This window comes from Enhydra lutris, unplaced genomic scaffold (genome assembly GCF_002288905.1).
Source record: "Enhydra lutris kenyoni isolate GAN:26980312 unplaced genomic scaffold, ASM228890v2 scaffoldscaffold7, whole genome shotgun sequence".
In the NCBI taxonomy this organism is placed as follows: Eukaryota; Metazoa; Chordata; class Mammalia; order Carnivora; family Mustelidae; genus Enhydra; species Enhydra lutris.
Window position 1 is genome coordinate 36,911,715 of NW_019154091.1, and position 72,089 is coordinate 36,983,803.

The following is a 72,089-nucleotide window of genomic DNA, read 5'->3' on the forward strand; positions in this document are numbered from 1 at the left end:
TCAACAACTCAGTAAAATTAGACTTTCAGAAGTATATATGATCTGAAAGATGGTTTTATTCAGTTCTTCTGAGATAGATCAATCTTCGTAAACTGATGTCTAATTTTTCTATGAAATACTTTGGATTTAAAAAAAAATTTTGAAATACTTTGCATTATGCAAAAATATACTGACTTAAGTATAAATCATTTATACAGTATTCACTCATTCCTGTAGGGATGTGTCTTGACAATATTCTCTTTCCATGTGTGCTTATTTTTATTCTGACCTTAGATTTTATTTGAGAGATAAATCTAGAGACCCATAGATCTTGGAACCCAGTTTATTCGTTATTTTTTGGAACCCAGTTTAAAAAAATATGTGTGTCTGTCTGACTAATGTGTTTCAAAGGAAACTAAAGTCAGGGTAGAGGGGACCTGCTTTCCTCAAAGGTGGGAGTGCTTTCCAGTCCATTTGTCAACCTCTCAGGGCTATTGCAATGGTTAAAATAAATGACCCAGAACCAGGAGAGTTGATTATCAACATAGCGAAGGGGAGGGTTTCAAAGAGTGAGAGAGGAGGGCTAATCACATGGAGAGGGGAGGGAATGGAGATTGGCAGTTACTCAGTGGTCCCCCGTGAACTGCCGCAGCGAAGGACCAAAAATTTTACTCCTTTTTTTGATGGAGACGAGAGAGCTTGTTCAGTCACCAGCTATTTGCCTTTGAGCTTCCTCAAGTCAAGTTTCTCACCACTGCCTATAAGAATACCTAATTCTGAGGACTGATGTGTCCTCCCTGAATGTTTTCCTTTTGGGGACAATTGGGAGAAAGTAAAAGACAAATAGAAAGAATTGCTAGTAGAAGGCAGAGAGAAGTCGATGTGGAGACCGTAACAGCAGAATAGACATAGACAAAGAAGCCAGGATGAAAGGGGAGAGAAAGACCACAGAAAATAAAAGCCCAAAGGAGTAAGGGGCGAGAGAGAGCAAAAGATTTACTGCTGAGATAAGTTTGTCTCCTTAAGTCCTCCAGGTCAAGAAGACAGACCGACACAGAACATGGAAAGGAGGCAACAGACGTGGACACTCTGCACCTGATCCTGGAGAAGCCGTTCAGCCCCATGGGGGTGCGAGCCCAGGCCGTGACAGCCTCTGTCCTGGTGTACTGCGTCCAGGTGAGTTGAGAAAATGCAAAAATAAAACTTTTGTTTGTTTCTCAGACAAATCAACTCTCAGAAGGACCATGGGGGAAATGAATAAGGGGAAGGACATAGACTGAACCAAAGAGGTAGTGGGGAAAAGAATTACTAGAATGTTTCCTTAGTGTGATAAGGATTCATGGCCCCTGTGTGGCTGAGGCATCGGTGAAATGGGGAAACAGAAATTAGGGTAAACATAGATACATGCAGGATAGCTATGGTAATTAGAAGTGCCACTTATCTATATTTCTCTCTTTTATAGGGATTTTATTTATTTATTTGACAGAGAGAGAGAGAGATCATAAGTAGGCAGAGAGACAGGCAGAGGCAGAGGGGGAAGCAGGTCCCCTGCTGAGCAGACAGCCTGATGCGGGGCTCCATCCCAGCACCCTGAGATCATGACCTGAGCAAAGGCAGAGAGGCCCAACACACTGAGCCACCCAGGCACCTCCATTTCTCTCTTTTAGCATCTTACCATTCATCCCTCAAGATCCCAAATAAATGATCAAAATGAACACATAATTCCCCTAAACAGAGTTTCCACATCAGCCCTGATACAATTCTAGCAACTTACATGCTTCCAGATCATGTAACTCTTAAAACTCTTAAAAAATACTTCTGACCTTTTATTTCTCCCCACCAAAAATCAGAAGGCCCTAGGTAATTCATTAGCTGAGAAAAAGGTCAGTAGGGTGAGGATTCTGGACAATTGTCAAGGGGAAGTTTACACAGCGATGAACACTAGTAAAGAGGAAAAGCGGGGACACCTGGGAGGCTCAGTCAGTTAAGCGTCTAACTCTAGATCTCAGCTCAGGTTTTGATCTCAGGGCTGTGAGTTCAAGCCCAGAGTGTTGAGCTCCATGCTGAGTGTGGAGCCTACTTTTAAAAAAGAGAGAAAGAGAGAGAGGGGGTGGGGGGAAGCAAATGAAGCCCTGGCTTGTATCAGATTCCTGTACATCTCCTAGCAGAGAACGGACCGACTGTTTTGCTTTCTATATCGCAGTTAAATTATTGTCTGTAAATCCATTTCTTCTTGTATTTTCCTTTTGCTTCCTCTTCTTTTCCTTGCCCTGAACTTTCTTTCTTTTTAATTTTCTTTTTTTTTTTCTTTTTTGGCAATAGTCACAAAAAGAAGTATTTTCTCTGTTTAGCACTTTAAGCTTCTCAACTTCAGAGTCAGAAAAGAGAAACAGAGAACCAGAGGTGGGTTAGAGGAAGTACACACTTTGTCATCCTTAGTGGCCAACCATTTTAAATTAAAAGAAAAAAAAAAAAGGAGCTTCTCAAAAGCTGTCTGCAGAGGACAGCTCTTAAGTCCTTTTACAAACCCTTTTCACCTGGTATGTCTTGAGTTTGTGTGTCCCCTCTTCCTCCCATAAACTCTCAATAAGTACAAATATCTGTCCCTTGTGGGTCCCTTGTTGTTGATTTCCTGAGAATATTAAGTCATTTGATTTACTGGAAGAGAGATGCAGTTTCTAAACAAAAGTTCCTCTATGTGAGGGAAAAAGTCAACTGAAATACAAGGTAAAAGAAGGAGAAGAAGCTTTCATCATCAGTAGCAGGAGGGGTTTGATAGCAATATCAAGGTGTTGTCAGAGCAGATTTAGCCCTTGTTCTACTAACTCATTCAGCACACATATATGATAGAGTCGGATTTGAATTCTGGCTACATCAATAGAAGCGTGCGTTTGCTCATGTTAACTTAAACCCTTTTGCCTCTGTCATGTAACCTTTCAAAATAAGGTTAAATATACCCACCTACATGATTATTGTCATGAAATGTTATGACATACTGAAACTTCTTAGCAGCCTGACTGGCATAAAGTGGGATATTCAATAAATACAATTGTTCCCCTCCTTTTTCTCCTTCTTTTTTTGGGGGCAGGGGTGGGTTATTGATGAACTAAGGGAATAGAAAAGAGGAGCGGGATAGAATTCAATTTGTAACTGGGAAAGATTTAGGAAGGTGATAACAATATCCTGAGGGATAGATTAGGACATTTCTAGGACAAATTGATTTAAATGTTGCCTCTGCCTCTCATTCACAAAAGTTGTAATGCTTACCCACCGAACAAACAAACAAACAAACGAAAAACCCCCGACAGATTAGATATTTGCTCTTCTAGTTTCTCCCATTTCAGATATAATAATCCACAGGCATGGGAGCTATGAAAACAAACAGGGCTGACCCTATGACCTTGTCCTCATATTTTCCCGGCTCTCACCAAGTAAACTAACAGAGCAGAGTCATGGGGAAGCGATGCCAGGCTGCTGAGCAGAACAGATGCGACATTTCCCTATTTCCCTTCCTGCAGCTTCCCCCAGCAAGATGTGAGGAGAACTGCGTGAATCCTGAACAGTAAGTATCTGAGACCAAACTGGGAAGAAGGAGAAACAGACAAAAACATTAGTACCCAAAACAGGAGGTCAAGAGGTCATTAAATATCTCTCACTTCCCTTTATCTTTACTTAAATGGACATCAACTCACCCGTCTGGTAGACAGATCATGCAAAAATAAAGACATGCCCTTGTGTCATCCTAAGTACTTGAAATAACATAACTGAAAGCATTTTTTCCAAAGCCTATCTTCCCATTAAAACAACAGAATTAATCTCAATTCATACAGTCACAGAAATTTGCTAATGGCTTTCCTTCCCATGCTTCTCAGTGACTCATCAGGACCCACTGGATTTAAAATCTCATCCCTGGCAGATATGTTTGGGTAATTCCAAACTAACCTCACCATCGTAACTATGATGAGCATTTTCTGTATTTTAGGGCATGTCAATACTTCCTGCAGACTTTATGCAGCTATCACATTGAGGTTGTAATCCCTTAATCTAAACCTATCACTATTAGGTCTTACACAGATACAGAGGACATAAAAGGGGAAGAGATTCATTCCACTTGGAGGTAAATTATTAAGAAAGCAGGGGCAGTTGGAACAAAACACTTGCTCAGCCTGAAGGAAAACAAATATTTAGCCATGGGAAGGGTTTCTCAACAGCCAAGACTGTTAAACCCAGGGGAAATGGTGGTGACCTGGGTTGCTTGTCACACTGTCTGAGGCTTTAGACACCTACCACTTGGGAAGAATCACTTTTAACAGACTCAGAATCATAACTCTAGAACTAGAAGAGGCTTTAAATAAATGGAGAATGTGAGAAACCTACAGGAGACATTGTTTATTGAAAAACAAACTGTATGTTCTACAACTGTGCAACCAAAGAGAGGATGTGAAAGAGAATTTCAATAGATTTCAACAGTTCAATATATCAGAGATTATTATTAGGTTTGTTCATCTTCAAAGATAAATATTTCCTTCCTCTCCTCTTCCCACTCCTGAGCTTATCCCATACTCCTTCTTCCATGCAATCCATAAAATTTTGCCATCTCTATAGAGAAAATTCAGTTAGTTAACTTTTAACATGGGGAAACTGGTTTCTACATTTTTCCTCCTTCCTATTCGGCTTAAGTGGGTATGCATATCAGTTTTGATAATGGATGTGAAAGTTTAGGGGTTTTTTCATAGTGAGAATTTTTATGGTATAATGGGGACCCTTTTTGCAGCAATTTGCAAGACATAAATTATAAACTTCATTGTATTACTTTCATGCTTATAACTGAAATTTTCTTTATGTTTAAATTTTACTGATCTCAAATATATATACAAACCTTAACTTTCATGCCCATTTTCAAACTTTGTAATTTTATATTCCAAATTCTTTCCTGGTAATTGTCATCATAACTGTTTATAGTGGTCATGGTTATATTTTCTATTAGCACCATTTTCATAATCACTAGTCTATCTTAAAATGATTTACAAAAATATTTACACAATGCCATCTATAGTATTAAACACTTAAGGCATCCCATTTTGCAATAGATTCTGCTGGTTATATTAAAGTTAGTATAACTTGTTGTATGTTAACTAATGGGAATTAAAATGCAAACTTAAAAATATATATATAGGTTGTAATGCTATTATTATAACAAGGTAGCATACTATATTGTAACTCATATTCCAGGTTATGGAACTACAATAGGCACTGACTATGTTTTCATTGCAAAAAAACTTTATTCTTTCTCCATAGTTGCCTGACCACAGATTGGGTACATCTCTGGTATATATGGTAAGTTTCAGCTATCATACCCAGAAAGACATTTCAAAGGAACTTTATTTTTCTCAGGGGCATTCATTTTTACTTTTTTAGCTTTTAAATAAATTGACGTCAGGAAAAAAAAATGTATGAGACAGCCAGCCTACTTACTTAGCATCTCATGGAGTCAAGTTTCTTTACCTCATTTTTAACTGTGTGACAATATGCTAGGATTTCCTATTTCAATACCATCTCCTCAGCCAACATCAAAAAGTTATTATGTATTTTCTCAGTTCTAGAAATGTCTATAGAGAGGAGAATATAGAGTAGAAAGCAGACCCTCCAAACCATATTAGATCTCTTATTGTTTTAATGAACTGATTAAGTCTTGCTGACAAAATAAGTATGCCTGTGAAGTGAAAATGTTGGAATTAAAATCTTATGATTATTGTGTAAAATGGTCAAACAAAGTCAAAATGTAGACACTGGGGGCGCCTGGGTGGCTCAGTGGTTTAAAGCCTCTGCCTTCAGCTCAGGTCAGGATCTCGGGGTCCGGGGATCGAGCCCCGCATGGGGTTTTCTGCTCAGCAAGGAGCCTGTTTCCCCCTCTCTCTCTGCCTGCCTCTCTGCCTACTTGTGATCTCTGTCAAATAAATAAGTAAAATCTTTAAAAAAAAAAAATGTAGACACTGAAGACCAGTTAGAGCCAGGACTGGGAAACACACCAGATCACAGAGCTCTCATCGGGGGGCGGGGGGTCTTCCTGCAGGCTGCTGGTAGTCATCGGGGTGCTGCTTCTCCTGTGCGGCCTGACTTCCGCGTGCTTCCGCTGCTGTCTGAGTCGCCAGCAAAATGGGGAAGATGAGGGCCGGCCTCCCTATGAAGTGACAGTTATAGCTTTCGACCATGACAGCACTCTCCAGAGCACAATCACTTGTGAGTACTCTGATATTATAACCTGAGTGGGGGTTTGAAAGGATAACCAAGGAGGTGGATGTTTGGCAGTCGATTAAGTGTTTGCCTTCCACTCAGGTCATGACCTTAGAGTCCTGGGATTGAGTCCCTGGTCAGGCTCCCTGGGGAGCCTGCTTCTTCCTCTCCCTCTGGCTGTACTCTTTCTTGCTGTCTCTCTCTCTGTCAAATAAATAAATAAAGTTTTTTAAAAAAGGGTATGATTGGGGGCACTTGGGTGGCTCAGCTAAGAGTTAGACACTTGATCTCATCCCAGGACTGTGAGTTCAAGTCCCTCACTGGGCTCCATGCTGGGTGAGGAGCCTACTTAAAAAAAAAAAAAAAAAAAAAAAAGACAAATAAAAAGAATGATCAGGACGATGAAATAATATAGAAACATGGATTGAATTGCATTAAAGATGCTAGAACTCAGGGTTATTTTAATTTCCAGAAGCCTGATGGTGTGGTGACCTGGACTTTCACTGATGCTGTGTTCTCAAATATTGGTCTAATGATAGAGTGAAGAAAAAAGTAGAATGTTGAAGAAAATATTGGAAAGGTCTTACAGGAAGAATTACCCAGTTCATAAAGTTATTTTGATAAAACTATTTTAAGCTCTGAGTGTATCCCTTTTTCAAAAATGTCTTGGATTTTGTGAGAACCTGTATTTTTTTTTAAGATTTTATTTATTTAGTTGACAGAGATAGACATAGCGAGAGAGGAACACAAGCAGGGGGAATGGGAGAGGGGGAAGCGGGCTCCCCACTGAGCAAGGAGCCCGATGCGGAGCTCGATCCAGTACCTTGGGATCATGACCTGAGCTGAAGGCTGACGCTTAACCGACTGGCCACCCAGGCACCCCGAGAACCTGTATTTTTTATTGCCTATATATTATTTTGTATCTTTGAAGAAATTAATCATGTGTACTTTCCATTCTTTGTTCTGTAGTGGATCTGTTGATACATTTAAATGTTAGCTTAACATCACCTTGATGATTATAAAACACCTCCTTTATGTCCTTCTGTTCTCTTCTTCATATTATATTCTTTCCTGAAACGGGAGAAGAGAGACCAGGCAGAACAGCAGTGGCACAACATTGTGAAATTTCTTTTGAAAAGAGGATACATTGCTGTCCACCTTTCCTGCTTCACTAATTGCCCTTTGGGAAAAGATAAATAAGACAGAAATAAATATTTCTAAGGAGTCTGCGTTATCAGTGGGTTGGCATAAAGGGCCCCGATTCTGTAAAAGGGAAGGACAAGGTTGTGAGATATGGGGTCACAATTTAGATTAGCTGAGGACCCCCAAGAAGACAGGATCTCTCAGCAGAGTGAAGCGGGTTTCCAAACAAGCTTCACAGCATTTTCATAACATTTGTGGCCGAGAGTGACAATGGTTTGGACACTCGCTAAAAATGAGGCGGAGTTAAGTGTGTTGTAAGTCCCTGATTTTTGAGGATGTCACAGTTACTTTAGCTCTATTCCTTCTTTCCTCCCTAGCCCTGCAGTCAATATTTGGCCCTGCAGCTCGAAGAATCCTGGCTGTGGCTCACTCGCACAGCCCCCTCAGCCAATTGCCCTCCTCTTTGGACACCCTCCCAGGGTACGAAGAAGCTCTTCACATGAGTCGCTTCACTGTGGCCAGGTGTGGACAGAAAGCACCTGACCTCCCCCCTGTGCCAGAGGAGAAGCAGCTGCCTCCAATGGATGAGTTTCCTCGGGTAGAACACCCTTCAAACTGATGGCAACTCTGGTTTTATAAATGGGGTGGGGGTTTCTCCGCCTTTGCTACAGACAGACAAATGTAACTTTTATTCCCCCCTAACTTTTGGAAGATTTAGGATGACAACTAAACATTATTCAGTGAAAAGGATGGGTTCCAACTCTTCATTTCCAGCTGCATCTATTTTCTAAGATGAAATTGCTCTAATTGGGAACTCTTATTCTTTATTCAGTGACCAAAGTTTGCAACTAAGCTCTAGCAATGCTGATTACTACTGAACCAAGAAAGCATCAAAAGTATCTTGAATTCCTTTAGCAGTGGAGTTCCTTCACCCATAGGATACTGCAAGTGTTTTTTCCTCCTATCAGCTATAGCACAATAATAGATCGTAATACACAATAGCGTAGGCACAGCCACAGACAGGAATGCACCAAAGTCATGAATTCTTCCTCTTGAGAAAACATTCCCTTTTATGCTGAGTGACAATGATACTCTTGGACATCATACAATACCTATGTGGACGTCCATGATCCATCCTTACAGATATGGGCTAAGAGAACACAGTATAGTATCAAAGAGCCAAATAATCAAGGTCTTTCTTTCACTCTGGTCCGACCCACTAGCAGTGTGAGAAACCGCATAGGGGGCAGTGAGAGTTTCTATTCATTTTTCAGTTCCTCTGCCTAGCAAACACATGTGTGTGCGCGCGCACACACATACACACGCACACGCGTGCTGGCATGCACATGCACACGCAGTCTTTTCCTAAGTCTGAAAGAATGGCATTGTTTTGCTTTTCTCTTTAGTGACACATTATAGCGGGGTGGCCTTCACTGCCACCTAGTGGAGACATGGTAGAAATGGCTGTCCGCGCCGCTCTCCAGTTCCTAGAGCAACTAGAGTTCCTGGAACTCAGCCTGGAGGGGATCCTTCCCGCCCGGGACACATTCCTGCCGTGTAGTGCTAAGCTGTGCACCCATGTAATACTGGACATACGAGGATTTAATGTATTTTACTGGACAATTGAGGAAGTGATGTGTATCGGGGAAAAATGACTTGCCAGTCACCTTAGATAAATCACTGAAAATCTCTAAAGCAGTTTTCCCACCTGTAAAACAGGATTGTTGTGCAAATCAAGTAAACTAAATATAAATGACAAGATTTATAAAGTATTATGCACACGTATTTGGTATTCTTACTATTGACATCAAATTTTCCCCTTTCTGCTAAGATTCTCCTGAGAGGTATGGTCTTATTTTTCTTTTCGCCAGTCAGCCTGTTATGTTATCACTAAGTCGCACCGAAAGTCACTTTATTTCATCAATAAAGATTTGTTGATACAGGTTAACAACTAAAGATATGTGATTCCTTTGAAAATGGTCTGTAGAGGTAAGGAATATTTGAGAAAACACGTTTATTCGGCAATTAGCTTCAGCACTCATAGAGAAATAGACCCAGGGAATGGCTGGTTAGTATAACACCTCATTAAATACGTTCTTGGAATGCTCCCTTAGCCCAAGGGGGAACATGTTCTGAGTATAAGCTGCTGGTGATCTGAATTTATCCTGAGTCATTTATCAAATTGCCTCTGGAAATTTTAAGATGCTTGAATTGTCGAATGACCCCGTGGTGGCCTTGTTTTGCTCTGGCCAAATGAGTCACTTCATTATCACACATTCTATAAAACATTTTAGGCTCTTTTGTCCTTCAAGACACCCAGTCTTGAGGAAGTTAAAACATCATTTGGTAGAAAAAGATCTTGGAAGAAATCCTCCCGTAGGTATCTTATTCTGAAGAGATCTCTCAGCCCCACCTCTCTCCTCAACCTCTCCCTCTCCTCAGACACCTGGATACTTGCAATCCTGTAATCCTCTCATTTGGCAGAATATTAGCAGCCGTTTGGCTTTGTCTCTTTCTCTCTACTCCATCTAAGATCTCTGTTAATCAGTGCCATCAGTTTCACCACTGTTCTCAATTTTTTAAAATGCCTTTTTACTCCCTTTCCACCTATCCTTCAAACTTTAAACATTGGTTCAGTGAAGCTGATTTCTCCCCAAAGCCTATGCTGTGAGCAGTGCTGCAGAAACTCTCAACTCTACTAAGAAAGGTCATGACAAGATCCTGGTCCCCAACACCACCTGTTGAACCACCTGTCATTTCTTCTAGAGTTTCTTTTGTAATTCTCCTACTCTTTTTATTAGTTATTCAAATTTCAGTGGCTCTCAGGATGCTTGGGTGGCTCAGTTGGTTAAGCAACTGCCTCTTGATTTTGGCTCAGGTCATGATCTCAGAGTAGTGATACTGAGCCCCGCCCAGGGTTCTGTGCAGAGTCGGCTTGTCCCTCTCCCTCCCTCCACTTGTATTTTCTCTTTCCCTCTCAAATAAATAAATAAAATCTTTTTAAAATTTTTCAGGGGCTCCCTTCAAACCCCATACCCCCTCTTCTACTCATTAATTCTAGGCAGGGAACTTGTTCTCATTCAGAAAGGAAATCAAGCCTTCCCTTTGATAACTTCCTACCCCAAAGCTATAAGCCCTTAAGACCTTCTCTTTCCTCCTTCTTTCCAGTCTCATTAAAATAAATGTCCTTCCTTCTCCCCACTATAACCCTTCCAATTAGGTTTTGCATCACATTGATTCAAAGTTTCTGTGTTCAAAAGGTACTGTTTAAAAAAATTATCTGCTGGGAATAGTGCAGAGGCAGCTGGGGGTAAAAGAGTGGGCAAGACAGTCAGGGACTCTGACTCATGGTCATCACAGAGCTTAAGAAAAAGTCAGAAATTAAATGATAGCATCATGAATAGTGCAGAGAACTCTTGGGAAAGGCGGAGTGAGGGGAGGACCTTTTCAAAGATGAGGGAAAGTTTGATAAGTTTGAGGAACTGAACAAAGAGTAGCTGATTCTGGTAAGCTAAAGAGAGAACTCCCCAAATGGAGTCAGAGGGGAAAGGAGTCTTGGGGTCAAGGAGTCTACACTATATTTTACACAGAGAAGCTACCGGAAAATTTTAAACATAAGTCACTTGATACAAGTAGAATTTTTTTTTTTTTTAAGATTTTACTTATTCATTTGACAGAGGGAGAGAGAGAGACAGAGAACATGCATAAGCGGAGGGAGTGGCAGGCAGAGGGAGAGGGAGAAGCAGGCTCCCCACTAAGCAGGGAGCTCAACATGGGGCCGGATCCTAGGACCTTGGGATCATGAACTAAGCCGAAGCCAGATGCTTAACTGACTGAGCCACCCTGGCATCCTCAATGCAATTTGAATTTTAAGGCAAAGATTCTTGAATCTATAGAAGAATGGACTGGAATAGGACAAGTATGAAAGCATGAAGACTAGATGGGAGATATTAAGGAAGAGTAGACAAGAGGTGATTATGGCTAGGAATTGTGATTGTGGATAGTCCATGACTGTGGACTAACATGGTGCTGTTAGAAGTGGAATTAGAGATAAATGTAGGAATTTTAAAGATATGTTGGGGATAGGATCATCCACATTTGCTGATGGATTGAGTAAAGTATGTAGTAAGGGAAAGGAATGAAAAATGACTCCTTGAGCCAACACATGGAAGGTGTAGCTGTTGATTAGGGTTAGGGAAGGTGTAGCTATCTATTGATTAGGGAAGATTGCACAAGACTAGATTTAGGGGAAAATTCAAGGTAGCGATTTCTAAAATGGGGAAAAGGCATTTCATGACAAAATATACACAAAGTTAATCTAAGGTAATGCCTACTTCACTAAAGCAGCAAAAAACGTTCAGATGTTCCAGTGGGAAAAATCAAAGTTTTCTTTGAGATTAAATGAGGAAAGTCTCAATTTGTGAAAAAGAAAATAAAAAGAAATTTCATATTAGGCCTTCATAATTTCAATATTTATAAAATAATCTACTAGAAATGGCAAAGATTATTGGATATGCCTATCTGGGACAGTGGGGTCTGGATAGGAAGGTGCAAGTTTAGAAGCCCATCAAGTTAAAATGTCCATTTATATTGTGGTAATAATTCCAAACGGAATTCGGAAGTCCTGAGACGGGAGCTCTCAAGCATGTACCCCTCATTATAGCCTACAGAACCAGCAGGAAAACGGAAGATAAGAATTATTTTCACAAGGGAGGACATTACATCTCCTGATTTTTAAAAAAGGAAGGGAGATCCCTCCCTGCCCCAGCAACAACACAATAACAACCACTTGTGGACAATGAAACACCACTACAACCTTGAACTCTTATTCTTCTGTAAACTTGTTCAAACAACTATTCCCAGGTTCCTCCTAAAACCTAATAAAAGCTAACCTTCCCTTTGTCTCTTCAGACCTCCCTACAGTTCACCATAGCTTCCTGTTCTGAATTGTAATTCCTCCTCTGTTCCCAGATAATCTTTTTTTTTTTTTTTACTTAAATAAAATCATCTTTGTTATGTTTAAGCTTAATAATACACAGTTGACCCTTGAACATCAGTTGGAATTGTGTGGATCTGCTTATGCATGAATTTTTTTTTGATACAGCGTAATACTATAAATGTATTTTTGCTTCCTTACGATTTTCTTTCTTTTTTTATTTTTAAGATTTTATTTATTTATTTGACACAGAGAGAGAGAGAGAGAGAGAGATCACAAGTAGGGAGAGAAGCAGGCAGAGGGGGAGGGGGAAGCAGGCCCCCAGCTGAGCAGAGAGCCTGATGTGGGACTCCATCCCAGGACCCTGGGATCATGACCTGAGCTAAGACAGAGGCTTAACCCACTGAGCCACTCAGGCACCACACTCCTTACGATGTTCTTAATAATATTTTTTTTTTTCTCTAGCTCACTTTATTGTAAGAATACAGCGTATTAGATATATGTTAGATAGAAACATAGAAAATACACGTTAATCAACTATTTATGTTATTGATAAGGCTTCCAGTCAATAATGGGCTATTAGTAATTAAGTTCTGAGGAAGTCAAAAGTTAAACATGGATTTTTGACTGCATGGGGATCAGCACCCCTAACCCTTCCCCCTTCGTTGTTCAAGGATCACCTGTTTATGGGTATAAATGAGGTAATTAGTTCCCCATCTTTATCATCCTCCTTCTTCTCCCTTTTTCTTATTCTGTAATTATTTACTTACTACTGGCTTCCTTCCTTTGTTATATAGTAGTTTAGAATAAATTACGTATTGCAAAACATGGAAGCTTGGAGTTAAAGAAAAATGTCATATTGTTAAGGCTTAAATTAAGTAATTCAGATACTGAACTTGAAGACAATGAGGACTACTTAATGTCTTATTAATGAGAGACTTTTATAACATGATCAATATTTAGAAAGATACTCCAGTGAAAGTCTGAGGTCTTGGGTGAAGTGTAAGGAATTCAGATCTTCATTTCAGCTAGGAACATATTGTAAAAATCCTAGTTAAAGATGGTGAGAGTCTGGAAACGAGCATTGCAGGTGCTGATGAAAAGGACTACAGTTATTTCTTTTCCTCAGCAGAATTCTAGGTTCTTTTGTTCTTTCTCTAGATCTTTCCTCTGATTTTATTTTATCTTTTTAAAGATTTATTCATTTATTTATTTAAGAGATAGAGAGTGTTAACGGGGTGAGAAGCAGAGGGAGAGGGACAACCACACTCTGCACTGAGTGCAGAGTCCAATGCTTGGTTCCATCTCACAACTCTAAGATCGTGACCTGAGCTGAAATCAAGAGTTGGATGCTCAACCGAGACCCCCAGGTGCCCCTTTCTTCTGATTTTAAGCAGTAGAGATTCTCTCCTACCTCTTTCTTAGCCCAAATGACACAAATATGTGTGAAACCTTCTGTAGCCCGGTGGTGAAGCTGCACTATCCACCCTCTACTGGTTACTTTGGGCTTGTTGGGGTGATTACACTGGACAAACCACCACCCCCATATTTTCCACAGTTTTGTTTTTTTTTTTTTAACTTGGCCCAACTACAACTCTTGTAAAGGGTAGTGTCTAGTGGGATATCACTATCTGGGAGAAGGTGTCTGTACCTACGCAGTGGAAGGAATTGACTCTGATAGCACAAAGCTTCCAATACAAGAGGGAGACCTGAAAGATGGACATGTATTGATTTACAGAAGAACAATACAGAGTCTCCCTCCTGGGCCAGGCGGATGGGTCTGAGAAATGATTGACTGTGCTATGCTGACTAGTTTATCTGTGGTTTGGAGGCAAATAGAACTGTACAGGTTGCTTTGCAGTGGCTTGTGGAGAGAAGGACAAATAATTTTGCCTCTATGTTTCTAGGTTCTTGGCTGAGACACCCCAGGGGTAAAAAAAAATCAGATTAACAAGAGAAAAGTAGAAATTTAATAATATGTATATCTACTGTATACATGGGAGAGACCCAAGAAAATTGAGTAACTCCTTGAAATGGCCCAAGCCATCATCTTGAATACCATCTCCAGCTAAAGATAAAAGAAGATTGGGTGGGGTAGGGGGTGCATGAGAGGTTACCTGGAAAAGCACAGTAATCAAAAGTATGGTTGTTATGCAGATTTAAATCAGGGTCTTCTCCATTGTTGAGAGTTTCTAGAAATTTAGTCATCCTCCTTTTCTTGGGTAAGAGGAGACACCCTTACAAATGGAGATTTCCCTTATAAATGTAAATGTCTCTTACAAAGTTTTTAGAATTTCTCCTGTCTGTTGTTTTTAAAAATAACCAGTTTAGGATAATCCTTATGCCAAAGAAACCTATTTTGAGGTGGCAATTCTGCTACCCTTCATCTGTCAGGAACTACAGTATTGAATCTTATTGAGTTAGTTTATTAAGTGTGGTCTGTAAGAGTTTACACATGAAGAGTATACTTGATTATGAGAGTAAGGAAATAAAGCAAAAATGGGATTTATGTAACGAATTTAAGAGGTTGAGGAGAAAAATTGCAGAGACAGAAAATAGCAAGTTTTGTTTTCTTTTCCTTGGGTAAGCAGATTGTCTGGAAGGTAATAAGGAGGCCAGAATAGGAAGTTTGCCCTTGAGCTGGCAGACTGACTGGGAAAACAATTACAGTGATTTATGGACTGTCGAAGATACACTGAGAGTTCAATTGTGGGAAATATTTTACATGCTGTCTCTGAATGATGTTGGCCAGTGTCTCTCTTGGCACCTTCACCTTAGTTAACCCATAATTGCACTATATGCCACCTCAGAACTCCTCATAACATTAAAAGTTTGGAAAGGGCATTGTGAACGTGGTAATACTTGAGTTGAACCCTACAGGATGATAAAATTTTAAACGTCGAATATACAGTATAAGAGCATTTTTTTTTTCTTTTTGTCTGTGAATAAAGAGGAAAAATGAGAATGTGAAGCATGGAGAATGTTAAAAATACCAGGAGTGATATAATGGGAATGAATCTGGAAGGACAGGTTAGCATCTTTGTGTGAAAGGCATTACATGGGAGCTGAAGCACTTTGATCTTTATCATGCATTCTGTGAAAGCCATTGTAAAGTTCTGAAGACAGAAAAGAGATCCTGTAACTTGTAAAATGGTTTGGCTGTGGATGGAGCATAAGTAAGAGGGGAGATCTGTAAAACAAGGAGACCATTATAGTCCCGAACTACCCCAAAGACAATACTTCTTCCCTGTGTTTCATAAAAGGTTAGTTATAAGCAAAATTATGAAATAAGGCCAACAAAATATTATGACTCTTCTCTATATTTCAGCATCTCGGTACTTCTTCTTCTTCTTCTTTTTTTCCCTGTTCTTATTCTTTAATTGTTTCTGTTGCCCTTTGGTTATTGTGATCCTTATTTGACAAATGTTATCAGTGTTCCAAGTGTCTAGACCTTTCTTGAGTCCCAGTTTGTATGTCAATGGGTCATCTCCTGTACCCCTTCTTACACTAAACTTAGAACCTGCTGTCCCCCCATGATGTTAATACTAATTACTATAGTTGGTAAAGCTGGGCATTGCCCTTTCCCTCCTCCAAAAAGGTCAAAAATTCAAGTAAATAAATACCAAAGTAGATCATAGAAATTCAATTTAAAGGGGACAAAAGTCCGTCAGGAGTCAAATAACCGGTAAGTAATCATAACTATTTGAATGCCTGAAGTGCAGCATTTAATTCATTAATCATCAGCTTTGGAGGCTGAATGCCAGAGAAGGGGTACACCCTGCAGAGAGCTGATTTGACTGGACTGGTTTTATACTCAAATTACTTAAACCTCAAACTCCAAATTGAAAAATCTGCTGCTCTTCTTTTATTTAATTAAAGCTTTATTCCTTTTAATCAAATTTAGCCTTTCATACAGATTAAATTAAGGATTTCCTTTCTGAAGTCTGTTATTGGTCATTTGTCACTCTTCTTTTTTAGACTCTAAAATGGTTTTCTATTTTCTCTCTTTCTCTCTCTTTTTTTTGACTTTTTGAGTTTTGACTTCTTTTTCCTTGTACAGTCTTTACAGTCTGTATTTGTTTCCTCCAGCTGTAGGATGCTGACACCAGCTCCCATGCTTGGGTTTTTCCCCCATGCCAAGCAATTCTCTGACACCAACAGTGTGTCTTGAAATTCAACTAAATTCAGATACTATAGTCATCTGAGAAGAGTGGCAAAACTGAAAAAGAACAAAGGTCTTTATTTGAGGCCTCTGAATTGAAATTTGGGGAGCAGACCCTCAGGTAGAAACCCAAGTACTGTCTCACTGAGGGAGTGAAATTGTCACTGGCGAGTTCCTAAAACCTGACTGACTTTCACTGCCCACCCGCTAGTACTCACTAACCTGTGTTTTCCTTAAGCTCTCCTTTCCAGCTCAGCTCTTAACTCAGGCAAACAAAACGTGAAGCCATCCCTCAGGTGATGTTGCCTGCCCTGACAAGACCTCCCTTGGCCCAGACCTTTTGACCTAAACTTGTGCTGCACAGATGGACCATGGCGTAACCCCGGAATGACTGGAAATTGCCTTTACGTCTTTATAATACTAAAAATAATAATAAAATGAAAAACTAAAAATCTCCATACAAGGAGGAGCCTCAGCCTCATTTACATAACATACAATGTTTGTAGAGGCATGTTTCCTTAAGGCACACATGAGACCTTATGCCCACCTCTACATATGGTGACAAGGCTTCCTTATCTAAATATTCATCCTAGCCTTAAATAAAAGGAATCCATTCACCCTTGTGAGGGAGTCGCAGTCTTTGGAAATTATTCCTTGTGATCTCCTTATTTGTTGCAAGTAAAGTTTGTTTTGTGGGACAACTTGTCTGATGTATCCGACTCACTGAAGAGCAAACTCACATTGGTCCGGTTATAAAAGCAGGGGTTGGGGCGCCTGGGTGGCTCAGCGGGTTAAAGCCTCTGCCTTTGGCTCAGGTCATGACCTCAGGGTCCTGGAATGGAGCCCCCGCATCTGACTCTCTGCTCAGCAGGGAGCCTGCTTCCCCGCCTGTCTTTGCCTGCCTCTCTGACTACTTGTGATCTCTGTCAAATAAATAAATAAAAATCTTAAAAAATAAATAAATAAAAAATAAAACAAGGGGTTTTTATCAGAAAAAGGAAAGAGGGCAATTATATGACCTAGATTAAAAAAGAAAAAATAAGTCAATTGGCACCAACAGGCTGAACTGCTTTTGTTTGCACTTTGATGGACTATTCTGTCGGTGCTAAACAAAATTATTTCTGGTATGCGTTAGCTAACTATTTTCTTTTCAGAAAGTCTGCAATCAAGTCTTACCATCAAGATAACTCTGGTCCTGTTGACTTTTAAAAACAATTCCTTGTAAAAGAATTGTTGCTTCTGGCCCAGTTCAAGAATTCATTAGTTTTGGAAAGGACAATGGAGCTTTTCTCAAAATGGAGTCTCTCATGTCCCCAAGTCTCATACAATTTTATTCTATCTGCCTGGAAATGGTGTGAGAACATATAGGTTAAGGACTCAGTCATGTAAGACTGCTCTCCTCAACCCCAACTTCAGATGCCAGTTGCAAATCCAGATTGTCACCTGAGCTTCTGTAGTTTGGAGGTTCTGAAGACCTCCTCCTTGGGTGATTAATTTGCTCCAGTGGGTCACACAAGTTCGAGAAACATTTTACTTATGGAATTGATGCAAGGGGAGGGTATGTGGGAAGAGGTGCTGAATTTCCGTGTTCTTTCCAAGCACGCCACTCATCCAGGACCTCCAGGAACTCAGCCAACCCAGAGGCTCTGAGAACCCTGTCCTTTTGGGTTTTTATGGAGTCTTCATTACCTATGCACAACTGATTAAATAAATCATTGGCCATTGGTGACTGAACTCAATTTCCAGTCTCTTTCCTCTCTTCAGAAGTGGGGGGGTAGGGTGCGACTAAAAGTTCCAATTCTTTAATCCCTTGGTTGGTTCCTCGGGTGACCAGCCCCGTTCTTATGTTGCCTAGGGGCATTCCAAAAGTCACTCATTAACACAACAAAATACACCTTTATTGCTTTCCTCACTTAAGAAATTCTAAAGGTTTTTAGGAGCTCTGACAGGAACTAGTTAAAAGACCAAATATATATTTATTATTATAAATCACAATATCACAGACTTCCATAACTAAGTACCACAAACTGGACGGCTTAAACAACAGAAAGATATTCTCTCAGTTCTGGAAGCCAGACATCTGAAATCAGGGTATAGGTACAGCTGGATCCTTTTGAGGTCTATGAGAAAAACTATTTCCTGCCTCTCTCCTTAACTCCTGGTAGACTCCTGCATTTTGGCTTGCAGATGGCATTATTCCTGTGACTTCACATACTTTTTTCCCTTATGCGTGTCTGTCCCTATATCTAAATTTTTCTCTTTAAAAATGACATCAGTCGGGGTGCCAGGGTGGCTCAGGGAGTTAAGCCTTTGCCTTTGGTTCAGGTCATGATCCCAGGGACCTGGGATTGAGCCCCACATTGGGATCTCTGCTCAGCAAGGAGCCTGCTCCCCCCTCCCCACCACCTACCTCTCTGCCTGCTTGTGATCTCTGTCTTTAAATAAATAAATAAAATATTTTTAAAAAATGACATCAGTCATAATGGATTAAGGCCTCCCTTAACAGCCTCATCTTAATTTTATCATCTACAAAGACCATTATTTCCAAAGTCACATTCACAGATACTGGGGCTTAGAAATTCAGCAACTTTTGGGGGGATACAGTTCAATCCATGACACTGTTGCTTTAGGAGAGTTTCAAGAGACAACAAAAGCAAATATATCATTTTTTATCTGCTATCTTAAATTTAAAAATCTACCCTTTGTTCTCTTGACTATGACACACTCCACATTTTTTGTCCTTATTTTGCGTCCAAAGCACTCAGGATATAAACACAAGTAATGTTAGCGTAGACGGCAGTTAGTTCAGGTCGAACAGGATAACTGGAGGCCAGCAGAGAGGAAGCCAGGGCCAGGTATCAGGAAAGTCAGAGCCTGTCCTGGCAGCACTCTGCAAGGACCCAGATCAAACTAGACAGGTCCAAGATGGCGGGTGCCATGATAGGAAACCCTTGACCAAATGAGGGAGAAAAGGTGCAAAACCCTCCTTTCAAGAAATCCCTGCCCCAAGTAATGAGTATTCCACCCCTCTGTTAACAACTACCAATAAAAGATAGAAACCCAAACACGGGGGGTACTCAGCTTTCTCTCTCTCTGGAACTTCCCTATTCTTGCATCTCAAGAGTGTACCTTTGCTTTAATAAATTTTATTACTTTTGTTGCTTGTTAACTGTGCTGTGTCTGTTCTTGAATTCTTTCTTGTGACATGACCAAGAACATTCCATGACATCTTTGGGATGGGGTGGGGGGTCATAGCCCCAAGGCCTGGCGTCTCCCTAGTTCACTGGGCAGCAGTAACATGCCATCAACTAGCACAAAGTGGGGCTCAGTGGGTTAAGCCACTGCCTTCGGCTCGGGTCGTGATCTCGGGGTCCTGGGATTGAGTCCCGCATCTGGCTCTCTGCTCTGCAGGGAGCCTGCTTCCTCTCTCTCTCTCTGCCTGCCTCTCTGCCTACTTGTGATCTCTGTCTGTCAAATAAATAAATAAAAAATCTTAAACAAACAAACAAACAAAGAAACAAACAAACAAATAGCACAAAGTCTACTGGGAAAGACGACCTGGAGCTAAGGATTTAGATGCCATTAGGACTCCCTCTAACTCTGTATTTATCTCTCTATATCGCTTGCATCTCTGAATGTCACTTTCTTAGTCTTATCTCTGACTGGTGCATTTGGACTGCATGAAACTAAAACGATGCCTATTGTAAGCCTCTGATCTTATAACATCCAATTTCATCACCAGAGAAGAAGCTTACTTTGTTAAAAAAGAGACAAGCCCCGGATGCCTTGGTGGCTCAGTTGGCTAAACGCCTGCCTTTGGTACAGGTCATGATCCCAGGGTCTTGGGATCGAGTCCCACATCGGTCTCCTTGCTCAGCTGGATATCTGCTTCTCCGTCTGTCTGCCACTCCCCCTGCTTGTGCTCTCTCTCTCTGACAAATAAAATCTTAAAAAAAAAAAAAAAAAAAAAGACAGAGAGAGAGAGAGAGGGAGACAAGCCCCAAATGGTGTGACTTGTACTAAGCCCACATCACCATAGACTTAATGCCTAACCTAATTGCAGTTTCACCTTCTCCCAGGAATATGACCTTTCCCCAGTCAATCTGGAACTACCTGGTTACCACTAGTGACGTAATCTGCCTAACAGACCCCCCACTTTCTCCCAAAGGAAGGTGACCTTGCCAACACTAACCCCTCTTTGCAAAAAACTTTTTCTTCCTCCTTCTGCCATAAAAACTTCCTACTTTATACAGCTCCTTGGAGCTCCGTTCTATCTGCTAAGATGGGATGGGATACAGCCTGGCTCAAAAATCATCAAATAAAGTCAATTATATCTTCAAAGTTATTCTTCTGAATTTTTCTTAACACGTTCCTTAGTTCATATGTAAGAAACTTTAAGGAAAGATTCTGATTAGTCTTGTTTAAGTCATGGGGCTTTCTAAATAGTCAAGGCTATCAAGTTTAGTGGGCCCCACCAGAGGAACTATGTGTTTTCAGTGTGAGAGGTGGAGTCCCCTGAAATCCTGTATATGCCCCCTCTCCAATGAGGAGTAATGGGCATTGTATTAGCTAATGTACATCATTATAAATACTAAGACAAGATAAGAACACAGGGCTTTGGAAGTGCTCTGAAGAGTTAGAGAACCCAGGCAAGTGAGATGAAAAAGTTTCCCAGGGAAGGTGAACTAAACTAAACCTTGAACTAAACTAAGCCCGAACTAAACCTTGAATGATTTACAGGAATTAGACAGAAAAAAATGGAAAGAACTTTGAGAATATCCAATGGCCAGAAACAAAGGCAGTATAGGGGAAGGAGTGGCTTCAGTCAGTCAGTCTGCATGCCTGGAATGCAGAGGGCAAAATAGGCCATGGGTGAACACGAGGCCAGAGGGAGAAACAGCAACTAGATCATAAATAGTCGATTTTTCTAAGGAATTTCCACTTTTCCCAAAGACTATGGAGAGTCTCTGGCCACTGAATGATATTAAGAAGAGAATTGATGCAATGAATATGGCTTTATTGCATTTATTCTGGTATCAGTGAGCTTTCTCTCTCTGTCTCTCTCTTTCTCTCTCTCTCTCGGATGATATTAAAGACTAATTAAAAATGGGTTTGAGTAATATTAGTGGTTTAAAAACATGTCCATAAATCCTTTAACACTTTTCCATCTGAGGAGGTATGATTGTCCTCTCCCTCTGGCTCTGGGCAGGACACTGTGACTGCCTTGAGGAATAGGATGAGGCAGAAGTGTCACATCAGAGCTTAAAAGATGGGGTTTCAAAGGCCATGTGCTTTCTGCCAATTTCTTGGGGGGAAATTTGCTCAGAGAGCCTTCATCTGCTATGGGAAAAGCCTACCTAACTTGCAGCCACTATGTGAAAGACCCGCGGTAAGACTCCATGAGGAAAAAAGGTCTTGGTCAACCACAAGATGAGTAATACATTCTGCAGTCTCACCTCCTTGAAACCTGCTTCTGTGGCCCTAGGGAGTGGGGACTACGTGCTGGGAGGCCATCCTGGAGGAAAAGGCTTGAGAATAGTGCATCTCCAAAGCAGATCAAGGATGTTATGCCCCAAGGCTGTACTTTAAAGTGTGGTTAAGCAGAAGGAAAAAGAGAAGGGGCAAGCTCAAGAAGGTTGTGAGTCACAGAGCATCATCAGGCAGATTTGTCCAAGATAGCTGTAGTCTGGGTCATACACATCTCCTAAAGGAAAGTGACCCTGCCACAAACAATCCACTCTCTCTAATAACTTTTTTGTCCCACCCTTTTCTGCCTATAAAAGTCTTTATTCGGGGCGCCTGGGTGGCTTAAGTGGGTTAAGCCGCTGCCTTGGGCTCAGGTCATGATCCCAGGTCCTGGGTTCGAGTCTCACATCGGGCTTTCTGCTCCGCAGGGAGCCTGCTTCCTCCTCTCTGCCTGCCTCTCTGCTTACTTGTGATTTCTCTCTGTCAAATAAATAAATAAATAATCCTTAAAAAAAAAAAAAAAAGTCTTTATTCAAGGGATGCCAGGGTGGTGAAGTGGGTTAAGCTTCCAATTCTTGGTTTCAGCTCAGGTCATGCTATCAGGGTTGGGAGATCAAGCCCCATGGTGGACACCATGCTCATTGTGAAGTCTGTTTGAGATTCTCTCTCCTTCTCCCTCTGCCCCTTCTGCTTATGCATGCTATCTCTCTTTTTTCTCTCTAAAATAAAAAAGTAAATCTTAAAAAAAAAGAAAGTCATTTCATATAGATCTTCAGAGCTCCTTTCTATCTGGTGGATAGGATACTGCCCAATTCAGGGATCATTGAAAAAAGCCAATAAGATCTTTATTATTATTATTTTTTAAAGATTTTATTTATCTATTTGTCAGACAGAGAGAGAGAGAGCACAAGCAGGAGGAGTGGCAGGTAGAGGGAGGCTCCCCACTGAACAAGGAGCCTGATGTGGGACTCAAACCCAGGACCCTGGGATCAGGCCTGAGCCAAAGGCAGATGCTTAACTGACTGAGCCACCCAGATGTCCCACAAATAAGATCCTTAAAACATACTCAGTTGAGTTTTGTTTTTTAATAAAACTAAACTAGCATAGTGACACTTGGGACAGAGCAAAGTGAGCACATTCAAATTATTAAGAAGGAAGATCCACCTATGCACAGTCCTGGGGCAAGAAAGTTTCCTGATCTTGGAGCCAACCAGGCTCATCCTGATGGTAGCTGGCACTGTTTTGCCGATGGCAGCTTATCTAAAAATTCAAATTAACTAACTGCTTTGTTTAAATTCCAAGCTTATCAAACAAATTTGGCAAGTGGTTATGAGTTGCTGAACTTCATTATTGTGTTTCTCATTTGAGATGAATACATTGAAATTCTGGTTTTATACACGAGTTCCGTTTTATTAATTTATTTTTTATTAAAGTTCAGTTGACATGCAATGTTATATTAGTGTCAGGGGTACAACATAGTGATTTGGCAATTTTATGCTTTACAGCCTGTTCATCATATTAAGTATAGTCACCACCGGTCATCATACAACATTATTACAATATTATTGTCATTACTATTATTATTATTATTGTTTTGAAGAAGAGAGAGAGTGAGGGGGCAGCAGAAGAAGGCAGAGACTCTTAAGCAGGCTCCATGCCCAGCATGGAGTCCGACATGGGGGTCAGTCTTACGAACCCGAGATCATGACCTGAGCTGAAATCAAGATCCAGATACTTAACCAACTGAACCACCCAGGCACCCCATAATAACCATTATTACAATATTATTGTTTCTATTCCTTCTGTTGTATTTCTCATCCCTGTGACTTATTTATTTTATAACTGGAAGTTTATATCTCTTAATCCCTTTCACCTATTTTTTCCATCTTTCCAACCCCTCCCTGCTGGCAACCACCAGTTTGTTCTCTGTTATTTATAATTCTGTTTCTGTTCTTGTCTGCTTATTTGCTCTGGATTTTTGATTCCATATAAATCTAAATTCCAAAATCACATGATATTTGTCTTTCTCTGATTTATTCCTTTTAGCATAATACTTTCTAGGTCTATGCATGTTGTCATAAATGTCTCATTCTTTTTAATAGCTGAATAACATTCCATTGTATGTACATATACCTCCTCTTCTTTACCCATTTATCTATTGATAGACACTTGTGTTACTTCTGTAACTTGGTTATTATAAATAATGCTGCAATAAATAGGGGTACATATTTTTTTTCAAATTAGTGTTTTCATTTTCTTGGGGTAAATGGTCAGTAGGGGAATTATTGGATCACATGGTATTTCTATTTTTAATTTTTGAGACCCCCAACCCCTGGTAACCACTGAAATTTTTATTGTCTCCATAATTTTGCCTTTTTCAGAAGGTCATATATGGTTGGAATCATACACTATTTAGCCTTTTAGATTGACTTCTTTCACTTAGATATATGTATTTAAGATATTTTCATGTCTTGATAGTTCATTTCCTTTTGGTACTGATAATATTACATTGTCTGGATGAACTACAGTTTATACATTCACTTACCAAAAAGCATCTTGATTGCTTCCAAGTTTTGGCAATTATGAATAAAGCTGCTATAAACATCTGTGTGTAGGTTTTCATGTGGACAGAGTTTTAAGTGTCTTTGCATAAATACTAAGGAGGATGGTTGTTGGATCATATTGTAAGAGTATGTTTAGTTTTCTAAGAAACCACCAAACTGTCTTCCAAAGTGGCTATGCCATTTTTCGATTTCTCTCAGTAATGAATGAGAATTCCTGAAATGTGAGCTTTTTAATATAGTATTTTATCTCTGGTTAAAAGAATGAATGTTGGATATTTTATCTGATTAAATGTGTTAATTTGTAAAATTACTGTTTGCATAATATTTTAAATGTTATGCTGACAATAAAGGTAGAGAGCAAACTTTGGAAGATACCAAATTGTGTATTCTAAGATTAGCTTGCTTGAAACTTTGAGTTAATAATACTAATTAAATTTTATCTTCAAATTATCTTTCATATGTAAGTTGCCTTGTGCTTAGGATTTTTTTTTAAATAAAAGTTAAAATCAGCATTTTTAACGAGCTATGATTTGATCAGAGAACCACACCCTCAAAATACCAATCTCCGTCATGATTACCTTTCTCAATTGGTTGTGAAGTACTTCCTTTACAAGATCTTGGCTATATTGGGTTAAAACTGAAATGAGCTAATAACTTCAACTTGAAAATAAGGACTAAAAATGACAAACATATAATGTGATACAATAGTTCCTGGATTTTAATGCAAAAAAGGACTGAAAAATGCCATAGAGAAAAATAATTAACATCAAGAAGCAAGGCTATGTTTTTCATTTTCCTTTTTTCAATGGTGAAACTTATATATACATATAATGATGAAACATACATATATAATATATGTAAGCATATTTTATATATATATATATATATATATATATATATATTTTTTTTTTTTTTTTTTTTTTTTTTTTTTAACTTTTTGGGTTTTTTAAACTAGACACTGCTCCGGGGACTCAATCAGAGTAAAGCGGTCCTTCCTGTCTCTTCTGTATCTCTTATGGTCTTTGCTGCCCTCGCCCTACAAGTCCCTGGAATCACAGCAGTGTGGTCGTAAAGGCCTTAGATTTTTAGGAGAGTCAGAGGGAGGCAACGATGTCACCTAGCCCACCAGTTTTCCACCAGCTCTTTGGGTGGCACTTTATTTTCACCTTAGGGACACTTCACAAATAGTACCATCCTTTGGTGAATTTTTGCAGAAAACAGAAATGTTTAAGGAGTATCGAGTTAACCTTAATATTTTCTTTTACAGGAGACAGGCCCAACTTCTGAGTTAAGAGGAGAAAGTGAATCATTTCTATATTGGAACATGAACGAAGCCCTTAGCAGTCATGACTGACATCATTTCTCCAGACCTTGATTACATCGCTTGCCCTTCACCTTGTGCATCTCCTCAAATTCCTGAGTCATGCTTTGTTTTTGCTGCTGCTCTAGGAGCAAATTGCAGCAAGGAACCAAACAAAATGACGCCAGCGTGGTGAAGGAGGGGTCAGGGTCGAAGGGAGCCAGCCCAGCATCCCGGGAGCTGCCGGCGCGACGGAAGGAGCCCAGGGCAAAATGCAAGCACCCGGCAGTTCTGTACTGGTCAAAGGAATTACAGGACCCCCATTCCCTCCCTCCCTACACTCCAGATCCCAATAAGCAGGAAAAAGCTGGATTTTCGCCCTCTGTGTTTGTTTTTGGATCAAACCAAGAAACAGCGAGAAGGAGGGAAGAACATATCTTTATAACGTATTTTTTGCACTCAAGCCCTTTTTAATATCACAGTCACAATAAGAATTCGAGATAAAAATTTTTTCATGTTTGCAACAAACTGGACACAGGAAAGTTTAGATTGAAAGAAGACTCCTCGAAAATAGATCGCGTTCGTTTCTTCCCCCCACCCAGCGCGGTCCAAACGCTGGGGGCGGGGTGGGGAGGTGGGACGTCATGACGTCACAATGCCAACGCGCCGCCGTGTTGTTTTTGTGCTCCCGGCTCTCGGGAAAAGCAGCCGGGATTTCTCTACCTGAGCGAGTCCGTCCTGCGTCCGAGGGGCCCCAATATCCTTTCTGAGAGCTCTGCCAAGCAGCGTTGCGACGGGAGCTGACATTTCTGAGGCGGTTCTCATACCTCCCGAAATTTGGCGGAGGGAAGGGAGACGGGAGACACGCAACCATCAGCGAGGAAGGCAGGCCCCGTCCGGGGATCTTAGAAACCCTGCGGTCCATCATGAAGTTCCAGTATAAGGAGGACCATCCCTTTGAGTATCGGAAAAAGGAAGGAGAAAAGATCCGGAAGAAATATCCGGACAGGGTCCCTGTGAGTGCAAGGGGGAACGGGGAGAGGGAGGGAAGAGGATGAGCGGGGGTTGTGGGGACGGGGGGAGTCATGATGGCTGCCCTTAGGCACAGGAAGAAGGGTGGTCTCTGTGATGACTGAGCCCTGAACGCCCTTCACTGCCAGGAGAGCCCGTGGAATGGATGTTCTCACTGCAGATTTTTCAAAACGCATCTCCCCAGGGCCCATCATCTTTAGAGCTGACCGCATCTTCAGAGCGGAGCCTACGTTTGAGTGACTCAGCAGTTTTCAGAGGATGTGCAGGTTGAGATGTGTTCAAAATGTGGCCCTTTTATGAGAGAAGGATCGGGTTGGGATCCTATATTTGTTCGCTTTAAGACCCCAGGGAAAATGTTCTGGAAATAACCTGATGCGATGAGGATTGCGTCCATCCGTTTCTGCCTTAGGGGCTTCTCCCTTAAGTTGACTTTGGCCCTCATAACATTGGGTTTGGGAGGGAAAGATTCAGAAACCAGGGGATCCTTTCTTTTATTCCATAAGAATTAGAAAAGTATGTGTTGGGGGGTGGGGGTGGGGCGACACAAGACAGGCCTGGCCTAGAAAACAAGGTCACGTTCTCTGCGCAGCAGCCGGATTGCCTCATCATTCTTGGCTCCGGGGGCATTTGTGGATGCAGCAGCCTCTCTTCGGTACTCATTCTACTAGATTATACCTGGACGCAATAACGAGAACTGAGGCCCTTTTCTTGACGTCTTGGAAGCTAGTTTATGTGGTTAAAATGAGTGCCGGCAGTCAGGAGGAACAGAGGAAACCTTAAGGTAGCTTTCTGCATCCGGGCGCTTTTCCCTCACCCCCTCCCCCACCACTTGCCTGGTTTTCTGTAATGTAAGCTACGCACCCGGATTGGAAGGCAGAAGACTTTTAAGTGTGGTGGGGGAAACAACAACCCTTAGGTTTTGAAGATGGTGGAGCAGAGACTTTCAGACTGTGATATATTCAGGCGGGGATATTAGGATAAAGATTACATATTATGTACAGGTAAAGTAATTGTGATTATCTGGTGTCAGTTCTTGACCTGCGGGGGCGGCGGGTACTCTTCTCCAATCCTTACCTGATTCTCACGGTATTACAGCTACTGGAAGCCACTTGGGCCTTCTGTCAGCAGTAGAAATGCCCTGCAGTGCTTTATAAGGAAGCCAGACCTTAGGGCTGTTCCATTCACCAGAAATTGCACACATGGGTGTTCCGGTAAAAAGGAGAGCTAGCCCAGTTACCCACTGACTAAATGATCCTTCTACTTGTTTAATCTCTGGACCTTGGGTGGCCGCTTCAGAAGCTCCCCCGATTGTAGGATAGCAATCCTACTTTCTTAGAATATTTTAAAATGATAGCTTTCATTGATTGATAGTTATCTCTGTACCTGGCAGTATTGTACGTGCTCTGACTTTATTCAGTTCAACCCTCACACCATTATAATCCCATTCTACAGATGAAGGATCTGCAGCCCAGAGAAATCAAGTATTCCTAAAGGTTTCCTGTGGGCTGGTGTGTGGCAGAGCTGAGATTCCAGCTCTGGTTGTTGGATTCTCCATGCAGTATCGTTTCTCAATTTCTAATACAGTTCTATCAAACAATTAAGGAGGCACTGTGTACCTCACACTGTTAGGTATTGGAAATCAAGAAAAAAACATCACATCACATCAAAACGTGAGAGTCCTATGATGCCAGAAAACATCACAGACTACCGTTTACTCAGAATTTTCTTAAATATGAGGCTCTGTACTAGTAGCTCTGCCTAAGTCACAGACTTTGAAATGTACCTGTTCCTAAATCTAGTTAGAATTCCCATGTGTTTCTTCACAACTGAGACCTTCCCATCTCAGTCATTTACATGAATTCACCTAGAATATTTCAACTCATCCTCCCTATTTTCCTGCTTATTGTTTGATGTAAAGTGTTTTACCTGTGTGATAATTTGTAAGCTGTTAGAATCATCACTCAGATCTCATGGTTCCTCCAGTTGGATTTTAATTTATAAGCCGCCTAGCTGCTGCTCGGGTGCTCACCCTGTGACCACCTTTGTAGTTGTGATGCAGGAAGAAGAGTTCTCTGCTCTGAGTTGGGAGATTTTTGTTCTAGTTCTGGGCAGGATCCTTAACCTTGCTGTACTAAAGTGTCCAGTATACAGAAAAGAGGCTTAAGCGTAAGTGATTTCTAAAGCTCCTTCCAACTAGACCATTGGTGTTACCAAAGCAGTCAAGTACCCTGACTGCTCACGTAACTCAATTTCATTTGGCCTCAACTTACCTCTTAGCTATCATGGAAAGAACAGAGGGCTCATAACTTGGGAGGCTTTCTTGAGATCTTAAAGTATCTTAATAGCTACAATGTATTGAAAACCTGGAATACTGCAGGAAATTTAGGAACAGATTGTCTAGCCTTTAAACTTTGTCAAAGGCCCTGTGGAATATTGACCACATTGCACAGAAGAAAAACCTTAGAACCAAAGAGGAAATGGATCTAGCCAAGGGCCCACAGGTAGAGGTGGGATTCCTGGAAACCTCAAATATTTTCTGGTAAGCCAAGACCTTAATGATTACCCAACCCCCTCCTGTTCCTCTCCAAATCCTGCCCTCCTGTCTGGATGTCTTACTTGCTGTATATTTTATTGCCCCCCCCTTTTTTCGCTCTCTCTTTGCTGTTTCCATCGCTTCCTACTGATGGGAGCTGGCAGCTCTCAGGGTCCTTTGAGACACTGCTAGGCTCCCTCTCTTTTCCCTTTGATTTTAGTAACCTGCTGCCTTCTGTCCATCCTCATTGTTGGGCCTTCACTGGTCTCTCCCTGAACCTCTTCTTACTTTTTCTTTTAAATTTCTGATTAATGTATTTTTTTCTCCAGTTTTCATTTTTAAACTTTTAGTGGGATCATGTCCCTCTGATCTTCCTGGTTCAGTATTCTTTTTCTCCAGAAACAAAATAATGTTTTTTACTATTTTAATGTGTTTCACTTAAGAACTTCAAGCCACAAGTCCCTCCCTTTAAGTCAGTTCATATATTAAGATAATTCTTTATAATTTACAAGTCATTTTCACATAAAATTTCATGGATCAAGGTTATTGTAGCAGTACCGTGACTGTAAAATGCCGGGAATAGCCCACAATCCCTGTACTGACAGGCAGAACGCTTGTTCCAGACTTCGCTGTAAAAGAGAAGAGAAGGCAAAGGGGTCAGTACTCCAAGAGGAAGACCCTTTGCTCTTCTTTGCTCCCGATTTTATTGGTCCTTCAGGATAGTCAAAAATCCTTATCACTGTTTTTCAAGCACAGGATGTGTGACTAGGGGTCTTACTGAACCTAGGAGGATCTGTTTACAAGAAAGATGCGCTATGCTAATCTGCATGTTCTATGAGTTCTGCTAAATTTAGCCTAAGGGACAGTGCGTACATCTGTTCAATCTCAGGGTGGCTGTTGGGACTAAGAACTCCCCACGGCATTCTAGTGGCAGAGTGGTCCCAGGCCCCGCATTCCAAAGGAAGGCCTACGCCCTTCTCAGAAACCTATGCCCTCAGCAGCCTCCATATTAACATTTTAGCAAGCCAGGTATTATGGCTGATTCCATCCTCTACATTAACCCCAACAATAAAAGATGTGTTGGAGAGTTACTGTCTTACTGGAATGCTGTGGCTCAGAGAAGTTAAGTAACCTGTTGAAGCTCACACAGTTCCTCAGGATACTTGCCTAGTGTTACTTCTACTTCTGTAACTCTCCATGTGTTTGATCAGGAATGATTGTATTTTCTAAACTAAAAATCTAAAGCTAATGGTTTTACAAAACATTTTAAATATTTATGATTTCCATTATGTAAGCTATAAATACTAAGCATATTTTTTTAATTATTCCATAAATATGTTATTAAATGAATATTTAAAATTTTATGCTTAAAATCTTTAATTTTTGTATATATTCTTTTTTCTTTTTTGTTAACAGAAATATATGATCTGTAAAATTTCAAGTAATCTAGAAATATTTAATGTAGACATTGAAATCCCTTTAAAATACTAACACCTAATCAATGTTGATAAATGGGTTATTGGAAGTGACATCATAATACAGGATCTCATACTCTTAAGTATGATTTGGTACTTTCTCTCACATAAAATGTGCCTAGAACATTTTTTGGCAGTCATTCTTGAAAATTTTAATAAAGTATAAAATTGAAACCACATTTTATCTATACCTTTAATAAGCAGCATTCATTAGTATAAAACTAGTAGGTACTTGGGAGCCTCGGAGGAAATGCACAGCCCTCTTTTTTTTCTTTTTCTTTTTCCCTTTTTTTCTCCACCTCCCCCTCCTTTTTTATTTTGTTATGTTAGTCACCATACAGTACATCGTTAGTTTTTGATGTATTGTTCCGTGATTCATTGTTTGCGTATAATACCCAGTGCTTCATGCAGTCCATCCCTCCTTAATACCCATCACCAGATTTACCCATCCCCTCACCCTCCTCCCCTCTGCAACCCTCAGTTTGTTTTCTGAAGTCCATAGTCTCTCATGGTTCATCTCCCCCTGATTCCTCCCCTTCATTTTTCCCTTCCTGCTTCTCATGTCCTCTATGCTATTCCTGAATATTCCACAGTCCTCTTTATGCTCTCATTAAATACCGGGAAGTACAGATCTGTACCTGACAGGTAGCTTGTAATTACTTAAACTCAAGGTTCTGTTTACATTTTGGCACTCTCCTTCTATTCTTACTGCAGTAATAGAACTATAACCTTACTATGGAAGCCCTTGTTCCCATAGTTTTTCTAAGAGGTAAAGGAGGATGAAAAATGGGAACATTTTATTGGGTCTAGACAAACGTACCTCAATAGGGTAACTGTAGAATGTGGAAGGAAAAATATTAGATTGAGTCCTGTATTTTTCATTCTCCCCCTCCTCTCTCCCAGGTGATTGTGGAGAAGGCTCCCAAGGCCAGGGTGCCTGATCTGGACAAAAGGAAGTACCTGGTGCCCTCTGACCTCACCGGTAATGCTTTCTCCCTCCTCAGACCCTCCTTCCCATGGAAGAGCCTCTTTGGTCCCTCCTGTGTGCGTGAAATTGTGGGATTGAAAGGAAGTAGAGTTGAAGAAAGTGGGTGGGATTCTCCCGAGAGAGGGGGACTCAAACAGGAATGACTCAACCGTTCTCCTTTGCCAGTTACCTTACTCATTTCCCATCACAGTGTCTTGTGTGATTTAGATAAAGCAGAATGCGCAACATTGAAAGCAATGACCAGATGCCTGTGTTTTAGAATCTGCTTTGTTACTGTACTAACAATTTATTCCAAAAGGAAAGTTAGAGGGAGGATCACATTTTAGAGATTCTCAGCTGAGTACTTTGTCTCCTTAAACTACTGTTTGTGGGAATATGTTTTGTAGATACTTTTGGGGGTTACAAAGACTATATTCTTCACCTTAATGATCCTTAACGGAATAACCAGTAAATCCAGAAAACCCTGGAAAGATTTTGAAGATGTATTTGCTCCAGAGTTGTTAGATTTGAATGCCAGTCTTCGAGAACTTTTTCAGTATGTTCGATAGAAGGTGCAGTGTTGAACCCAACCCCACTTACTGCTCAGACTTTGGGATGAGTGACCATGCTGAGATTACTGGAGTCCAATAGAGTTCTCCCCATAACTTGTTTGTCATAAGGTGGGAATGGGGATGGAAGTGCCTTTCAGATCCCATTTAGACAATGATGGTCTGGATGTACATAGGATTCCCTCAGAGTCTCCTCGGGCTTTGAGTGGAGGTGCTGACATGATGTCTGAAATTGAGTAAAGCGGGAAAGGATTGAAGGTAAACTTGGTGGCACATCAGGGAATATAGAGGGTTCTTTGAGCTGTAATTACATTTCTGAAGTTACAGGACAGTATTTGATTCTGCTGAGATTCTGTTTACTACTTTAAAGGGCGCAGGTGCCGTAGAGTCCTGTGTCCGTCCCATCCATCCCCTGCACCCACCCTTCCCCTTACGTAATCCTTTTCTGAAACCTTCCTTTTTCCAGTTGGCCAGTTCTACTTCTTAATCCGGAAGAGGATCCACCTGAGGCCCGAGGACGCCTTATTCTTCTTTGTCAACAACACTATCCCTCCCACTAGCGCTACCATGGGCCAGCTGTATGAGGTAAGTGTCCTGGTCACAACAATCCCGTGCAGGCTTGTGTTCTCCAGCCTTTGTTTCAGGGTCTGCTGATAACACACCTAGGAAGTAGGGCAAGAGGTGTTACTGTATCCTCTTACACACCACAGTGTATGGCTGTAGGTGGTTAGATGTCACTTGTCCTTTAGGGATTGAGCAGCCTACTAGATTCATTCTTTTTAAATTCTCAGTTTTGCCTTATTCTAGGGTCTCATCTTGGATTGTCTTTATTGAAACAGCAAGAAATTGTTTCCGATTGCAAATTCCAAATAAAATGAAATTTTAAAGTACAAGGTGAAGCCTTTAAATTGTTTCATGTGTCTTAACAGATAAACTGAGTTGGAGACAATAATTTGCTGACTTCATTTGGTTTAATTGGTACACTATTCAGAATCTAATGAAAAAACTATTGTAAAGGACTTGCTCATGCTGTATCACCCAATTTTGTGGCTATATTATTCCTTAAAGGATTTCGTATAGTACTTCCTTCTTATTATGCCCTGTGAGTTGTGTAAACTTGTTCTAATAATCTCTTAATCTCATTTTAATTCTATAGCATATATTCTCTGTTAGTGTATATTGTAGTATATATATATATATATTTTTGTATCTGTGTTCCCTTGCTGGAATGAGCTTTCTCAGGGGTCATGTTCTTATCTCTGATAATCTGTATGTACTGATGTTCTCCTTGAAGATTCTTTGTGAACTCAAAAGTTGAATTCCAGTCACTTCTGCGTATTCTTTATTCTTTTCTCAGTGGAAGCTAATGATGCCTTGCATACCTACCTACCTTGTGTGAGGCTCAGAATCCTGAAGCTAATGAGTGTTATGTTTTCCTCTTGTCTCTTCCCTCAGGACAACCACGAGGAAGACTATTTTCTGTATGTGGCCTACAGTGACGAGAGTGTCTATGGGAAGTGAGTGGTGGAAGCCCAGCAGATGGGAGCACCTGGACTTGGGGGTAGGGGGAGGGGTGTGTGTGGGACTTGGGGAAAGAGAGGGAGGGCTCCCACCGTGGAGGAGACAGAGGGGAAGACATCTGGAAACACTACACCGCACACACCGTCATCATATTTTCACACGCTCAGTTGATATTTTTTGCTGCTTCCTCAGCCCAGGGAGAAAGCTTGTCAGGACAGAGGTGTTGGATTGGCTTTGATAGAGGAATGAAGACGATTTAATTTCACAACCTTCCTGTGAATTAATTTTTGTGTGACTTCACAGAAGAGGCAGGAGGTAGGCAAGTTGGGGCCAGAGATGATTGTGGACCACCAGTAACTTCCTGCTCTCCTTCCTCTTTGGGCAGAGATTCTATTTTTGACATTTGCACAAGATAGGTAGGGAAAGGGGATGAGGATGTTTTAGGACTACTGGTAGTAGATCATTCCTAGGGACCAAAAGAAGCCCATTGTAATTAGAGCATTGTGACCCTGACCTATCTCCACGCCCCCACCCCATCCCATTCATAATCCCACAGCCAGACATCACAGCGCCGCCCAGTGATGCTGATAGACATTAGGCAGACATTGAGATGGCGCGCTCAGCACTGGAAGATGGGGGCCAGGCATGAGGGACGGTACGGTTTTGAAGATAGTTTTGGTAGCATTAAACTGGAATTGACTAAGTTGAGCATCTCTGTGTAACCTGCTCTCTCTCTGGTGCCCCTTATCCCACACCTCTGTGGGACTGCAGTGAGCCACAACCATTTCCCGTTATGGGCTAAAACCACTCCTTCAGCATTTCCCAAACTTCGTTCTATGTATAGGGACAGAGATGTCTTACGGGTGGAAGGGGCAGGTAGGAGGTGAGACAGGTTGTCTGTGCCTCTCACTCGGCCAGGATTCTTGCTCCCTTGTTGCTGTCCCTCAGTCCCAGGCACACAGAACTGCTAAGTGATGGCCAGCTGCCTCCTGATTTAGGTTTTCACGTACTGCAGCTGCTAGTTAGACAGGTGTGAGGGGATGATGTAATACTGCACAGGGATTCTAAGGATTCTGATTATTTTCACTTTCGGGGTTGTGTGGGTGGGGTTGGGGAGCAGGAATCACACTCAAGACATGACATTTCAGTTCATCTCTGCTAATGAAAAGGGTCCTTCCTGTGGGAGAAATCTGTGTCCGTTCTGTCAGCTGCAGATTTTTGTGTAATGAAGTTTATGCTGTCAGGCCAAGGAAATAAAATAATTGCATACCTTGAAAACCAACCGTGTGTTCAGAAATGTTGCTTGTTTGGACTGTACATGTGAGTAGATGGTGTGTGGACTAGGAGCAGAAAGCTTTGAGTGAGGGCAGCTGATAGAAATGAACGCTCCCGTGTGGTCAGACACAGACAGGTTTACTTAGCCTTTAAAGTTCAGAGGTGAGTGTGGTGGGCCAGTGTGCCTGGTGCCTGGGTGATATGTGTGTGATTGTCTGCTGCACAGATAATGCCTTGTCATTGCTTTCTCTGTTTCTCCAAGCTGAGGCTGGAACACTGCCTGGGTGAGACTATAAGGGGTAAGGCGGGGGTGTGCTCATTGAAGTGCAGATATCTGGGCCTCGTTCCAGGTTTAGCGGACTCAGAATCTCAGTGGAGGCATCTGTGCTGTTAACCAGCTTCTGATTTCTGCTGCACGCTCAAGGTGGAGAGGCATTGCTCTTTCTACCTGGTTTGAGTCTGAGCCCCAGCCAAACCTGTTCTGTCACATCTTGGTCATGAGGCCACCATCTCCCAGAGGAATAAACGGCACAGAGGTAAGCTTCTGGGATTAGAACAAGCTTGATGTCTTCTGACCGTATGAGTTTCTCATTTATTCATTTGGGACCAAAATGTCGGTGGGCAGTGAGGGTGCATGTTAGGAGACCCTGAAAAACCAAGGCAGTAGAAACTCCTTTTCTAATCTTAAAAGCTATTTCTAATCCGGTTTCATCTCTTGCAAGCCATGTGTCCAAGCGGTGTCTGTCTCTGCAGCCTTGCATGGACAATATCACAGTCACCAGATGGGCAGAAACAGGTGGTTACAAAAGACCCATGGGGGGGTTCCACCCACCACCAAACCATTCCCAGTGCACTGATGGAAAAAGTTAGTCAGGATTGAGACAAGGACGGAGCGGAGGCCCAGCAAGCAGAGAATTACGGAAAGCTCACAGGGATTTGGACTTTTGACAGCAAAGCCTTAAAAATGAACACCTTGTTGGTACTGACAGAAAAACCTCAGGGGGTGTTTCTGATAGAGTCAAGTGGAAGCTAGTATTTGAACTGACAATACAAACTATTTTGCAATGAGTAGACTTAACCCAGTAGTTAGGAATGAGATTAGGTGAATGTTTAGAAGCTAACAAATGCATGGCAGATCCAGCTCCCTGCATGTAGGAGACCGTCCCCGTAGCACAGGAGACCTGTCCTTGCTAAACCAAACTTGGGTTTGGAGATTCTCCCCGAGGCGGCTTTTTATTTCTGTCCTCCTTACATCTGGATACTCCTGGTGGGGCAATGCCCCTTGGGTGGGACGTTTCACATTCTTTTAGATCAGCCTTCTGATTTAATAGGTCCGTAAAGTTGAATAACTTTTTTTTTTTAAACATTTTGTCAGAACACAAAGAGGGGGAACAGCAGGCAGAGGGAGAAGCAGACTTCCTGCTGAGCAGGGAGCATGAAGTGGGACTTGATTCCAGGGCCTTTGGATCAGGACCTGAGCCAAAGATAGACATTTGCTCGACTGAGCCATGCAGGAGTCCTCATAAAGTTGCAGAACTTAGCTAAGATCAGAGCCATACCAGATACTTGAATGCTGTGATTTGGGTATGCTGCTCTTTGGTGAACAATATCTCCCAAGCCTGTCTCCTGTGTTTCCTGCTAATGAGGCTTGAAAGCCACTTTGTATCCTCAGGCCATTGTGTCAGTCTTGAACTAAAAACATACTAGGAAATATCCTTTTCATTAACCTTGGCCTCATGTCCCAGGTAATATTGACTTACTCTGATGCTTCCTTCTGGAGACCAAGGTTGAATGATGTGTCAAAAGCCCACTCTTCCCTTGGAGGCCAGTGTGACTCAGCAGCAGAGCTGAGTGAATCCTTTGCTATATTTGCTGTATTTGCTGGTAGAAAGATCTCATACTAGTATGTCAGCCGGGCCTGGATCTCGCTTTCCCAAGGATAGCCTTGGTTCATGCTCATTGTCCTGATTTATTAATGGTTCCTTACTTTACTGTCACAAGTTTCCCAGTGGACAAAATATGGTTCTCCTTATACTAAGTTTAAAAAAAAAAAAAAAAAAGTTTCTATCCCTATCAAGAGAACACCAGTGCCATCCAACGTAGCTAGCCCCAGTACAGCTCTGTGTGGGGGACATTGAGAAAAAATGCCACCTCGGAATGGCAGAGTGGACTGCTTTGTTCCATTTTTTCTTCCTCAGTGCAGACTTGTGCTCTTCCTTTAAAGCACTGTGCACTTAAAAGCATAGTGGTGGCTAGGGAAGCACGGGCACTGCCTCGTGTCACTCCCAGATATGCCTCTGTGGCCAGATGTGAACGGTGTCCCCAAAGTGGTTGCTGCACAGTCCTCTGGCTGGTACAGTGACCTTCGAACACAGTGTTTTATTGCCGGTTGCTATGGAAATACATTTATTAAGCCGTTCTGCATCTTTTTATCATTAAACAAATGCAGATATGGGATGATTTTGATATGTTGTGTCTGGGCTGGAGGTGGTGATATACACTTGAAATGTACATGTACGGAATCAAGTCTGCTGTAAAGAACAAAGTCCGTTACTTCTGTAAAGAAACGAGTTGGTACATTGATTCCATTTTGTGTTGATCAACTATCCATAGCTCTGTTTTCTTTTGGATCTTTTTTTACTCTGATATTTTTACTCTGATGGATTTGAACAAACTGAGCATTCATTGTTGTTTTTGTTTTTTGTTTTTTAACCACCCTGTATGAAACCACCAATTATTTTCAGAAACTGGCCCATTTTGGCTGAGGTGGCTGTAAGGCCAAGTTGTCCCTTCAGTGCAGCCCTGAGTAACCAAGTATGTCCTTCCTGTCCGTTGCCTGCCACATATCTCCTCACCTGCCCCTCTCTTCATCTGGATATTACTGTGTGGGGTGTGAAGTTCAGTCAACTCTGGCCTGCGGCACATGGTCCTGTGGGTAACTCGGGGCTGTGGAGTTTGTTTTTCTCACTTTGATACATGTTTAAAAATAATAATAATAGTAAAACAAAAACTCAGAAACACAAACAAGAGAGTCCCTGTTGCAAAGGATGTGACAGGCTGTGGTGATGTGAGCCTGATTGCCTGTATATCATAGGACCATTCTTTCCCACTTTCTATTACTATATTACAGCTGTGAGCACTTCGGTACTTCATAAAAATGCGTGCAGATTATTTTCCAGGTTTGAAGTAGCAGGAAGTGATCACCCCTAGAAGTGGTCAGGATGACAATTCAATATGCCATTGTTCGAACAGTGACTAAGAAGCCCCAGGTTATTCTGGCGTGGGTCCAACGGCGTGTTGGACCATTTATTTTAACCGTTCTGTTTGCAACCTGACAGGGTGTTAAAGATCTTTATGGCTTTGTTTGAGAGGTACTAAAGCACCTTAAACTTGAATAAAGTGATCTTGAGATCTTGAGTGGAGGGCTGAAGTGCATTTTCTATTTTTTGCACTTCTAAGTAGGTTCAACATTACCCCAGATTATTCAGTGAAAGTGTGCTGGTTGCCTCCTGCTGGGCGTTCAGAGGCTGAAAGTAAGCTGTATTTTAGGGGCTGGCATTAGCTAACTCCCTCTAAGTCTTTGTTCGCCTGTCATCTCAGGACCACGCTGAGCACCCTTTTAAGTATTTTAGCAACCTGCACCTACTCGCTGCTCTCCCACTCATTCCTACTATGCTTGTTTCTTAGCACAGATTACTTTTTTTTTTTTTTTTTTTTTTTAAGATTTGTTTTAGAAAGAGCACATGTACACAAGATTGGGAGTGGGGGAAGGGATAGGGAATGGGGAGGGGAAGGTCCCAGGGAGAAGGAGAAACTCTGAGCAAACTCCCGTGCTAGGCCTGGAGCCTGAGGTGGGGCTTGACCTCACCACCCTGAGATCAGGACCTGAACTGAAATCAAAAGTCTGATGCTTAACTGACTGCACTTTAACTCTTTTTTTTATTCAAGTCTTCTCACTAGATAATAAGTTCCACAAAGGCAGCAACTTTGTTTTGTTCACTGATTCACATGAACTGGGGAGAACCATGCTGACGTATAGTTTATGCTCAAAAGTAGTGAAAGAACAATAACTTCTGATAACACAGAAGGTCTCAGTTCCAGGACTAGGTAATTCTGTTAAGAACCAAATTAACCCTAAAAGCGCAGATTAGAAAAGGGCCACTCAAGGAACTCTGGGAGCCCCTTGGAGTTTACTAGGAGATCTGGAGCCCGGAAATAGGGCTTGAATCTCAGTGCTGCCACTTCACTAGGTCTTGGACAGGGGCCAATCTGTCTTCTGTTCCCATGAAATTCTGACTTCCTTTTCTCTCAGCTATAGCAATAATTACATCTTAGGTTGTGAATATTGAATAAATCCTTTGCAAACCGTTAAATAGCATTATTGCCTATTTGGAATATATTTTATCTATAATGACAATAACAGGCTAGCTGGCAGAACAATTTAGGTTTTCATTGTTTTATTGACATTCATTGACAATTACCGGATATGGCATGAGTCAAAATGAAGCCACTTATATATAGCGGCATGTCTGTAAAGACAGCTCTTAGATGATGGAAACACCACAGACAGGATTTTTGGAGGTTTTTTTTTTTTTTTTTTTTTTTTTCCTTTCTGTTAAGCTCTCCTTGAGGATTTATTTTCTTGACAATAGTAGCTGCCACTTAGCTTGCATTCATCCTCAGGACTGTGGGTCTTTTCCACAGCACACAGTAAAACATAGACGTGGGACAGAATAGCTAGACCATTTTTCAGCTTGATCGAGCTGGAATCAATATCATGAATCTTTATTTTGTTTTACTCTTTTAAAGATTTTATTTATTTGACAGAGAGAGGCACAGCGAGAGAGGGAACACAAGCTGGGGAGTGGGAGAGGGAGAAGCAGGCTTCCCTCTAAGCAGGGAGCCCCATGTAGGGTTCCATCCTAGGACCCTGGGACTAGGATCTGAGCTGAAGGCGGATTACCAACTGAGCCACCAAAGTGCCCAAGACCTTCCAAAGATTCATCTAAGGTATCTATCCCTCTATATTAGTCACGTTTTTCTGAAGAAACAGAACCAATAGGCTTAAATATAGAGAGATACACATTTCTTTACAAGATATTCAAGTACTTACACAGATCCTACTTGTTCTTCATAACTTGTTCCTCAAACAAACATGAAGAGTCAAAATATTAACCATGGGTTTATCATCTGGTTTTACTCCCTTGTCTTCTCGAAGCATAAAATTAGAAATTCCGTCATTTGCAAGAGTTGTATATCGGGGAACACCCAATAAGAAAAAGAAAAAAAAAAAGTAGCATTTGCAACAGTGCAGACAGAAGTTTGTGTGGCTCCGTTATTTCCTCTTAGGATGATGGTGAAGACCCTTGGCTTTTTCTGGTGAGACACAGCTGCAAGCCTTTCTCGCAGGGATCTAATCCTGTTAACTACAGCCCAGAAGGACACCTGTCACATGTCCTGCAGGCAGTGGTGGCCTGTCTAGCATGTCTAGCACTCATCTGCTTTGGACCGCAGCATGACATTCAGTAGAGAGAGCAGCAGGCAGAAATTATTATTATTATTTTTCCCAAAGCTTCTGAAAATAGCTGCAAGATTCTCATTAGGAAGGCTCATCTGGAAATTGAAGACTGTTCTTTGTAATGGTTGTTCTAGGCCCTTCAGGGCAAAAGAGAAATGGCATCTCTGTGCTCCTTTCTAGGCAAGGCCTCTAGCCTCCCCCATTGCCCAGCAGAACTGCACATGTTCTGCTCTGGGTCACCTGGGATGCCTGAGTCAGGAGAGAATGCTGGGTCGTCAAGTCACCCAGTCGCCTGGCCGGCTGGAGCCTTGGATTTCATCTTTTCTTTTATTAGCTATTGATTTTTCTCAGCTGAAGATCTGAGTGTGCTGATTCCAACCAACCTACGACACTACTAAGATAAATATACAAACATAATATTTACCTTTTATGAACCTTTTAAAATTCCAGTGCCTTATTTAACCCTTAACCACAAACTCACAGAGTCTTTGTCCACATTCTGGAAATAAAGAAACACTGCCAAAGGGTTTGTGTCTCATGGGTCTGGGTTAGGTAAGCACATTCACCTTTCTGTGTCGTCTTTGTCTCAGTTATCTCATCTATTAAATTACAAGTAATGCCAATTGCAGCTGACAAAGGAGTTAATGCTTCAAGCAAAATTCTTGACTCTGCTGGATAAATATTCCCTTCCTTTCTAATGTTTAATGAGGAAATCACTCTGAGATTAAAACAATTTATGCATGCTTTTATTCCTAGTAATTGACAAGAGGTGGGATTCCCATCCAGGTCTTGTGATTTCAAATACGATACATTTCCTCACATGTTCATACACAGCAAAGCTACACCAAACAGCCATAAGGGAGGATGGGATGGTTTGGCCAGTGGTTCTCAAATTTAAGAATATATCAGAATCACTGAAAGGGCTGGTTAAAATACATTTTGGGGGCCTCACCATGAGTTTCTGATTCCATAAGTCTAGAGGGGGACTAGGATTTGAATTTTTTTTTTTAATTTTTAAAGATTTCATTTATATATGTGACAGAGACAGACACAGCTAGAGAGGAAACACAAGCAGGGGGAGTGGGAGAAGGAGAAGCACACATCCCAATGGGCTGAGCAGGGAGCGTGATGCAGGACTGGATCCCAGAACCCTGGGATCATGACCTGAGCCAAAGGCAGATGCTTAAAGACTCAGTGCCCCATGCACCCCAAATTTGTGTTTCTGCACGAAGTTCCCAGGTGGTGCTGATGTTGCAGTACTGGTCTAAGGACCACACTTTGAAAATCACTGTAGTAGAAATGAAACATAAAAACATCTCTAACCTTATCTTACACACTCCCAAGCCCTTGGTAAATTAGTAAGTTGCAATATGGCTAAGCCATGCCTCCCTGAGATACGTCTCTGGATGGCTTGTTAAGTAAAGAGAGATTTCTCCTTATTACTCCAAACTTATGTGAATTTCTGAGGGGTAAATACAGAAAGCTGCATTTTAAACAAGGCTTTATGTATGTAGATAGAATCTCAGGAACCTCTAGGTTAAGTGTCACGCTTGCCAGAGAATGAAAGAAATTCACAATTAGTATAATAATGTCCACAATACAGTGTATCTAGGCCCCCAAAGGAATGAAGACCAGGAGACTCATTTGGGATACTTTCTTTTTAGAACAGATTGCTTGGAGTCTCTCTAAGGAAGTTCTAAAAATTTTTATTTTGGGTTTCTTTTCATCTTCTAACCCTTTTAAAAAACTTAGATAATATTGGTGTGTGATAATCTGCTGTAATATAGGGGGTTTTGTTTGTATATCATGGAACAAAATGACCTGTGGCTTTATATCATCCATCCTACTGAATGGGGTTAAGGGATATGGTGTTTCCATTTCTGGTAACTGTAAGGGCCTACTTAGCCAGAGTGAGCCATTTTGTTGTTTATGCAGTAAACTTAGATTGAACCTGCCCCTTCCCCCAAGAGGAAAGCGCTTAGAAACAGAATTGGTGAAATATGGCCAAATAGCCCCCGATAACGGAGTCCAGATTCAAGGACGTGTCCGGCCAGATGGAAACGTCCAATCAAGGGAAAGCGCACGTATTACCCGCCAGGGAGTGTGAGCCCCCGCCTTTTGGGCACTAGACAAAGGCGCCAAATCGAGCCAAGGTCATAGGCTGAATTAGATGACTATCATGGGGTAGAATGTAATTCAACTGGCCACCTGTGTGTGGCCAGGCTCAACCACATGGCCTTTACTCTATAAAAGTTAGTCTGTGAGACTGGGAAGGGTCGCTCTTTGCAAGAGACGGCCCTGGCCGGTCAGTTTGATTCTCAATGCTTGGTGCGAAATAAAGCTTTGCTTGACCTTCGCTTTATATCAGTCTCATCCTTTTGTCTACGGACCCTTTCAGTTACCCATAGCGTAAGTGGCAAGCATTTAAAAACCACTGATATAAGGGCCCCACTTCACCATTACTCCTGGGAAGGACGGGGGAGAGTCTAAGCATCTTTACTTTTTACAAGCCCCTCAAGTGATCTCCAGTTAGGGTTGTGAGCAATTTATTGGGCTGCTTTTGATGAACAACACATCGGTATCAGTACTGAAACTAGAAAATTCTCTCCTGAATTTGCTTAATTTTTCTTCTATGTAACAGACAGAATAAGTCTTGCCAGATCCTTTTTTTCCTGGATGGAGAAGGATCCATTTCCTTCTCCAAGTCTTGCAGTGCTGCAGACCCTAAGACAATTTTAGCTAGTGAATTTGATTTCTGCTGTAGATGAGTAGAGGTTATAAGCATGAGGCTTCTTGCACATCTTTAAGAAAATAAGCCACCTGTCTTCTGTCAGCAGTGGCTTTGATGCTACGGTGATCTTTGATGAACTAACTCGCAAGGTATCCTGATTGCCAACTCTATCACAGCTAGGCGGTCTAGGTTTCTGAAAAACTTGCCAAGTGTTTATATGTACTGAACACTTATGGCCACAAGGTGGCAGGCCAGATCCACTTAATAACTCAATACTGTCACTCGCCAAAGGTGGAGGCTATCATTTTCCCATTTGTCACTAATAAGAGAATGTGCCACCTTACTGTAATCAAAGGCCATATAATCTTAGTATTAGACAGAAATATGAGAGATCATCTTGCTCATTTACTGTCAACTTAAAAAAAAAATCTTTTCCCAAGGGAGGGAGATACAGTACCCATTTTTCATTGTTATTCCAACTCTGGTAACTCTTTCAGAATCTAGATAAATACTAACACTCTTATCTCAAACACGTGGAAATGCTTCTGCTGAAAAAAATTAACAGTAACGTATAGCTAAGAACTCAATGGCTGAAGGAAATAGAGGCCTAATAAAAAGGAAATAATGTCACATTAATTTGTTCCCTCACTGGTTTTGTTTGAGCTACCTAAGAGGTAGGAAAAAAGTGGAAGACCAAAGAAAGATTTATAAGGGGTAAAGCAAAACGCTTTGTTTCATCTCTGATGTTTACACCTCTGAAAGTATTTGCCTCTGCAAAAGGTGAAGTTTTATTTGTAGACTATCGTGACAATTCAAAAAGCGGGTTCTAATTACAAATTCTTTTAAATGTCTCTGGAACTGACCTTGCCCTCATTTCCCCCATCTATAGAAGGTTACAAGTTAATGAAGAATTTCCAATGCTAAGGTGGCTGCCAGAGGGTGAGGCTGGGAAAGAAGAGAAAGGAAAAAGAAACATTTTTGTATCTTTTTCCCCAAACGTCTTCTACACCTTGTTTGTTTAGAAATTGAGCTTTCCTGTAAGGATAAAAAGACCGGAACCACATTTTGGTATTGCCTTAAAAAAGAAAAAAAAAGGCAAACAACAACAACAAAAATAAAAAGACTTCTGCAGCCACAAACTATAAACCTAAGTAATGTTCTTCATAATGTCCAAATCTAAAGAGATCTCATGTATACAGCTGTAGCCCTCTGCTTATCTCTCCAACAGCATGCATTATATGACAATTTCCCTTTCATTAATTAATCTTAAACCACAGTGGTCTTGCATCTGTTTCTGGAAATATATACTAAGCAATTTCCTGTCTCAGGACTCTGCACATGCTGTTATGTTTTGCTGAATTGCTCTCTCTTAGCTCTCTGCATGTCCCCCTCATTCTTATATTTTGTCTTAGCTTAAATTATTACAATCTCTGATCACCCAATTAGTGATTGTCCTTTCCCTCTACTATTGCTCTGAAAGTCAAACTCTTTTTGCTTCATTTATAACACTGATTGGAACATGTATTTTTTTTTTTTGCCTTTAACTTATATTTTGTAATTTTTTTAAAAGATTTATTTATTTATCTTACAGAGAATGAGCAGAGAGAAGGTCAAAGAAAGAGAGAGAGAGAGAGAGAAGCAGACTCTGCACTGAGCGGGGAGCCAGTGTGGGCTCAATTCCAGGACCCTAAAAATCATGACTGCAGCTGAAACCAACAGTCAGACACTTAACTGACTGAGCCACCCAGGCACCACTGTAATTTCTTTCATTAGGAATAATATAGTCTCCCTGAAGACAGAGGCCATGTCTGTTTTTCATTCATACATTGTCAAATGAATATTTAATTTGTGCCTACTAAGTGTCAGGTACTATGCTGATAAGCAAACAGTAAATATTCATTAAATAAGTAACAATATCTCTTTAGGAGGAATGCTCCCTTTTAAAATTTTCTATATATGAATTGAGAAACAAATAGAGTTTACACTCTTGAATTTAACCTAAGTGGATAATTTCACTTGAATCTCAATGAGAAAGAAATTTAATAAATATGTCTTTTAAATAAGATGAATATATGAAAAAGGGGAACAATTAATTGACCTAATGATTTATCTATGTAGAATACATACCACAGAACCAGATACACTGTAGCCGAGAACCAAAATAATCTAGCGTACATTAGTTTAACAAACGTTAGTGATGAGTTGAAATTTATTGAAATGAGACAGAGCCAGTCCTTTCGGGGTCAAAATTAGGGGGATTTTCCAACCTTAACATATGATTATAGTGACCTTTCCCTTTCTTTACATCTGACAAAGGGTAACAATGAGTGGTTTGAAATTCACATTCGTGGTCTCTGGACTTGAGAATTTTACAGTTCATCTCCCTGTTCAGGCGTTCAGAACTTCGAAAGTGAGTCTTGGGCACTCCCTCATTGTTGTTAAATTGTTCAAGAAGCTCAGGAACTCTGGAATGCCTGACTAGGCAGATGAGTCGCTGCCAAAGACTTTCTGTTATTTTATTCCTGTTGTTTTTGCTGTAGCTTGTCACTTCACTTCACATAATTGAACAAGATCCAAAAATATTTATTTAGTAACATGTGCCTAAAATAGGCTTCTTCTGGGCCAATGGCCAAGGATAGGCAGGGGAATACAGGACAGCTAACACATTCAAAGAACGTCTGTTATATAGCAAGCAAGCTTGGTCTTAAACAGAGGCACCTAAATAACCAATGTCTAGGCATGTGAGTTCTAAGAGCCCTGGGGTACTATGGAGATAACTGGAGAATTCCTTTCTCTGTCCAGGCAAAAGACCCTAAAGGCATGACCTGCTCTCTGGGGGTGATACCAATTTTCAGCTCCCCCATTTCTTGTCCATTTGGCAGTGCCATCATGGGTTCTGATGGTGCAAACTGATCCACCATCTCCCTGTTCTTCTCCATTACTGTAATGCAACTTCTGTAATAAAGCTTTTAGTTTAATTTTGTCAATTTTAAGTGAATTAATTTGCTTCCATGAACACTGAGATCATATAGTCATGGAAGCAATCCACCATCAGTGTTTCTTATGCGTCATTTATCTACCCTGGGAAGTGACCATGGAGGCTCTGATCAGCTCTGGACATGCCATTAGATACCCTGATCCAAGGCTCTGGAATGGGAACTATATAGTCAGAGAGGAGTGTTTAGGTACTGAGGGGTCTGCCAGCTGGGTCCAACTTCTTCTATGGAGGCCACAGCCGGTATGGTTGAGGTTATGTATGCAGGTTCCAAAGCCAGGCTGCTTGTGTTCAAATCCCAGCTCCTCCACTTAGTAGCTGTAAAACTTTGGGCAAAATATACATCCTCTCAGCATTTCGGTGCGTTCCGTCTGACAAATGGGGATAACTAGGGCATCTGCTTCATAGAGTATTTGTGGGGGTTAAGTATTTTACTACAGGAAGAGTGTTTGCCACTTGGAAAATACGCAATCAATATAATTTTTAATATTATGTATTCCACTTTTTTTTTAAAAAAGATTTTATTTATTTACTTGACAGACAGAGATCACAAGTAGGCAGTGAGCAGAGAGAAAGGAGGGGAAGCAGGCTCCCTGCCAAGCAGAGAGCCCGGGGCAGGGCTCAATCCCAGGACCCTGAGATCATGACCTTAGGCGAAGGCAGAGGACCAACCCCCCGAGCCACCCAGGCACCCCTGTTTTCTACTATTAATTGGGTCTTTCTGCTCCATCTTTTCTTTCTTAACACCTTCTGCCTAAGGCTGAATTTCTTTGCTGAGCTTCACCACTAATTTGCTCTAGAAGAAAATTACCAAGGGTGAAGCTTCAAGGTGTTCTAGGATGCTCGTTTCTACTTTCTGAGTGTCTTTTCCCCTCACTCTTGTTGCTCAGACACCTGTCATGATCGTGTCGTATGCTACACCATTTAGCAGAGCACCCTTCAAACATGTTCTCTGTACCCAGTGACCAATGGAAAGAAATGTGTTTCTGTATTCTTTAACCTTCTGTTGTGGAAAAGAATTTAATTTTCTTTTTTTTTTTTTTTCTTTTTGAGAGAGAGTGTGAGGGAGGTGATGGGTTGGGGAGGGGCAGAGACCTATAGTCTGGAAAGGTGACCATCTCACAAGCTCTAGTCAAATGGAAGCAATGAGAAAATGGGAGAAAAGTGATGACTTTAATTCCTTGTTCAACTCCCCATTTTGATATCTCCTCTAGAGGGTCCTCCGTTGTATTTGCAGCTGCATTTGGAATGTCAGTGCTGTGCTGATTTTCTTTCACTAGTGTAGAATAAGTTTACAGTTTTGTTTTATGGTGACATTAACAAAATCATCCATAAATATGAACTAAAACACATTACACAAAGTAGTTTTCACTTGCCTCAACCTCATCTTTGGACAGAAACAGGAAAACACATTCAATCCCTCTTCTCACAAACCAGCCAAAATGTTATCCAGTCCACTCTCTGGTGGATAAAGAATCATTTATTCGAAATCAAATGGAGGATGTGGAACAATGTGTGAGATCTGGGCACGGCTATTTTCCTTATCAGTGCTTGACTCTGTTGAGTGACAATGTCACAGAGCAAGACATCCCCCAGGAGAAGAGATGTGCCCTTCTGGATGTTATCAGGAGGAACGTTGGTCTGTTAGGAATTCTCATCAGAAGAGGGTTTATAAACCAGAGCTGAGAAGAACATGATTTCAAAATACAGTGTTTCCGTGTTGATTTCGATAAACATGTGATTCACTAATCACTTACTGTAATGTAAGTATGTGCGGCTAAAATAAGGTGTCAATACCTCAGGCAAGAACTTCAAAGCGCTCCCCTGCCGCTGTGGCATCTTGCAGAAAACCACTGTTCTGGGTGAGCTGTTGGTGGGCTTCAGTTTTCTCACACGGAAGGAGCCAAACAATTGTGGCAATTAAGTTATTACTCTGTGGCCAGAAGCTCCAACAATTGACTAAGCATCCGGGAAATAGTTCTGAACTCCCCAAGCCAGGAGATTTAAGGGAAAATCTGTTTCATAAAACTTTGTAGTTTATGATTTTGCTGTTAAAACTTGAGTGTTAAGAAAAAACAAAACAAAACAAAAAAAAAACATGCAAATGCCTGAAGAAAGATCAGGGAACAACTTCAGGACTAAAAACTAGAACTTAATTATTCAATTAGTACCTACCCCTCAGACTCAGCAAATCACCCATTTACTTACCACTATCAGTCAGTTTATGGGGTTTCAAGCACCAGAGACCAGAAACAAAGCCACAAATAAAGATGATGGAAAAGGACAGATTACCTAGAAAGTCAATTACATTGAAGGAGCCCATGCTCTTTCAGGGAAGTTTTAATCGCATTGATTTAATTTAAATATAACCTCCAGTGATAGTTACCGCTGATTGATGTTCCCTATGCGCCTGGCTTTGTATTAAGCATTTGCCTGCATCAGTTCAGATGATCTTTGTCATGATACAATGAGGTAGATTACTTTCGCTCTCTGTATTTTACACATGAAGACAATGAGAGTTAAACATTAACATGCTCAACTTCACCAAGCTAGTAAATTTCAAGTTAGTAAATTGTAAGTTCATCGTCTAAGAAATGTTTGTTGCACTCCAGGTTGATAAGTGCACAGAAAGACAATATGCATAATTACATTAAAATCCAGTTTCTTTTTGCTTCAATTATCCCAGCAATTCTGGAGCTTTCTGGTCGCACTTGGCTGTATAAACAGGCATGTACATATTACATGTATATTGATTATTTAATCATTAGTTGCTGTACATATACTTGTCCACGTACTAGCTACCTGTTCTCATTGAGCCAAAATATAAATTTGGTCACATGATGAATCTTTGCCTCTAACCAAAGTAGTTTTAAGCGTGTTGACACGTTTTCATTGCATGACTTATTTCCCAGTTTCTTTCTTCCCATGTGTTCTGTCCTTTAAGGAGTATATACTTACTTGAAAAATAATCAACTCTCCCTTTCTTTACATAGAATTTTGTGAGGCTTTTTGACATAATACATTTCACCTTATTATCGTATTGCTGTTGAGTGGGCCAAATTTGTGATTTCCTTAGAATTTATTTGACATTAACTTTTTTTTTTTTTCCTCAGTTGTACATTGCTCCCTCTTTCAGTTCTCTGTGTGTGTGTGTCTACAGGCGTGTAAGGAGAAAACTCTACTGGAAAGATGTAAGTGCAAAGTTGTCACTATAGTCTGAATAAAGATACGGTAAGGAATTTTCCATTCAATATAGATGAGTTTTATGTTTACAATGTTCCAGTAAACATAAAATTACCAAGGGGGTAAAATTATGGCAACATATGGTATCTCTTTTTTAAGAGCTCAGTCCAGCAGAAAAAGTAATAAACACACACCAGTCATAACGCGTTGTAGTAAAACAACATAGATGAGGTGGGCGCGGCATGCAGTCATTAGAGTGTTCAAATCATCCCTCTGGCCTCACCCTGACTACTTCATCCAGCCTGCTGTTGGAACCCTCTGGGGTAGTTTTGCAGTTCAGTCATTGTATTCTTTAACTCAGTGACTTCTGTTTGTTACTTTCTTATATTTCTCTCCTTGCATTTTACTTTTTAAAATTTATATTTTATTTTATTTTTTAAATTTTTTATTAACATATAATGTATTATTTGTTTCAGGGCTGCAGGTCTGTGATCCATCAGTCTTACCCAAGTCACAGCGCTCCCCATGGCACATACCCTCCCCAATATCCATCACCCAGCCACCCCATTCCTCCCACCCCCTCCCCTCCAGCAACCCTCAGTTTGTTTCCTGAGATTAAGAGTCTCTTATGGTTTGGCTCCCTCTCTTACGGTTTCATCTTTATTTTATTTTATTTTTTTGTGGGTTTTTTTGGTTATGTTTTATTATGTTATGTCATGTTAGTCACCATAGAGTACACATTTGTATTTTTTTAACTTAAATTCAATTAGTTAAGGTAGAGTACATCATTAGTTTTTTATATACTGTTCAGTGATTCATTAGTTGAGTATATCACCCAGTGCCCACCATATTACATGCCCTCTTTAATCTCTTTGCAGAAATTCTCTAGTGTTCATCCATTCTTTTCCAAGTTTGGTGGGCACCTTTTTGACCATAACCTGGAAGTCTTTCATTTATCACTTAGATTACTTACCTCCGTTCCATTAAGGTCTTTTATTTGTTTTTTTTTGGGACATACTCTTATTTCCTCATTTGATGTGATTCTGTATTTGGTTCCATCTGTTTGGTGAAACAACTACCCTCCCGGTCTCAAAAGAGTGGTCTTGTGGAGGAGGTAAATCTTCCTGTTCAACCTTGCCCTAGCTCTTGATCGGCTCTCCAACCTTTGTGATTATCTAAGCAGCTTGATTTAGTCTAATCAACCTTTGTGATTATCTAAGCAGCTTGAACGCACAATTTCAACTTCATTTTATTGATTTAGTCTTGATTGATCCCGGTTGTTGAGGATGTGGGAAGACCTGTCAGTCTTCCAAGGGAGGGATCTCAGTTAGCACCTAGTTTCAGGCTGATTGGAAGACAGGCCATCAGCTAATTTTTGGTTCTTTTTCAGAAGGGATTGCTCCATATGTAGCTGTAGATCTAGTGGGTCCATGGGAGGAGCTGAGCTCAGGATCTTCCTATGTCACCAGCTTAAACTGCTCCCTGACTGCTTCAAAAATAATGTAGGAAACAATCTGTGGCTTGTCGAAAAAAGCCTTCCATGCCATCTCCTAAGTTGAATTTGCCCTATAGACTTCGGATATCCCCAAAGTATATTTGCTGGTGTTTAATAAAGACTACAGTTTGTGAATTTAATATGAATATATTCTCTTTAAAGGTAAAAGTATAGAAAAACAGAAAAGAAAACTTAGAAATGATCTGTATTCTGTATACTCTGTCCTTGGCTTTTTAAATATAGTTGATTCATTCATAGAACCAAACTTTGGGTATTATGCGTAGTCATCCTGGTTGACTAGTAGATCAGTTACTCCCGCTATTTCTTTAATGTTCAGATTTCATACAGTAGCTGCAATACTAAGGCTGCTCTATATTTTGGGAATTCATTGGACCTTTCTTCTGTACTCTTCCTGCAATATGGAAGGGGTCATATTCAAATACTTATAAACTGGTATAGAAATGGATATTGGCATACCATATCATTCAGTAGACAAATTAAAAATTTATCTTCCCTTTTATTCAATTATATGTTATAAATGAAATAAGGAAAGAACATTACATTTATCAAATCATTTATAGAATGTACAATTTTTTTTAAGATTTTATTTATTTATTTGATAGACAGAGATCACAAGAAGGCAGAGAGGCAGGCAGAGAGAGAGGAAGGGAAGCAGGCTCCCTGCTGAGCAGAGAGACAGATGCAGGGCTGAATCCCAGGACCCTGAGATCATGACCTGAACCAAAGGCAGAGGCTTTAACCCACTGAGCCACCCAGGCGTCCCTAGAATGTACAATTTTTCTTAAAGAAAATGTTGATGTGAGTTTTTATTTTTTCTTTTCCTTCTTTTTTTTTTTTTATTGCATTTAGCCGTATTTCACATGTGTGAGGCTGAATTGAAATAGAATTGGATTGAATTGGATTGAAGTCTGTCTTTAACAGTCCATTAAATTGAGAATCATCAGCTGTTTTTATTTCCATAATAATTTTCTACATATTTCTGCTGAGCTAAGAGCAACTGTATTTGAAACTTGTTTAGCTCTTATCATACTGATATTTTAATATTTCTAATGTCATTTAAGTCATCAAACAATTTATTGAAATGCCATTTAGTCAGCAATATAATTTTTTTAAAAACTTCTTGTCTGAGTAGGTTTGCAAACTTCATTTTGCCCTATTTCATAGCTCAATTAATTCAAAAACTAAAAAGTTTATTCTATTTTTCACAATTGTCATCAAAAACACAATTTTTATATAATTTTATTAGATAATTTAATAGATTTATACATGGTAGACTTAACATTGTATTTTGCTTCTTTAAAATTTATCACATTTATTTTTATATTTGCTTCATTTTCATATTTTCCTCCCATTTCAATTTCATTTCTATTTCAATTAGCCTAAGATATGTTGTTTTTCTCTGAAATTGGGATACCTCTTTTTTTGTTGTTGTTTTTATTAACATATAATGTATATGTTTCAGGGGTACAGGTCTGTGATTCATCAATCTTACACAATTCAAAGTGCTCACCATAGCACATACCCTCCCCAATGTCCATCACCCAACCCCCCATCCCTCCCACCCCCCTCCACTCCAGCAACCCTCAGTTTGTTTCCTGAGTGAAATCAGGATACCTCTTAAAATATCTGGAATCTTGTAATCACTGTGGGTCAGAAGAAATATGTTCTCTCTTTGTAATTGTGTGCACATAACTTGACCTTCATCATTGCTGGTGATAGTACCCTTACTTCAAATAACTTATATACATTGGTTGTCCTGTATATTTTTGTCAACAGACTACTTAAGCACCATTCAAGAATGGAATATAAAATCTCTTTTTTTTTTCTATGAAATTTTTACAGACAACTTTGACAAAATTTTCACAGATCAAGTAATTATTAACATAAAGCCTGAATAATGAGTGTCAAAAGCTAGAAAGAAAATCTTTACAGACAGTAGAGGGCACTCTTTTAAGAAATGCTGTAAGATTCTTGACAGAGGTCAATATTCTGTTGAGAACAATTCTGATGACAATAAATACATTCCATTTACTTTACTGACAGTAATCAACTATTTTAAGATTTTATTTTATATAGGTTTTATTTTTGAAATGAATTATGACATTTAAATATATTTTCTTATTTAAGATAAAAATTTATTTGAAACGTGAACTTTAATAGAACATCGTTATTGTTATGTTACAATAGAAAACTTTTTAACACTTTCATACTTGAAAATACTAATTTTGAATTCCATTTGCATCACTAATTATCAGGTACAGATTCACATATAGTAAAACATACATGACTGAGAATGTATACTCTATTATCCTTGCCATAAAGTAAGCGTATCTTTAAGCATGGGACCATTAACATCATCAAACCAGTGGAGAAAGTTCTAAATTGGGCACAAAGGGGGAGAAATTGGAGCTGGTAACATTTCTTACATTGGACAACTGAGGCAATTCTTGATGCCAAATCCTGAGGCCCTTACTATATATAAAATGTTCCCAGAAAGAAAAAAAAAATGTAGTAAAACTTATGCAAAAGGAAAAAAAGGTATTGAATTAAACAAAGGACAGTAGCAACAGTTCATGTTATTTCATTAATACCTAGAAGAACCCTTTGATAAAGGTACTCTTTTTCTCCTCTTTTTACCAATATGGAAATATTGAATTAGTGAGGTCAGCTGGACCAAAATTATACAGGTTTGAATGCACAAATGGAATTAATAGTTTGCCTTCTCTGATACCAAAGTTGTGCTCTTAATCACAACATCAAAACACTTCCAAGAAAGTTAAAGAGAGAGCTTGGAACCAGCATAGAAAGTTAAAAAAATTCTTTTATTTATTGATAAGCAATCATGAAAAAACTTGAAAATGGATAAAATCATTTCACACTTGACTTTCTACAAAGAACAAATAATGAGTCTCGTCCCACATGTATCACATATACGTGGTGAGTGGGTGTCTTAACTGTGGGATGTGACAGTGCCTTTCACCCAGGAAAGGCCATTTACTTTGAATTCTGCTGGCAGAGGTGTGGGGCTGTGTCACGGTGGTTATAATGACCCCCTTGACTCAATGACTTTCTTTGTGGTTTCATCTGAACTCAGAAGAGCTGCCGCTGCTCTGTCTTTTTGGCTCTCAACTCTTCGCAAATGAAGACGGTGTCAGTCTTCATGTTTTGTACAAGCCAACTTTTGGGATCCCTTACTGTATAGAACTTGTCCATCATGCTCAGTTTCCCTGGGGTTTAAACTTCCTCTCTGAGTCTTAGTCTATTTCTATGCTGGTGAATTGGACTGTCAGCCTAGAAGGAAACTTCCCCATCTCCTCAAGCTCTCTTCTCGAGGCTGTGTCAAGTTCCAAGGTGTGATAACTTTCTGCTTTCTGTTTTAGACGGTCTTATTCCGGTCCCTCTGAATGGTGCTGGAAGCTAATAAAGGATGAACAAAGGCAAAAGCACTGCTTGTTTTTTTGGCCCCCAAATTTTAACATATTAAAAATCATCCAAAGCCCCTCTTATAATCTCTGCATTTCCTATTGAAGAGCCTATCCTGGGTTTGTTCATAGACGAAGAGAAAGCCAGAGGCATCTTCTCTCATTTTGCATTGTCCCAAACTTTCCTACTTAACCTAGATAAGGTTTGGCTATTAATTTATCAGTTAACTTTTAAAACGCCACCTTTGCTACAACCCCTGATTATTCATCCATTATATATTGAAACAAGTCAGTAGGAAGCAGCTTCAAAATCAGATAATACTCTTAGAATGAGTATTTAGGGTAGTAATGTAAGGTGTCTTGGGTCTGTAGACTAAACAAGATCTACACCAGAAGAAAGTTTTAGGCATTTAAGACCATATTAATGACTCTGCACCTAACATTCCAACGTGTGTGGTCCCCGCCGCCCCCACCCCAATACAACCAATCAGTTCTCACACACCAGCTGTTGTTTTCTGTGTTTGGTTCTTTATTCTTCCATCCTCTTGTCTTAGTGGGTAAATGCTGTCATTCTGAATTTAGCATTGTTTCTTGTGATCACTCTTAAACAGAATGATAACAACACAAACAATGGCGTTAAAGTGATAATGACCACCCACATTCAGGCTCGCACACCTCAGTTTTGGGTCTCTTCTCCTCCTTAAGTTTTATCTTCTGTTCCTTGGCCAGGTGCACTGCTTTGATTCCTACTGTATTTTTCAGTTGCTTCTTGTTCTTTTAATCAGAGCCCTGGATGTGGTGTGTAAACAATGAATCTTGGAACACTAAAAAAATAAAAGAAAATTAACAAAAAACATAAAACAGAAATTCTGTTCCCTTCACCTCATCCTCATAAGACCTGTGTAGGTATTAAATGTTTCAAGCAGCAATGACTCTGCAATCAGAAATATTCTCTACTGTACAGTATGATTTGTCAGCCATCCATGTTGGACACACTGTATTGAACTCACTGAGTGTATTGAACTAATGCATAATGTCTGAAGAATGATAGGTTGATTGATTCCAAATGATAGGTCTGTAATTCTCCTTTATGGTGGAGTCCTTGTCTGGTTTGGGGATCAAGGTAATACTGGCCTCATACAATGAGTTTGGAAGTTTTCTTCCCAACATTTTCAGAAGAATAGGTATTAGTTCTTCTTTAAAAGTTTGGTAGGGGGCACCTGGGTGGCTCAGTCATTAAGTGTCTGCCTTTGGCTCAGGTCATGATCCCCAGAGTCCCACATCGGGCTCCTGGCTCAAGGGGAAACCTGCTTCTCGCTCTCCCACTTCCCCTGTTTCTATTCACTCTCCCCCTGTTGCTCTCTCCCTGTCAAATAAATAAATAAAATCTTTGTATATATATATGTATATATATGGATATATATACATATATATATATATTTGGTAGAATTCCCCTGGGAAGCCATCTAGCCCTGGATTCTTGTTTGTTGGGAGATTTTTTGATTACTACTTCAATTTCCTTGCTGGTTATGGTCTGTTCAGGTGTTCAGGTTTTCTATTTCTTCCTGTTTCAGTTTTGGTAGTTTATATGTCTCTAGGAATGCATCCATTTCTTCTAGATTGCCCAATTTTTTGGCATATTGTTGCTTATAATATGTTCTTATAATTGTTTGTATTTCTTCGGTGTTGGTTGTGATCTCTCCTCTTTCATTCATGGTTTTATTTATTTGGGTCCTTTCTCTTTTCTTTTTGATGAGTCTGGGCAGAGGTTTATCAATCTTACTAAAATATTTGCAAACCACAATCTGGCAAGGAGTTAATACCCCAAATGTATAAAGAACTCCTACAACTCAGTAGCAGAAAAATATTCCAAATTAAAAGTGGGCAAGGCATCTTGAGATTTCATATGAGTTTTAGGATAGTTTTTTCTATTTTTTACCAAAAACAATAAACAAAAAACCTAAAAAACAAAAAAACAACTCATTCATGCAAAATAAGCCACAGATTCAATACAATCTCTATAAATTCAGAGTGAGTTGTTAAGTGTTAAGTTTTCTTATCCGTAAACATAAACAGGATACCTTTCCAATTATTTATGTCTTTGTTTCAGCAATGTTTTATAATTCTCTATATATAAATCTTTTATCTCCTTGCTTATGTTTATTCCTAAGTATCTTATTCTTTTTGATTCTATGTTCTTATAATATGACTTCTTTCTTAATTTCTGTTTCAGATTATTCATTGCTAGTATACAGAAACACATCCCAATTTTGTGTTTTGAGTTTGTATTATGCAATTTGTTAAGTTTCTTTATTAGTTCTTACAGTTTGTGTGTGTGTTGTGTGTGTGTCAGGCGTGGAAGATCTTTGGTTTTCTCTATATAAAATCATGTCATCTATTATATCTTTTTTTCCAGTGACTTTTTTTTTTTTTTAATGCCTTCTCCCTCTCCCCTTCTTTCTCCCTGATTGCTTGGGCTAGAACTTCCCCATACTATGGTAAATAGAAGTGGCAAAATGGGCATCTTTCTCTTGTTTTGAGTCTTAAAGGAAAAGCTTTGAGTTTATTAGCTGTGGGCTTTCCATATATGAATTTTCATGTATTTCCTTCTATTTCTAGTTTGTCAACTTATTCATCATGAAGGGATGTAGAATTTTGTCAAATGATTTTTTTTTGCATAAATTGAGATGATCATGTGTTTTTTTTCTCCCTTCAGTCTGTTAATTTGATGTATCATGTTAATTGATTTTCATATGTAGACCCATTCTTGCTTTCCATGAATAAATCTTACATGGACAATGGTGTATAATCTTTTTAATATACCACTGAATTTGGTTTGCTAGTATTTCTTGAGGGTCTGTGATGTTTAATTTTATGTGCCAACTTGATTGGGCCATGGTGTGCCAAATTAAACATTATTTCTGGGTATATCTGGGAAGGTGAATTTCTGGATGAGTTTAGCATATGAATCTGTCAGCTCTGTAAAGTAGATTTCCTTCCAAATTGTGGATGGTTATCATCCTGTCTCGTGAGGTCCTGGTTAGAACAAAGAGTGGAAAAAGAAAGAATTCATTCCTCTCCTGCCTGCCTGTTAGAGATGGAACATCGGTCTTCTTTTGGCCTTAGCCTGAGATTTACATTATTGGCTCATCTGGTGTGTATGTTTTCATACTTGCATTAGAACTACACCCACTTTCTCCCCTGGGTCTCCAGCTTGTAGATGGCAGATCATGACAAGATCTTAGATGGATCTCACTTCTCCAGCTTTCAGGTTTCAGGTTCTCTGATTGTGTAAACCAATTCCCATCCTACTGGTTCTATCTTACTTTGTGATAATACTATCCTATTATGTTTTTCTGGAGAACACTGACTAATACAGATTCTGGTAGCAAGTGTGGTTCTAGAGGAACAGGATTTTAAGGATGAGTTTTTCTGAATTGGTTTTGGGGTTACTAGATTTGGTTCTGTAACCTGATTCAGTTTAAAGATGCCTGGATAGTATTTTTAGTAATAAGGAGAGCACTGATAGTCCATGGCCAGGTGATAGAGATATGCAAAATATCTGCATTGGATATTTCTAAGCAATGACTTAGAAGAATCAAGGTGCTGAGTAACTCTGTACATGATACTTTCAAGAACTTTGGGAAACTGTTGATTATAATGATGTTGAGGTTGCTCCTAATGTCACTGGCCAAAGTGATAAAGGAAAAAGATAAACCCAGGAGGTTCAAATTTTGAGCTTAATATCCGGGTTGCCACTCCCACCAGACCAAGGCCATGCTCTATCAGGGAGACTATGGAACAATGGCAAGCACAAATGCCACAAAATGTCCTACTGTTTTGAATGTGGCTTTTTTTTTTAATTGGACATTCTGAAGGTCTTTGACTATTTCCTAGAGCACTTATACAGTAATTTTAGCTAGTCTTTAATCATCACTTTCAATATTTTTTATGGGGGAAACAAGGGCCTAGAATGTCCTAGTCTGCCTTTTTGTTGACATCACTCCAACTCCCTCCAATTTTTTGTGATGTATGTATATATATATATATATATATATATATATATATATATATATTTTTTTTTTTTTTTTTGTCTGTGAACAAAATACTTTTTAAAAATCTTTCTCTACCTTACATTATAAGTATTTTTATGGTTGTGGAGAGAGAAGTTTTTAACTTGCTAGATGACTTGGTGAATCTAGCTCAGGTCAGATGATCCCTGCCGCTCTCATTCCCTCTATAAACATATGAATCTGAAAGAAATCAGAAATCCTTTCCTGTTGTGCAATCTATAGTGCATTCAGTTATGCTCAGCCCAAGTTCATCTTTCTTTGATCTGACCAAAGGCTGTGACACCATGTATTGTCATTAGTTTTCTTGTGCCTTGTTTCATGAGTCATTTGCGGTGTTTGTCCTATTGAATTACTAGATAATTTTTTTTTCCATCATGGGACATAAACTACTCTTTTCCAAAATAATGGCCTTTTGGGAGTGGAGCAAATTCTGTCCAGCAACTTTGGGGTGAGAGGCATCTTCTTTTGAGGGAACAAAGGTGAGGCATTCAGCCTAAATAGGATAGTCAGTGATAAAATGATAACGGGAATTATGTCTGGGGACTACATAATCCTGGTTCAGAAGATCTATTGAAAATAGAAATTAAGATAATAAGTATGCTTTAAATCTCAGCCATTGAAACTATTGGAAGAATCAATTGTTACCAGTTCCACATAGAGACAAACTACTCTTTAGAAAACAGTTATGTCTCAAGGGGAGGAAATACTGCAAAAGAGCCTGATGCAGAGCTCAATCTCATGACCCTGAGATCATGACCTGAGCCAAAATCAAGAATCAGACGTTAAACTGACTGAGCCACAGTACATTGCCTCAACTTGCAATGTACTGTAATTTTACACAATTTTAAGCCATAGACATTAAATATTATGGTTTTATATAAGCACTGTTTCAAATTATACCCACATTTACCTATTTCATTGCCCTTTATGCTGAATCTTTGAGGTTTCATTTGGAATAATTGTCTTATAACTAAAGAACACATTATCGTTTATATTCTTAGTGCAGACCCAAGGTCATAAATTCTTTCTCTGTCTTTAATTACCTTTATTTAATCTATGAAATATGATTATGTACCCATATGATTCTTATATTTTTAGGATATTTCCTCTGGAAATAGAATTTTAGCATGGCACTTGTCTTCCAATAAGTATGTGGCTTTCATGTTATTTATTTATTATTTTTTAAAAATTTATTTATTTGAGAGAAAGAGAAAAGGAGTGGGGAGGAGGGGCAGAGATAAAGAGAGAAGCAGATTTCTTGCTGAGAAGGGAGCCCAACATGGGACTTGATCCCAGGACTCTGGGATCATGACCTGAGCTGAATGCAGATGCTTAACAAACTGAGCCACACTTGCACCATCTTTGCCTTTAAAAGTTGGCCCCCAATTGCTCATTTGAAGGTAAATTCTATTTTTCTCTGACTGCTTTTCAACCTTTTCCTGTCTTTGATTTTCAGCAATTTACATGATACCCACTTTGTTCACCTTCCTGGGGTTCATAAGACTTTGTCGATATGTAATTTGATGTCTTCTGTCAGTTCTGGGATATTCAAGGACATTCTCTCTTTTACTCTAAGTTAGAGGTAAACTGATTTACAGAAGTGAATTTTGAGATAATAGACCTTTAGGAGACATTACCTTAGCAAACTCACTACTCTCTCTCTATATTTTTATGTGTTTTTCTTGAGGGAGTTCACTGATGTTTGTTATATACAACTTCAGTTTAAAGCATAATGTGTAGATGAGATGAGAGCATCGCAACTAGGGAACACTTAGGTGTGCTTTGTTGAAGATTACTCAAAGTGGAGTTTAGCCTCAGTAAGGAAGAGTGTTTTAATTATGGACGTGCCTTCCCAAGAGCACCATGTAGAAATCGTCAGCATATATGCTACAGATTTACCATCACGGGTGTAGACTGAAGTCTTTATTAAAGACAGTAACAGAACCTGAATACAGTGCAAAAGAAGCAACAATATAAAGGCAACAGCCACGTATTGGAGGAGAACTAAAAATAACAGAGGTCTATATTCTTCAGGCTTGCTAGAATCTACTAGGGGAAAAATCCCTTTTATTAATTTTTTCTCATATTCCAAGGAATAATTAGTATAAAAATGTCATTGCTCATGAACAACCATTATAATATTTCATTCCTGAAAGTTCTTTTTCTTGTTTGTTCCTTTCTGAAAGATACATCCACGGGAGAAAAATGTAAATCTGCTTGTAGAAGCAGATGTGACTATTTCCAACAAAAGCAATATTCTTACTACTTGGTTTAAACTACTTGGTTTAATACTTGTTCTGGGGTTAACATAGCATAATGATTTGGCTAATGATGATCTCTAGAGTAAGATTATCATGGCTTAAATTTGTTTCTAATTCTTACTAACTACATAATCTTAGAAAAATTTCTCATCCTCACTGGGCTTCAGTTTCTTTATTAATATGACAACAGTAATGATATCTCATAGGATTATTGGGACAGTACCTGTTTTAATATACATAATCAATCAAGTATTACTAGGAATATTAGAAGCAATCAATAAACATTAGCTATTTTTTAGTTGCAATTATGACCAGACTCCCTTTAGTTTATATGCCTTATGTGATTTCTGTTCCCCCCATTTATTTACTAAGATCTGAAATTTTTATATTAGTATATATAAAAGTATATATGCAAATATACTTAAATTTTAAATTTAAATATTTTAAATTTTTAAATCACACAAACATTTTAAGTCCATTTTTTAGCATTTTCAGTTTGAGATCTCTGCTTATAATATGTTGAACTGAGCATGCTTGAAAGCACACAACATATTAAAAAATCTATTTATAACTATCTTCTATATAAGAAAATATGGAAATGAATATCATGCCATACACTTCCAATTCTTCTTTGCCCTTTCCTTGATAAGACTGGAGCTCAGTACTTCAGAACAATTTCCTTGTTGCCAAGATTTTATTTTTCAGCAGAAATAGAATGTCAATTTTCTTCACAGAAAGACCAATTCCCTTGAAAAACAAAAAGTGCATGCATGAGGAAAACTTTGTCACCATGTTTGTTCAATGTATTATAATTTTTGTATTATTATTTTCAATTATGCTCCCTAATTTCAAGAGTTATCTGAGACTTTTTTTTTCCTGACAACTATACCATGGTCATCTAACTTTGATGTTGTATTTATTAATTGCATATATACATCTGGATTTAAACAGTTTATATGTGATACCAAGATTCCCATTGCAATCCAATACATACCTCTGCTTTGCTATATTATTTTGCAGTACGTACTGCCATTTTGCTTAAGGGTTTCCTCTGTCATCAGAATCCCTTCTAGACAATGAACTGAAATTCATAAAATTTGCAAAGGAAATTATATTTTAAGATTATTATCATTTTCAAACAGTGTTGCAAATAAAATAGAAATCTAGCATTTCTTCAATACACTTATCCATTCATTTCTTATTATTAACTGAGGAATGAATTATAAATTATCATTGGCAAGTAGCTGATCTTAAAGTATGAACTTTTCCTTATGGCACATACTCACGGGTTAATGACTGGTGCTTCAATAATTGTAAGTTTCTACATCTGATTGATGCCATTCTAAGCAGTTAGTAAACCTGGACAGTCAGGACATAATGACCTAAGCTGTATTTGAAGCAAACACCTTTGACATAGCCCACATCCAGTCAGCCACAAAGTACTATTTATTCTATCACTACATTGCTTCATATACCTGTTCCCTTCTTCACAGTACCATAATCTTTTTTCTACTCAGATTTTCAATATTTTTGTATTGAGCTATTATAATACTCTACACTGTTTCTATCTCCACTTCTAGTGCTTCCTTGTCACTATTTTCTTCAAAATGCCCCTAGAGTTAACATCTCCCATGCACAGCTTGATTTCTGCTACCCTTTCTTTCCTTCTTTTTTTTTAAGAAAGATTTTTATTTATTTATTTGACAGACAGAGAGTACAAGTAAGCTGAGCAGCAGTCGGAGGGAGAGAGAGAAGCAGGCTCTCTGCTGAGCAGGGAGCCCCATGCGGGGCTTGATCCCAGGGCCCTGGAATCATGACCTGAGCTGAAGGCAGCTGCTTAACCAACTGAGCCACACAGGTGCCCCTCCGCTACCTTTTCAACCATCTGCAGAGACTATCAATTGCTTAAATGCTAAAATTCAAACTCACTAAAATGAAAAGTTTACAAAATTGTTATCATTTTTCTTCACAGCTCCATGTCAAACTATCTTCAAATATGAAACTTTTCACTGGCATTATTTCACATTGATGTACTTTGTTTTATTTTGAAAGATCTGGCGTTGCAGATGGCATGACTTGAATTAAAAAAAATAATAATAAGGGGCGCCCGGGTGGCTCAGTGGGTTAAAGCCTCTGCCTTCGGCTCAGGTCATGATCTCAGAGTCCTGGGATCGAGCCCCAAATCGGGCTTTCTGCTCTGCAGGGAGCCTGCTTCCTCCTCTCTCTCTGCCTGCCTCTCTGCCTACTTGTAATCTCTGTCTGTCAAATAAACAAATAAAATCTTAAAAAAATAATAATAATAATGAGTGAATGGAATGTTCCTACCTTAAATGTATTTTAGTCCGAATGGCTTATGGTTACTTCTAACAGATTTTGGAGACTTCACACAAATTATAGAGAAAATCTTCCTGCATGCTCGCCTTACCCAGATTTGATTCCAGTTCAGTTACAAAAACATGAAACTTGCTGGACATGGGGCTTCAACTTAGTCACGTGCATTATCATATAGCCATGACTTTATGTTCTCTGGACCATATTATTCCAGCTTCAGTCCTAAATGCATTTCCAGACACGTGGGAATTAATGTAATAAATATCGCGGGTCATTCCCTCATCAGACCACTTAGAGTATTAAAGCTGAGTATTTTTCCTATGTCAGTTCAATGGATAGAGAAGAAAGTATTATCAACTTTCCATTCCCTCAAACTTGCATCTTTCATATTTGTTTCTGAAACTGAACTATTACATATTTTACACATATTCTCTTGTGAAGGATGCCGCTAGTCACTAATGTGATGTTAGTTGAATACAGACCTACAACTTTTTTTCTTGTTTAAAGTGAGAAGCCAAATAATTAAGCTAAATCTTATCAGTTGAATAAGCAAGCCATACTTAACTAAATTTTCCACCAAGTATATTCTTGTTTGTTTACAAAGTTGTCCCTCCATTTCTGCCATGTGTTTATTCATGTGTGGTTCGTTTATATACTAAAGCCTAAGTATCCTGGAAGATTTTCCTTCTGATTGGTAATTCACTGATAAGATTAGCTATTTGACACAGGGAAATACTTCTGCTAGTGCAACTGCTTCTCTCTTCTCTCTCGCTTATTAAGCCAAAGTTAACTAAAGTAAAACAAGAAAAAGCTGTGTTTATTAGGATATTTCACACATTCATTTTTTATTTCATTCACAAGTTAGTATTCCATACCTAAATTATGTTGGTGTTTTCATGAATTTTCCAGGATATGCTGATCAAAATAGTATGTGCAATTACTACAAAGCACAGCTTGGTCCTCAGAATAAAATAGTCTTCTATACTTAGTGATAATTTTAAAACAGGCTTTAAAAGTACATGTCTTAGATGAGTACCCATCAGAATCCTAGTTATACCTTATTTTTATATTTACTACCCTATGTCTGTCATACCCAAACACAACTTCTTCTTTTCTAGAATATAGAGTTTTTCTTTTTGAATTATTTTCTCTTTTATACAAGTAATACATGAATTTATTTTATTTTACAAAAAAATGTGAGAAACACTGCAAGGAGTAGAAATGAGTCCTTTTCAGATTCCGTACAATACCACTTACCGAAGTAAGACAATTACTGTAAATAGCTTTATACATATCGGTCTGATTGTTTTCAAATTGTTTACACATCTACTCTTTAATATTTCCATCTTCTGTATTAATAGGCTGTTGCTTGCTTTCATAGTAATAATTGTTTCCATATTAATGGATTATTGTATGTCTTCCTGATTTCTTTGTGTGAATTTATATAGGTGTATTGTTTGTATGTATGCATGTATACTTCATCCTTACTTTTTTCAAAATAAGCTTGATAATTTCATACATCAAATGTATATGAGGAAAAAAAATGTGTACAGGAGGGTTTACTGTCCATATATTAACCCAAACCGATTGTTAAATATCTGTCATTTTGAAGAGCCTACTGTATTATATACTAAATATATATATGCCACAGGTATGAGCATGCATGTGATTTTATCATTAGTTTGTTTTCTCTTATTTTGATGTGTTTATTTTCTACCAGAACTATAATGTTACCTATAGCTTAATAGCTTTATAGGCTATTTTGATAACTGATAAAGCTAGATCCCTACATTTCTTGTCAATATATTTCAATCTGTATTGTGTTAATCTTATACACTTTTACTTCGATGTATAATATTAATTAATTTATTTATCATGATAATATATTTGCATTGGAATCAATACATATTAGATGAATTTAGAAGAGTATTATCATTTTCACACTATTAATTTTCCTACCAAGGAACATTTAATAGTTACTCAATTCATTAATGCCCTTCTTTATGCCTTTTAGTATTATAATCTCATATATTTATTAGTATAAGTATTATAATCCCATATACATTAATCAAGTGTTTTATTTATTTATTTAATCAAATTTATTTATTAAATTAAATAATAAATTAAATATATATTAAATAGATATTTAACATAGATAAATAAATAAATTAATTAAAATAAATAAGAAATAAATTAATTAAATCAAAATTTGCTTATTTATTTAATCAAGTGTTCACTAAGTACACTAAGAACATTAAGTTCACTAAGTCTTAATATAATATTCAAACGCAAAGGATAAAATGGACTTTATAACCCATGTCAAGGATTTTTAGATTATATTGAATTTAGACTATTAAGAAGCTAATAGTAAAAGTATGGTGAGTTTATAAAATTTATATTTTGAGGAGGTTACTCTGGAAATTGATTAGAAGTCATGAGTGAATGTAGTTAGATCATTTGGTGGCTTACAGAGTAGAAAGAGAGAGGAAGGGAGGAAAGAGAGACAGGGAGGGAGAAGTTAAGGGAGGAAGAGATTGTCTTGGATTAGATGGGTAGTAATGCAAATGTAGAGAAGTGTATTAATTCACTACGTTGAGATAATTCATGGCAGTTAGAAACAGAGAAGATGACTCCTAGGTTCTTTTCACTAGACATCAACTACCAAGAAAGACAGTAGTATTAAAGCATCTGATTTTTGATTTGATGTTGGTAAGGATCCAGGTTGGGAAGATCGTCTGTTTAGAAATATAGTGTGTGGTCGTTTTTAAAGATATCTCAGAAGAAATTTTAAAGATATTTAGTAAGAGACTTAAAATCAAGACCTAGATACTGGACCTTAGTTCTTGCTTGTATATAGTAAGACTAATTAACCTTGTATCTAGCTCCCTTATTGAGGTGTTTATTCTGATATTTTTCAATAGTTTTTTTGTAATATCTGGGTAAGAATGCACATCATCTGCAGATAATTTCAGTATTTACTTTGTAATATTTATATTATATCTAAATAGTTTCTTCTGTATTTTGCTTTTCTTTTGCCAGGACATCAAAGAAATGTTGAAGGATAGTAGTTCTATCAGTCATCCTTATCTTCCTGATTCTATTGAAAATGAGTCTAAATTTTTACTATGAAATATACTATTCATCTTATGAATCAAATTAAATACATTTCCTTCTACTTGTAGGTATTTCTCTTTCTCCTCAATATGACAAATTTCTTGATAAATGTACAAACTCATCCCTGATTTTAACCAGAATTTAGTTATCATATAGTATCCTTTTAGTGGATTATGTTAGCTCTTGTATGTAGGATTTTTTACATCAGTGTTTGTCAGGGGTGTTGTCCTAAAATATTTTCCTGTGAATGGAGATAACTTGGAATAGTGCTATACTTCTCTTCCTCACCTGGGGGGGGGGCACTTTTCTTTTTTGTTAGTTTATAACCAGTTTATCTAGGAGTCAGATTAGTTATTAAGATATTTTCAAATTCATCCTTTAAAAGTTATCAGTCAGGTATATACTTGGAGGTACATCACTGATTATTTATCTACAGAATATAGAATATATTTATCTATAGAATATAGTCACTTTATTCAATTTTTCTACATTATCTTGAACCTATTTATCATGTGTCTTTGCAGGAAATCATACATTTAAACAAGTTTTTCATGTTTATTATTAAAAATTATATATTCTGCTTTATTCTGAAACAATTCACTTTGAGATTATAATTGTTTTAGATGTAATTATGCTTTTTAAATAAATTTCTTTGTTATGTGTTTTGAGTTGCTCTTTTCTCTGACTTATAAATCTTATTTATCTTATTTTCTACATTTGATGAAAATTTTCACATTTCTGGCTTGCTAATATTACTGTGTTATAGATTTATTCTTTTAAAAGCTAAAGATTTTTTATAATGTGATGACATATTGAGTTTGAGCAATGTGTAGTCTCTACCCAGTATCCTGATCATTTTGCTTTATTTTTTTGATGAATACCTACTCACCATCTTTTCTTTCCTCTGTTAACTTTTCTTTTCTAAATAACTTGATTTGATACCCCCAAGTTCAATTTAAACTGCCCTGACCTATAAATTCTATAACTGTTTTCACTTTTTATTACATCTCACAGTTGGTGAATCTAATATCATTATGATATTACAAAATATAGAATGCTGCTATTATTTTCCACTTTTATTAAAATACCCAACTATTCACTGATATCTTTGATAAGATCACTTGGGCATTTGCTATTGATAATTCAACAAACCACTGAATTGATAAAATACTCATATAATCAAAATATATAATGTAAGAAAATATCTTCAGGAAATTCTTGCAATCAGTTTAAAGGCCTTTAAAACTATATTCTAGTAATTCAAAACAAATTAATGAAATAGCTCTAAAAAATGCTTACCCTTAGCTGTCATAACCGCAGCTAGTCCCAGAAAAATAAGATAAAGGCAGGCAAATATTATTGCAACAAGGCACCATGGAGACTCTGTCCAAAGAGAGAGAAATGAGCTACTATGATGATCGATGGAAACAAGATTCTGCAGTTGGGATTAGAAAGAATTTTAGACAAGAATACTCAACTCACTTGAATTGAACTGAAAACTAAGCTTATGAGAGCACCAAGTTGTGGAAAATAAACCCCAACCCGAGAGGGGGAACTCTCAAACTTACTTTGCAAATTTGGAAACAGTCAGAGAATATATGAACATTTTTATGTAGGAATGGGCTATGGACTAACAAGTTGACCTACTAAAGAAGTCTTTTGCAAACTACAAATGAATACTTCAGAAATCCTACTAGGAATTTTTTAAAAATGACTTCTTTCTTTTTATAGTAGATCTAGATTAAGAATAAAATTCTTGCATTAGTTATTGGTCTGGACTGATATTCTGTGACAGTTTTGATAAAAGTCCATTTATCATGAGATATCTCACAAGTTTCATTTTTTTATAGAAATACTATAAAGGGACACTTTGCAAGACTAAAATATCAAACTGATTAGGTATATATGAAACATTTTTTTAAATTATTATTCTCTGGCTGTGGTACATTATTCTAAGCCATGTGGCCATCAATGGTTTATTGTCGTTGGCTTTTAATGTAGCCCTCCTGTCACTATGACCATTTAAAAAGTGTTGATATGGGAAATGAACTCTACTTCAGAGGTTTGTCTAAAAATACTTGTTTTTATAATTGGGTCATTAAAATATTCAAGCAAAAAAGGAGAATCTAGAATTTTAAATGTTTTTTACCATTTATCTTCGAATTCTTAGTTGTTTTTCTCTTAATATTTGAAGAGCTATGAACTTTGACTTCTGAGTACATTACATTTTCGTCACAAAACTCTAGAAAATATGGAAGAAAAATTTATAACCATTATTTATATATAATTAATATATGTATGTGTATATACATATCTGATACATAGACATACAATGGAAAAGCATGCTAAAAATTATGAACAAAAATTACCCAATTTTATGTTTATGAGAAAGTATTAAAATTTGCTCAATCATGTAGCTGCTTTGTGAAATATCACAATTCTTTTTCTTTTTTAATTCTTAGTTTCTTTATAAAATAAAGGTAACAGCATTCATAGATATATTGTGGATATTAACTAAGCGTATATAAAGTCAATAGTATAGTGTTTGAGACAATCATGTACAAAGGTATATGATGAAAAAAATCATGTAATGGGTCTTATTATTATAGAAGTACTAATAGGAGCAGTGTAGAATAGTAATTGTAAGAATATAATGGGGAGTAGCATTAAGAGTAAGACTGGCTGCAGAAGCAAGAGTAGAAATATAAAATTTAATCTAAATGTCTATCTTTCCCCTTCCTATAGTTGAATTTAATCTGAATTAAAAGAGCATGAAAAAATTCATCTCATTCTCATTAGGTAGATAAATTCTCTTTGCAATATATTGCATGTACTCCTTAGTACAAGTGAAGTAGAACTCAGCCACTAAGTAACTTTTTTCTGAATGATGTTAACTCTAACCCCATTGTAAATATTTACTTATCAAATGATGATTGTCTGAAATTTAAATCATCTTCAATTGGAAAATCTTAAGTTGACTCATACAGAGAAAATATTTTCAACTTCTCCTCCGAAGTATCTGGCTATGAACTTTGTTATTTACAATATTATTTTCTCATTAAATAAACTTAGCAATAACGGCAATATCTGATTTTACCTGTATTTATTTCGTGAATTTCTACTGGTGAAGGATGAAGATCAGGATAGAGGCTGGATGGTGCTGATGTGTCTGGTTCCATAGTTTAGTTCAGATTGCACAGGTGAGATGATGAGCAGACGGTTGGAATGAGACAGAATCTAGAAAACAGATCTCAATATAGCATCATCAGACAGGATGTTTACTCTAACTTTAATATGTAAACTACTTTCTCCACTTAAGAAAGTAAAAGGCAATGTAATGCAGTCTCTATAGATTAAATTTGTTGTTGTTCTATGCGTAATGAAGCACATCTTTATTCCCAAAGATAATGTTTAAAATGATTTTAACCATAATAATTTCTTCTTTGCCATATTTTTTGAAAAGAATGAATAAACAATAAAGACTAAAACATTTATGAAAATAAGTGATATATTGTATTTGAATAAGATTGTTACAGATGCTGATTTTGGGAAATATCTTTTTTATAGTTATAAGTATCCATGCTCATTACAAATAATTGAAAAGATACTAGAATATATCCTATAGAAAATGAAAATGATACAACCCTGTTTCCTCAATGTAACTATAAACATAATTATTCATAACTTTCTAATTTTTCAAGTGACCAATGAATGTTTTGTTTAAAAAAGTAAAAAGAACAATTTAACTATCATTATATTAAATAATTAAATGAATTATTATGTCTTCCTACAGTAAAACTTGAACAGTCATTAAATATAAATAAGAAAGTTCTTCAAATACTGATATGGGTAATATTCCATAATACATTAAGTGGTGATAAGTCAAAAGTATTTCACAATATGATTTTATATTATATTTTATAGAAAAACAAATGTTATGTACATGTTTCTGATACAATAATACATGCCCAACTGGTAATTTAAGATTGTAATGTAATAATATTTAAGTGACTAACTTGATAAATTTTCAGTTTACATATGTGGTTTTCCACTTTTGTGTAATTGTTGAACATCATTTATTTTTATCATTAGAAAGAATAAAGTGTTTTATTTTCAGCTAACGTTTGCTTTGATATATTCACACCACAGTGACCACAGGGGCCCCTGCCCTCATCTTTGGTCAATAGATTTAAACTTCATCACAAAAGCATGTAATCTGGGAGACCATAGACTGTTTTGGAAGAGTGTAAAGATAATGGTCAATTTCAGACACTGATAATTTGAGTACACATACATCAAATTCTAAAGTAAATGCTGACAGGATGGAAAATATAACTTCAAAAATTAGGGAAAAAAACATAGATTGAGAAAAATAGATACAGAAGAAGCTAGAGAGGAGGGGGGAAAGCCCATGAATAAGTAGGACAAAGAGGAAGCATAAAATTATGATATTGATAAAAAAGAAAATATATCTGGGATGCCTGGGTCGCTCAGATCATGGTCATAGTGTCCTGGAGTTGAGTTCCACATTGGGCTCCTTGCTTGGTAGGGAGCCTGCTTCTCCCTCTGCCTGCTGCTCCCCCTGCTTGTGCTTACTTTCTCTCTCTCTGACAAATAAATAAAATCTTTTTTTTTTTAAATTTTTTACTTCTTTTCAGCGTAGCAGTATTCATTGTTTTTGCACCGCACCCAGTGCTCCATGCAATCCGTGTCCTCTCTAATACCCACCACCTGGTTCCCCCAACCTCCCACCCCCTGCCCCTTCAAAACCCTCAGATTGTTTTTCAGAGTCCATAGTCTCTCATGGTTCACCTCCCCTTCCAATTTCCCTCAACTCCCTTTTCCTCTCCATCTCCCCTTGCCCTCTATGCTATTTGTTATGCTCCACAAATAAGTGAAACCATATGAAAAAAAAAGAAAATATATCATCAATAAGTGTGAAACCTCTAAATGCTCCAGTAAAGAGATAAAAATGAACACATGGTTTAAAAAAAATGTTATATACTATTTACAAAAGCTACATTTAATAGATAAGTATGAAATGTTTGAAAATAAGAGATGAACATATGCATCATGCACACAAATTAAAGCAGTCATGGCTTCTAATATATCTGACAAAATACACTGTGCAAAATGTAATATTTAAGGTAGGTTTCTTAATAATAATAATAAAAGTTTCAGTTTGATAGTAATATATCACAATTTTAATGTAATTTTTAAAAAGACTTATTTATTCATTTTAGACAGAGAGCATGAGCAGGGGGAAGGGACAAAGTGGGGGGAGAGAGAGAATCTTGAGTGAACTCCTCACTGAGCACAGAGCCAGACACAGGGCTGGATCTCACCACCTGAGATCACAACGTGAACTGGAGCTAAGAGCTGGGCACTCAACCCACTGAGTCATCAGGCACCCATAATATAATCTTTTACTATAACTTCAAAATATAACAAAAATAAATGATATGTATATACAGAAAGAGAAATAAACATAATGCAATCATTTGAGCACATCAAGCAGACCAAATGGACGAGATTTGGACAATCTACAGAAGATTCAAGCAATACTCTTTCTTTATTAAATGAAAATGCCAATTTCTCTCATGTTTTGTTTGAAAAATATGTATTTTTTCTTTCATGCATGGGAAACCTGCCTGGGTATTGAGTTTTATCTTGATTCATTTTCTGTAAACATAGTGCATGCATCATTCACTTTCCTCTTATTTCCATTTTGCTGTTGAAAACTCAGCAAGTAGAATACATGTTGCTTCTTTGCAGTAATTGCTTTTTCC

At 38.6% G+C, this 72,089-nt stretch overlaps 2 protein-coding genes across 2 annotated transcripts; both read left to right on the plus strand.

Annotated features, from left to right (window-relative positions):
* The first annotated feature begins 1,000 nt into the window (after nucleotides 1–1,000).
* Nucleotides 1,001–8,667, plus strand: LOC111142362 (transmembrane protein 52B). Its single transcript, XM_022495388.1, has 5 exons — nucleotides 1,001–1,155; nucleotides 3,498–3,541; nucleotides 5,278–5,316; nucleotides 6,053–6,219; nucleotides 7,734–8,667. Exons 1-5 carry the CDS (start codon nucleotides 1,102–1,104, stop codon nucleotides 7,973–7,975), a joined length of 546 nt encoding a protein of 181 aa, XP_022351096.1. The 5' UTR covers nucleotides 1,001–1,101; the 3' UTR covers nucleotides 7,976–8,667.
* A 17,709-nt stretch (nucleotides 8,668–26,376) lies between these two features.
* On the plus strand, nucleotides 26,377–35,162 carry LOC111142199 (GABA type A receptor associated protein like 1). The gene is made up of 4 exons (XM_022495220.1): nucleotides 26,377–26,800; nucleotides 31,728–31,806; nucleotides 32,827–32,945; nucleotides 33,816–35,162. The coding sequence occupies exons 1-4, from the start codon at nucleotides 26,711–26,713 to the stop codon at nucleotides 33,879–33,881; spliced, it is 354 nt and encodes a 117-aa protein (XP_022350928.1). The 5' UTR covers nucleotides 26,377–26,710; the 3' UTR covers nucleotides 33,882–35,162.
* Nucleotides 35,163–72,089: the final 36,927 nt, after the last annotated feature.

Coding starts and splice junctions, on each gene's coding strand:
- LOC111142362 (XM_022495388.1), top strand. CDS start 1,102: ATGGGGGTGCGAGCCCAGGCCGTGACAGCCTCTGTCCTGGTGTACTGC. Junction 1,156..3,497: donor TCCTGGTGTACTGCGTCCAG/GTGAGTTGAGAA, acceptor CCCTTCCTGCAG/CTTCCCCCAGCAAGATGTGA. Junction 3,542..5,277: donor AACTGCGTGAATCCTGAACA/GTAAGTATCTGA, acceptor CTTTCTCCATAG/TTGCCTGACCACAGATTGGG.
- LOC111142199 (XM_022495220.1), top strand. CDS start 26,711: ATGAAGTTCCAGTATAAGGAGGACCATCCCTTTGAGTATCGGAAAAAG. Junction 26,801..31,727: donor AATATCCGGACAGGGTCCCT/GTGAGTGCAAGG, acceptor CCTCTCTCCCAG/GTGATTGTGGAGAAGGCTCC. Junction 31,807..32,826: donor GGTGCCCTCTGACCTCACCG/GTAATGCTTTCT, acceptor TCCTTTTTCCAG/TTGGCCAGTTCTACTTCTTA.